Source organism: Phyllostomus discolor, chromosome 7 (genome assembly GCF_004126475.2).
Source record: "Phyllostomus discolor isolate MPI-MPIP mPhyDis1 chromosome 7, mPhyDis1.pri.v3, whole genome shotgun sequence".
NCBI lineage: Eukaryota > Metazoa > Chordata > Mammalia > Chiroptera > Phyllostomidae > Phyllostomus > Phyllostomus discolor.
In genome coordinates, this window is record NC_040909.2 from 86,957,345 (window position 1) to 87,029,433 (window position 72,089).

A 72,089-nucleotide genomic window follows, 5' to 3' on the forward strand; every position below is an offset into this window, starting at 1 on the left:
GTGAAGAAAAAGAGCAGCCAAGGCCCTGCACTGTGGCCCCAGTGGCCAGAGAATGAAATGTGGTGTGAATATAAGAATTAGAGTCAGAGAGATGGGAGCAGGAATTGGGTAGAATGTGTCAGGGTCTAACATGTCATAAACATTTCACTCCTGAAATGCATTTAGACTCAGTCATGATGCTTGGAAAAGTTGTAAATATGGATGGTGGATAAACTGCAGAAAAGTGTTTTGGGGTTAATGGGCTAGGTAACCAGCACTGTGCAAATGCTAAAATCATCCATTGTGGTCACTGACATTAGGGGTTTAGTAGATCTAAGATATGCGTATAACCACTTATGGTCCAATGAGCCCTTTTCATCTCGTAACTTGGTTATACTGACCTTGATTGTTCTCCAGGTACTGTTTAAGTTTCTCAAAGGCTGTCTTAATTTTAGTGTCTAGAAAAATAACTAGGGAATCTCTTAATCAATTCAGATTATCTCCCTGAGTTCTATGTACTCTGCGTTTTCAATACAAATCACAACAACCTTGTAGTTTTGACCAGGTACCACCTGTACTGTACTCTGAGGAATACTTTTTGGGGGTGTGATGAGTTGAAGCCACAGCTATTGATTCTGATCTCTGTGACCAAGAGAAGCATCATCCATATACCTCAGGTGGTCTTAATCTCTGGGGCTCAGCTGATACATGGCTGGTATGAATTTTGAACTTCTGGATATAACAGATCTGGCAGCATTTGTTGATTTTCTCATCTATAATCTTGTTTTTATTCTACAGTACATTTTATATGATATAACTTAAAGAAAAAAAAGTGGGATATCTTAAAGCATTTAAATCACAAATATTTCTGAATTTGGAAAGAAAATTGGTTATGTCACACTCATACCACAGCCCATTCAAGGTTCATTATCATCCTCTTCCTTTCTTTTTTTAGATTAGGATTTCAAACAATTAAGTTACTTGCCTTTGATTATTCAGGATACATACATATCCTGAGTCCAAATTCGGGCCTCTGTGACTCTGAATTAAAGGTCAGGCCTATTGCCAGCCTGCTCTACATAAAAATATTCTTTTCTGAATTATTTACCTTTAGAAGGCAACTTCTTTTATTTTGTTTTGTGTTACAGCCAAAATTAGCAGCACTGTATAATTTCATCCCTCACTTTGGCATCTGTGTAGATTGAGCAAAGCTCATTGTGCAGAATTGCCTCAATTGTATGTTGTAGAAGAGCTTGAGATCATTGGAATATTTGTTTGGTTTTAGCTGCTAGGTTGTTAATATAAATCCGACAGTTGTTATTTAAGATTTGCCTTTCAAAATTTGAAGTGCTTTAATATGACCCCCTGACATGTTATTTGAACATTTTTACACAGCTTTGTTTCATTCTGTCAGTATAGCTGAGTACCTCAGGAATCATCAGGACTCAACAGTGAGCTAATGAATTGTATTTTGCTGCCCAGACAGGAGGCTATGTGCTGCATCAAATTTCAGAAGCAAATTATTCATCCAGCATAAGTCTGTACTAATAATCAGTGACTTATTTTCAGGTAAATTGCTAGGTATTTATTAGCATGACATATTCTGAAAAGGTAAATAGCCAAAGGTATTTCAGAAGATTAAGTAATGGTAATTCTCTGGCTACTTGGAAATCCAATGAGAAGTTTCTGGCTGGTTTCTGGACAAAATGCAACAGCTTTAAGTTCATGGAAAAAAAAACAATAAATTATTTAAAAGGGTGTTTAGAGAGAGGAAAGTGATCAGTATTACTTTTCACTTGGAAAGGATGAAAAGAGTTTCAGAATGCTGAGCTGGATGTTTTGTGAGCTTCATTCTGTGGAGGAGATTTTTATGTGATAAAGGAAGAAAGAGGAGGGGCAATTGATTCGTATACAGTTTTAATTAGTGATTTTTAAATTTTGTCACTAATTTCTCTCTGAATTTCTGCCTACAGTTTGTATTTATTTCCTGATTTTACCAATACTAGTATTAACATCAACATCAAATATAAAACAAAAAACAGCTAAAAAGTGGAAGTTCTGACAAATTTGTATTTAGCTTTATCCACACAATGTAAATATTTAAAATAAAATGTAGTAAATCTAGGTAATGTAACATTATTTGGTGCTAAAAAGATATTAGATTTCAAAACATGAAAATATATGAAGAACCCTGGCTGGTGTGGCTTAGTGGATTGAATGTGCTGGCCTGTGAACCAAAGGGTAGCTGGTTCAATTCCCAATCAGTGCACATGCCTGGGTTGCAGGCCAGATCTCTAGTAGGGGATGCACAAGAGGCAATCACACATTGATGTTTCTCTCCCTCTCTTTCTTGCTCCCTCCCCCTCTCTCTAAAAATAAAAAAAAATATTTTAAAAAAGAAAAGATATGAGGAAACTTGAATGTGCATTGCTAAATGAAAGAAGTGGTTCTGAAATGTCTGTGTATTGCATGATCATAGCTAAATGACATTCTGGACTAGATAAAACTATGGAGAGAATAAAAAATCAGTGGTGGTCAGGGGCTGGGGAGAGATTAATAATAAATGGAGCACAGATGACTTTTAGGGCAGTGAAATTCTGTATGATACTATAATGATGGATGCAGGTTTTATACTTTTGTGTAGACCCACAGATTATAAACATCAACAGTGAACACAAAAGTAAATGGTGTACTTCAGGTGATTATGATGTGTTAATATAGGTTCAACCTTAGTAAAAAAAAAAATGTACCATCTGGGTAGGCTGTGCATATCTAAGGGTGGGGGATATATGGGAAATCTCTTAATCTTTTTAGAGACATAAAACTGCTCTAAAAAACTAATGTGTTAGTAGGTTACACAGATGATACATGATAGATAGATAATAGATTGATTTTTAAATATTAAATTATTTTAATTTCTAAGGAGCAGTGTTTCATTTCAATTTACCAGACTACATTACTGAATCTAATAAAAATGAAAGGATTTAGAACAGAATTAAACTATGATGTAGAAAATGATGGTGATCACCATTAACTATTTCAGTCTTTCCTTAATTTTCCAATACTTGATTAAGATGGATGCTTTTCATTACATGAACAGTTTTGTAAAGTCAATTTTTCCATATTTCCTGCCACATTAACAATATGGATGCTAAGTATATGCCCTGAGATAGCATGACATTTGTGGCAGATGTCTAGTCAAGCCAGAGCCAAGCCAAAAAACTGGCTCAGTGAAAATAGATTAAACCTATGGCATCAAGAAATCCATAAAGTTAACTTCTATTGGGGATCACTAAGGTTTTTCATGAAGTAGATGCCACAGAAATAATTTCATGCAATCCTTTCAGCATGTCCCTATTCTAAAATCCCAGAAAACAATTTCTGTAATGAAAATGAGAGGCTTTGCCTTTGTTGGTGTAGCTCAGTGGATTGAGTGCTGGCCTCTGAACCAAAGGGTTGCTGGTTTGATTCCCAGTTAGGGCACATGCCTGGGTTGTGGGCCAGGTTGCCAGTAAAGGGGCACGTATGAGGCAACCATACATTGATGTTTCTATTTTTTTATTTTTCCCTCATTTCTCCTGTCTAAAAATAAATATTAATTTTTTAAATATAGATAGAGTTTTTTTTTATTTTTTAAAGATTTTATTTATCCATTTTTAGAGAGGGAAGGGAGGGAGAAAGAGAGAGAGAGAGAAACATCAATATGCGGTTGCTGGGGGTCATGGCCTGCAACCCAGGCATGTGCCCTGGCTGCGAATCGAACCTGCGACACTTTGGTTTGCAGCCCACACTCAATCCATTGAGCTATGCCAGCCAGGGTACAAATAAATATTATTTAAAAAATAAAAGAAAATGAGAGTCTTTGAGGTAGGACTCAAATCAATCATAACTTCCCCCATTGGCCTTTAGTTGATCTCATTAGTTTTATGAAAGTTGTTTAAACCATTCTCAGTTATATGGTGTTTTATAGTCAGAGGATTTCTCTGTTGATTATCCAAATGAAGAAATTATATGTAATGCTCTCATGTATATTATCTGTAAAATATTTATTTCTTGCACCGTGTCTGGTATGGCTCAGTGGATTGAGTGCTGGCCTGTGGATCAAAGAGTCTTGGTTCAATTCCTAATCAGGGCACATGCGTGGGTTGCAGGCCAAGTCCCCAGTAGGGGGTATGTGAGAGGCAACCACACATTGATGTTTCTCTCCCTCTCTCCCTTCCTTCCTCTCTCTCTAAAAATAAGTAAATAAAATCTTTGATAAAACTTTTATTTCTTGCAAGATAATATATTTTACATGTGCATATCACAGCATGAAGTTAAATGACTAGCATATTAAAAAACATTTTGGAGACAGGATGGAGACATTTTCAATCTCTTAAAAATATAGAGAAAATTTGTTGTAGTCTCTACTGTGTTGCAAGTAAGGAAACACAATTCAGAACAGTAAGTTCTGAAACGTTGATAAAGCTGGTCAGAATATATAGGAGAAGCACATTGGCAAATTTAATAACATGGAACAAGTCAACCTATTGAACTTTCACTCTCCTATTCTGGGTTCAATAACTAAGTCCCATGGCATAAGCTTTCTACTATTGTTACAGGGTGCAACCAAGGGGGGGGGGCACCCAAATAGGGATTTGGAATGGGGTCCAAAACTTAAGGTATTCATGAAATATTAGGATGTCCTCACCCTCTTCCCCCACAGGTGTGAGCTGGGGGAAGGGACACATGGAGCAGGGCCATTGAGAGCTGTTTTGCATAGCAACAGCTTTGCAGCTAACCTCTGGTGTTGTAATTTAACATATCTACAACCTTTAACTGGTTGCACAGATACGTTAAATAGCTGTGGCTATGCTTTGAGCCAGGGAGATGGAAGTAACTTCCCCACCAAGATGTAACTGGGGGACAGGTCCCCCAAGTTATAGCACCTGCATGGGAGCTTGGAGAAGATTGGCTCCATGACATGGGGCCATGCCTGCCCAGATTCACGATGGCAGTCCAGTAAAGTTGGAAGGATATGAGAATGCTGACAAGTGTAGCCAATTGTGGGAGGAGTCGGAAATGGGATTGCAAAGGAAGATTGGCACAGGGATTTAAACCCACAGACATGGCAACCATTGAAGAGAGAACCACGCTGTTTTGGCAGAGTGGTGACTCCTGCAACCATTGTGCAAAGAGGACCACTCAGCTGTGACAATAGAAAGGGGAGCCATGTGGCTGTGGACATGTAAGAGAACCACTCAGCTTTACCAGAGTGGGGACTCCCGTAGCTTTAGAAGGGGGAAACGCCACCTGGCTTTAACAGAGATCCCAGTGACACAGCTGATGGTGCTGGGAACCTAGGGAGGCCTACCAGCCGAGACAGATTACTGGGAAGAACTGGGGGTTGCCTGAGCCATGGACTTCTATTTCTTTTCCTGAGACAAGTTACCCCAGACTGGGCAAAGGGGGAAGGAAGGACTGTGTGTTTGTGGGTGTTTTAAGAGACTTTGGGATTTTGATGAAGGCATTAGGTCACTACTGTAAGTTTGTATTGAATTAACTAAACATTTCCTTTCCTTTTCATGAACCTCTGGCATTGAGAGATGTCTTTCCTATATGGCAGTGGACATAACAAACCTGGGGGGTTCCTTTCAGTAACAGTATATTGACTTGCCCCCCCTTCTTGTTCTGTAACACTATTTCACAGTTTACTATTACATATTTCTTTTTCTAGAGAAATACTATTTTTCTTTACAAAATATCCTGACTTGAAGATGGTAAATACATGTTACATGCATATAAAAGAGGGTCAAAGTTTTATTTGTTAGTTGTTAGACGATTTTAAAGTCCATTTTAAAGTTAGAGTTGCATTTTTACTGAGTTTTTTTATTTCTTTTTTATTGTTATTCAGCTACAGCTGTCTGCCTTTTATCCCCACCATTACCCTCCCCAGCCCCGCCATCCCCACCTTCATCCCCTGATTCCACCACCATTGGTTTTGTTCATGTGTCTGTTACAGAACACACAACAAGGGGGGCCTGGGATGATATACTATTATTGAAAGAAGGCCCCGGGTCCGTTATGTCCGCCACCAGAGGAAAGATGTCTCTCAATGACAGAGATTCGTGAAAAGGAAAGGAAATGTTTATTTAATGCTATACTAATTTAAAGTAGTGACCTAATGTCTATCAAAAATCCTAAAGTCCCTAAAAACACCCACAAACACACAGTCCTTCCTTCCTTCCCCCTTTGCCCAGTCCAGAGTACCGTATCTCAGGAAAGGAAATAGAAGTCCATGGCTCAGGCAGTCCTCTGGTTCTTCCCAGTTAGAACTCCATCTCGACTGGGAGACCTCCCTGGGTTCCCGGCACCCTCAGCTGAGTCGCCGGGATCTCTAAACTAAAACCAGGTGGTAGTTCCCCCTTCTAAAGCTGTGGGGGGGTCCCCACTCTGCCAGGCCGCGTGGTTCCCTCTCTCTGGGATGCGGGAGTCTTCACTCTGCTAAAGACGCATGGTTCTCTCCCTCAGGGCTGCCGCGTGGCTCTCCCTCTCTGGGATGCCCATGGTTCTCCTCCTCTCAGGGCTGCCGCGTGGTTCTCCTCCTAAAGCAGCATGGTTCTCTCTTCTCAATGGCCGCCAAGCCTGGGTTTTAAATCCCTGCGGCCAATCTTTCTCTGCAGCCCCATTTCTGACTCCTCCCACACTCAGCTTCACATGCCAGAACTTGTATCCTTCCAGCTTTACTGGGCTGCCATCATGAGTCTGGGCAGGTGTGGCCCCATGTCCTGGAGCCAATCCTCTCTGAGCTCCCACGCAGGCGCTGTAACTCAAGGCACCTGCCCCCCCCTAGTTACATCTGGGTGGGGAAGTTACTTCCATTCCCCTGGCTTAGAGCTGATCACAGCTACTTAACATATCTATGCAACCAGTCAAAGGTTATAGATATGCCAAACGACCATGCCAGAGTTTAGCTGCAAGGTTGTTGCTATGCTAAACAGCTCTCAATGGCCCTGCTCCATTTGTCCCTTCCCCCAACCCACACCCTGGGCGGGGGATGGAGACATCCCAAAATCTCCTGGACACCTTAAGTTCTGGACCCCATTTCAAATGCCTATTTGGGGTCCCCCCTCTTGGCTGCACCCTGTAACATGTCCTTTATAGTTGTTCCTGAAAACCCTTCACCCTTTTACTCCCATTATCCCCTTTCATCTCCCCTCTGGCTACTGTCAGTTTGTTCTTACTTATTGTGTCTCTGGTTATATTTTGCTTGCTTGCTTGTTTTCTTAATTAGGTTCCACTTAAAGGTGAGATCATATGGTATTTATCTTTCTTTTTTTCAATTAAAAAGTAATCAATTTATTTATTTTTAAAGAAGGGAAGGGAAAGAGAAAGAGGAAGAGAAACATCAAGTGTGGTTGCCTCTCACATGGCCCCCACTAGGGACCTGGCCTGCAACCCAGGCATGTGCCCTGACTGGGAATAGAACCAGTGACCCTTTGGTTCACAGCCTGCGCTCAATCCACTGAGCTACACCAGCCAGGGTGGTATTTATCTTTCAAGGCTTGGCTTATTTCACTCAGCATAATGCTCTCCAGTTTGACCCATCTTGTTGCAAATGGTAGGAACTCCTTCTTTCTTTCTGCTACATAGTGTTCCATCATGTAAATGTACCACAGTTTCTTGACCTATTCATTTATTGATGTGCATTTAGGTTGCTTGCAGCACTTAACTATTGTAAATTGTGCTGCTATGAATATTGGGGTGCATATGTTCTTTTGGATTGGTGTTTCAGGGCTTTTAGGGTGTAATCCCAGCAGTAGAATTGCTGGGTCAAACAGCAGTTCCATTTTTAGTTTTCTGAGGAAATTCCATACGGTTTTCCATAGTGGCTACACCCATCTGCGTTCCCACCACCAGTGCACTAGGTTTCCCTTTTCTCCACATCCTCTCCAACACTTGTTTGTTGCTTTGTTTATGATGACCACTCTGACCCGAGGAAAGTGGTATCTCATTGTGGTTTTAATTTGCATTCTCTGATGTCTACTGATGCAGAGCATCTTTTTGTATGTCTCTGGACTTTTTGTATGTCCTCCTTGGAGAAGTGTCTGTTCAAGTCCTTTGCCCATTTTTTCTCAAAGTTTTATTAAAATAACAAGAAAGAGGAAAAAGTTTATATTTATCAATGATCACAGGAATAAAATGACCAAAGTATGTAAACCTTATTTCCACATGGGAAGTTGTGTATTACATCACACATTAACATATGCAATGTGAACCTTGAATATAACAAAGTATTATAGGAAACATTCAATTATTTTTTATTAAATTTTGAATGTGTGAATTAAAAACACTATTTTTCCTTATTTATAAATTTTCATGATCATAACTGAATCAAAAAATATTTCAGCTAAATTGTGGCCAAACTAAGCTTTTTAAGAAATCAACTGTACACTAGCAACTTCTGCAGAATTGTTATAAGATATATGTACCAGTTTAGTGTTCATGTCCATGATTGTTATTGAACTTTTATTCATATACATTCTTTATCCAGCCACTCCTGGGTCAAGTCTCTATGTTGATGGAATATGTAGATGAAAAATCTCTGGGTGTGTAGTAAGTACAAGCTGTGCAGGCTCATACTGGCACCCCTACCCCAGTTAGTTGATGTTTTTTTCATCCCATGGAAGGAGGATCTAAGAATTTGGAAAAGTTTTCACCAACAATGGGCTCTCTCCCCCAGTGGACTACCTCCCTCCATCTTTCTGGTAGGAACACCCATTGAGGCAGAAAGCCACCATGCCTGTAGCTCCCAGGAATTTAATTTATTTTTTCTTAACTACTTTAGTGGATGGTATTTGGAGATACATGCTACTACTCTGGAATTCAGTTCCTATGAGGTCTAATATTTCTAATACATCCCAAAATGATGATTTTGTAGATTATCTGGACTAGTTTAACCATTAGAAGGTAGTATTGTTCCGTTGAAGTTTTTATAATGTAAGTAAACAGCAAACAGACACATATCAAGTAATATCAGTTTGTAAGCTGGACATTGTAATGATATGTAGAAGAGGTTCTCGTTTCTGTACTGAGTTTTGCTCTGATTTCAGTTAAATTATTATAGGATAACCTTGAGCTTATGGACTGTGTTTCATGCTTTCTTGAATTTGGTGAAGCTTGAGGTATTTCCAAGACCTCCTAACTTGGCAGAGTTTCTAACGCCAACAGTCTCACCTGTGGAGGCAGTGTAGTGAACACTTATCTTCATCCTGTTACCCTTCAAGGGATTGCTTCCCACTGGGTTTCTTGGAGTCTGTCCATATGTTTTTCAGGAGTCAAACAAAGATTTAAAAGGAGTGTACAAGTGTTACAGGGTGCAGCCAAGAGGGGGGCCCCAAATAGGCATTTGAAATGGGGTCCAGAACTTAAGGTGTCCAGGAGATTTTGGGATGTCTCCATCCCCCCCCCCCCCACACCCAGGGTGTGGGTTGGGGGAAGGGACAAATGGAGCAGGGCCATTGAGAGCTGTTTAGCATAGCAACAGCCTTGCAGCTAAGCTCTGGCGTGGTCATTTAACATATCTATAGCCTTTGACTGGTTGCATAGATATGTTAAGTAGCTGTGATCAGCTCTAAGCCAGGGGAATGGAAGTAACTTCCCCACCCAGATGTAACTGGGGGGGGGGGGCAGGTGCCCTGAGTTACAGCGTCTGCGTGGGAGCTCAGAGAGGATTGGCTCCAGGACTTGGGGCCACACCTGCCCAGACTCATGATGGCAGCCCAGTAAAGCTGGAAGGATACGAGTTCTGGCATGTGAAGCTGAGTGTGGGAGGAGTCAGAAATGGGGCTGCAGAGAAAGATTGGCCGCGGGGATTTAAAACCCAGATTTGGCGGCCATTGAGGAGAAGCACGCGGACTTGACAGAGTATAGACTCCTGCAGCCCTGAGAAAGGAGGAGAACCACGCGGACTTGACGGAGTGGAGACTCCTGCAGCCCTGAGAGAGGATCACGGCCATTGGAGAGAGAGCCACACAGCTTTAGCAGAGTGAAGACTCCCACAGCTCTGAGAAAGGGAGAACCACGCGGCCTTGACAGAGTGGGGAGCCCCCCCCCCCCCGCCGCAGCTTTAGAAGGGGGAACCACCACCTGGTTTTAGCAGAGATCCTGGTGACTCAGCTGAGGGTGCCGGGAATCCAGGGAGGTCTCCCAGTCGAGAGGGAGTACGAACTGAGAAGAACCAGAGGACTGCCTAAGCCATGGACTTCTATTTCCTTTCCTGAGATACGGTACTCTGGACTGGGCAAAGGGGGAAGGAAGGAAGGACTGTGTCTGTTTGTGGGTGTTTTTAGGGACTTTGGGATTTTTGATAAAGACATTAGGTCACTACTTTAAGTTAGTATAGCATTAAATAAACATTTCCTTTCCTTTTCACGAATCTCTGGCATTGAGAGACGTCTTTCCTAGGGCAGCAGACATAACGGACCCAGGGCCTTCTTTCAATAATAGTATATCATCCCAGGCCCTGCCTTGTGTGTTCTGTAACACAAGCAGATTATGGGGTTCTTCCCCAAGGACTCCCTTTTTGTTGTATTTTAATTCCCTTGATTTCTATCTTGTAGCAGCCCTGAATTTTATCCTCAGACACATCAAACCAATAAGAATACATCTCTCTGCTTGGCATTTAAGACATCTAACTGGATGCTCTATAATGAGTCATCAGAGCAAAATCTTGATGAATATGAATCTCACCTTGTATGAGGGAAATTCCTTTTTTAATGAGAATTCTTCCAGTTATTGCCTGTTTGATAATTAATTGGGGACTTTCCAGTAGCTGTTTTTATGTTTTTTGAGAGCCAATAGTTATTACAGTGATACCTGGTGCTCATCATTTGTTGGGAACTGCCCTGCCTGGTATCAGAAGCTGTAACCAAGGCTAAGGCTGAGGGAGTGGCCTTGGACCGTAAGCCAGCAAGGAGACAAAAGCTTATCTCCCTGGCCAGAGCACTGCTTCTGCTGCTTCATTCATAACTGAACCCCAAAGCTTGGTCAGTTAGCCAATGGCGGGTAAGATTCCCCAAGGGGGGAATGACCTAAGACAGGCACAATCATGTGGGAGGCCCCCAAGAAAGGACTTTGGGGGCTACAGCAGAAGGGGGTGATGGACCCTGGCTCCTCGGCTTTGACATAGCCTGAGTCCTCATTGTCTGAGAGAAAAACCTCCTTATCTCTTGGGTGCCTTAGTTCCTCTGCTCCACCTAATCCTGAAACAATGACAGGGTGGTGCAGCTCTGTGCTGAAAAGGGTGGGTTCCCTGGGTGATCAAGCCTAAGAAAGAATATGTAAAATCCTGTGAAACCTGCTTTGTTTAGAATGCTCTCAGTTGAATGATAAGGGTCCAAGGAAGAATTAAGTTTGTTCCTTAAAGTTTTATAGCTCTTTGACCCTGACTCAAAATAGGCTCTCAGACTTCCTCGTTATCTATTGTTTGATCCTTACTTCCTAGCAACAACTAATGAGCTTTTACCCGAATTCTTATTCAAAGGAAACCAATAAAAAGCCTCTCCAGAGGGGGAACAGGGCGCTCTCCCCACCAGGGAGGGTGGCCAAGGCCGCTTCCCACATGAGGAGTGGCCCTGTTACAGGGTGCAGCCAAGGGGGTGGGGCCCAAGTAGGCATTTGAAATGTGGTCCAGAACTTAAGGTGTCCAGGAGATTTTAAGATGTTTAAGATGTCTCCATCCTCACCCCCCCCCCCCACACCCAGGGTGTGGGTTGGGGGAAGGGACAAAGGGAGCAGGGCCATTGAGAGCTGTTTAGCATAGCAACAGCCTTGCAGCTAAGCTCTGGCATAGTCGTTTGGCATATCTATAACCTTTGACTGGTTGCATAGATATGTTAAGTAGCTGTGATCAGCTCTAAGCTAGGGGAATGGAAGTGACTTCCCCACCTAGATGTAACTGGGCGGGGACAGGTCCCCCGAGTTACAGCGCCTACCTGGGACCTCAGAGAGGATTGGCTCCAGGACTTGGGGCCACACCTGCCCAGACTCATGATGGCAGCCCAGTAAAGCTGGAAGGATACGAGTTCTGGCATGTGAAGCCGAGTGTGGGAGGAATCGGAAATGGGGCTGCAGAGGAAGATTGGCCTCGGGGATTTAAAACCCAGATTTGGCGGCCATTGGAGGAGAACCATGCTGCTTGAGGAGGAGAACCACGCGGACTTGACGGAGTGGAGACTCCTGCAGCCCTGAGAGAGGGAGGACCACGCGGCAGCCCTGGAGGAGAGAACCACGCGCCTTGGCAGAGTGGGGACCCCCACAGCTTTAGAAGGGGGAACCACCACCTGGTTTTAGCAGAGATCCAGGTGACTCAGCAGAGGGTGCCGGGAACCCAGGGAGGTCTCCCAGTCGAGAGGGATTACTAACTGAGAAGAACTAGAGGACTGCCTGAGCCATGGACTTCTATTTTGTTTCCTGAGATACGGTACTCTGGACTGGGCAAAGGGGGAAGGAAGGAAGGACTGTGTCTGTTTGTGGGTGTTTTTAGGGACTTTGGGATTTTGGTGAAGACATTAGGTCAATACTTTAAGTTTGTATAGCATTAAATAAACGTTTCCTTTCCTTTTCACAAATCTCTGGCATTGAGAGACGTCTTTCCTAGGGCGGTGGACATAAGGGACCCGGGGCCTTCTTTCAGTAATAGTATATCATCCCAGGCCCCCCCTTGTTGTGTTCTGTAACAGCCCTGCTGTTCCTATTCCCCCACAGGACCTGGTTGTCTCTGTGTATGTTTTTCTCGCGTGTTGACGAACATCCGCAGCTGAGATGGATACTTCTGGCCAGCATCCTCCACAAGCATTAATTAATTCTGGAACTCGTGAAAAGATCCAAAACCAACCAAATACTGAACAATGAAGCATTGTCTCTTGTGGAGTGGCAGTTTGACTTATATAAGTTCTAGTAAGTGCAGTGAGTTGCAAGCAAGTGCTGAGTGCTGAAACATTTTTGTTTATCATCAAAATGTGAGTACAGGATTTGATGAATTCTGAAGCTAATGTGTACTAAGGTATGACTGTATTTACAGATGGTGTGATGACATGCACAGTTCTGTTGTGACCATACTAAAAACTCATTTTAACTCCTTTATTTTTAAAAAGTGGAAATATAGAAATAATCTCTAATTTGTATAATATGTCAACCAAATTGAATTGATCCTATCAAACCATATACATATTCCAAAATATCTAGTGTGTAGTAAAAACTCACTTTATGTTAGTTGTTTTTATTTTAATCATGTCTTAGATATCCATTCAGATATCTGAATTCTGAATGGTTGCTTTGCTTCTTGGTTGCATTTGGTTTCTCCCATGACATGGAAATATGGTCTTAAGAAAACATTCAGATTATTCAAAGAGGAACACATTTTTTAACTTAGATTATCTGGACACTGATTGATGATTTAGCAAAAATTAATGGAAATTCTGTTAGGCCTATAACTGTATTTGAAATAAGAAGGTAGTAAATACAAATATTCCAGAATATATTGTGTTTGACCATTCATATTTTTATATGGAAACAGAAACTTAATAAATTGTTCAAAAGTAAGTGTAGTAAAATTACAAAGTATCCAGAATTTCTATTGAATCACATATTTTCTGGAATTGATACATAAAGTCTGACACTAAAAAGTTTTAACTCTGAGCATAACATCTAGTAATGCCACCTTATTTTGTGTAACTTAACAAAGCCATGTGGCAGTCTTCTATAATGTAAATCAAGGGACCTAAATACCACCATCTTATATAGCAAGATTTACTCTTTGTACATATAGGAAGGCTTAGGTTTTAAAAATATTTATGACATAGTATGACAAATCAAGACCATAAAGGAAGAAATAATTCTCAGAAATCAGTCATAGAAAAAAACTATTCATATAAAATATTACTATTTGTCTTTTGAACTATGAACTTTTTCATAGTTCAAAAGTTTAGACACACATAGCAACATGACAATAGGAAGATATTTATTCTCCATATTGATGATCTAAGGATGATAAATCAGCCTTTCATGAGAAAAATGATTTAAAGTTGGCTAATATACTATCAAATATATAATACAATACCAATATTTACTTATTTCCCATATTTTTTCAGGAGGACATGCTGAGCTATATGTAAACTTATTGCCATTGATGAGTAGCTCACCAAAATGTGTTCAATGCAGACCTGAATATATAGGAATCACTTCTCTTTTAGTGGCCTATATTTTCTCAAAAAGTTTAATTTAGTCATGAAAAATAGATCAGTGAGGGCTTTGGATTATTTTTTTACTGGCAACAAGAAGTCTTTATCCTAGAAGGCACCTAGGAGAAAGATAGCTACTACCAGTTTGCTTTCAAATAAAAATAAAACAATGTACAATTAATAACTGAGAATCTTGAAGGCTACTTTAAGTTCTCCTCATTATCTCCACTGTTATAACATTTATTTATTCCTAGAATTAGCCTAAACAAAATTCAATTTCAGTTTCTCACAGTCAGTTCAATACATTTTGATTACATGATACATTTGTTTTAAAAGATATATGCCATGGTTGTAAATTGTAATCTGTCCATTGTATTAGGAACATGGTACAATAATATTCCACAAATAATAGTACCTGCAAGCACAGGGCATATGGAATAAAAGAAGACAGATTGTTCTAGTGTTCATAGGAGGTGGAAATATGACACCAGATTCATTCTTTTACATGTTGACCACTTCTACTTATAAAACCTGAGATTTGAATTTTAGGTAGGTGCTCTTCTATTGCTCTCAAAACATATTTAGCTCAATTTTTCTACAGGAGATCAAAGGGACCATGACATGAAGCTAAAATTGTCTTTTGGTTTAACTGAAAGGAACACTGAACTCAAGAATCAAACTGTGGACACTCTCTGCAGGATGTAAATAATATGTAATATTCCATGACACAGGAAAAATCAATATCTTAGATTTAGACCACAAAGGAAGCAATTTTTCCACTTTTTGTTGTAACGCTAAAGAATTTGAAATTAAAATCATAAATCAGACATTGTATCTTAAAGCTAACACATGCTTTGATCAGACTGCTTTCTTGGGGTCGGAGCTAAGTAATACTGATTTAGTGAAGTTTCACTAAAATGCTAAGAGCATTTTATCTAAAAAATGGAGACCTTTCCTTCACTCAGAGAGGCCTGATTGCATCTTCAAGGAATATGTAAATGACTCCACTGTTAAAGGAGAGTGACTCACTCTCAAATGGCAAACCTAGGCATTCCTGAACTTTACACTCAATGACAAGGAGCTGGACAATTTGGCCCCTCTCATGGTTTTGATTAATATTACAGATATTATCATGCCATCTCTTTATATGGATTTTGAATGTATGCCTTTGCTTTTCCCATTAAGTCCATAATAGAACAGAAATACAAGTGTCGCAGGTTCGATTCCTGGTCAGGGCACATGCCTGGGTTGAAGGCCATGACCCCCAGCGACCGCACATTGATGTTTCTCTCTCTTCCTCCCTCCCTTCCTCTCTAAGGATAAATAAATAAAATCTTAAAAAAAAGAACAGAAATACACAATTAGTATTAATAATCTGCATTTTCACATTTAGCTTGGCTTCAACAAATCTCAAACCAAAGACCTGAACTGGTATTTTTTCAAAGATGACATGCAATTGGACAATAGGTGCATGAAAAGGTACTCAATATCACTAATTAGGGGGGAAATGCAAATCAAAACCCAATGAGATATCACTTCACACTTGTCAGAATGGCTATCATCAAAATTATAAGAGATAAGCAAAGGATATGGAGAAAAGGGAACCCTCATGCACTGTTGGTATGAATGCAGATTGGTATAACCACTATGGGGAATTTTGTGGTTTTTAAAAAAACTTCAGTATAAAACTACCATATGTTTCAGCAATTCAACTTCTGGGTATACATCCAAAGGAAATGAAATCATTATCTCAAAGAGATATCTGTACTACCATGTTAACTGCAGCATTATTCATAATAGCCAAAGAAGAGAAACAACCTAAGTGTCCATTGATGCATAAATGAACAAAGAAAATAATGATACACATACAATGTAATATAATATTATTCAGTTTTAGAGGAAAATCCTGCCATTTGCAATATGAATGAAACTGGAGGGCTAAGTGAAACAAACCAAGCAGAGAAAAACAAATACTTCATGCTATCCCTTATATGGGGAATCTTAAAAAAAAAAGTCAAAGTCCTAGAAACACAGTGAAAAAAGTGGTTGCCAGGAGCTAAGGAATTGGGCAACTAATGGAGTTAGGAACTGGAGAAAGGTTAACGAGTACAGACTTTCAGTTATAAATGGATAAGATCTGAGGATCTGATATATAATGAGGAGACTGAAGTTGATAACACTATTGTATAATAAAAATTTGTGAAGAGAGTAGAACTTAAATGTTCTCAAAATATATTTTCAAAATATAACTCTATTTTTAAAAGATTTTATTTATTTATTTTTAGAGAGAGGGGAAGGGAAGGAGAGAGAGAGGGATAGAAACATCAATGTGTGGTTGTGTCTTGTGAGCCCCCTACTGGGGACCTGGCCTGCAACCCAGGCATGTGCCCTAGACTAGGAATTGAACTGGTGACCCTTTGATTCACAGCCTTGTGCTCAATTTACTGAGCTACACCAGCTAGGGCAAAAACATAACTTTTTAATATACCTATACACACAGAGTCTTGTCATTTTATATAAAAAATGGTGTGATAATAGGATCATAAACATGGTGGTTACTTGTCTCACCATATTCCATAAGCCAGAACAGCAGATCTATTGTATGAATTTCCTTGAGGATGGAAATCATGGTAACTTTCCACAGTCCTTTTTTAAAGAATCTAGTGGAACTTATTGTTCAGGAAAAAAATACATATTTCCAAATATCACAAAATAATGTGCAGTCACACAAATGTTTGGCATGTGTGTTTGTCAAGGATTAAAGCATTAGTAAAAAGAAAGGAAAGTATATTGATATTAACATAATACCTTAAAAACACTATTTCATTAACCCTCACAGGTGTTATGAACTTTCATTATAAAATATTTAAACAAGTGAGGAAAATGAACCTTAAAGAGAAGCAAAGTACACAGCCTTGGAAAATTTTGACAGAACATTGTCAGACACAGAAAGTAAGAAATATAAGGAGAAGGGAAGATAAAGCCTAATGATATACCTCAAGACATTACATACTTTATTGTTATAAGTAATATACAAAACTTATTTAACAATCCATTACTTAATTTTATTTTTTACATCTAGTTTTCTAGATTCTCACTTTTCCCTATAGAATTGATATTTTTTAATATTTTGAATATGCACTGTCCCACTGAGCAATGAACTCATTTTATAGTCACTATTGTCAACACTAAAAAATCTCTCATTCTTCTTAATACTTAAAAATAATCTGCCAATCATATGCATTTACTAAGACATCAGTACTTTGACAAATATGCAGTTTTATAAACCTTCATAAGACAAAGGAGAAACAAGAAACCAAGAGAGCTTTTCTTCTTGTTTAAAAATTCACAACACGGCAGACCATGGTTCCATCTATGGGTCCTGCTGAACAGGCCACAGCTATGCCATGGTTTGACACTTCTTATGTGTTTCCCTGGTTGGCCACTGGACCTTCAAGCTGTTAGGACTGTTACTTATTGTCAGTTTGCAGTATAAAGACACTGATCTTCTTCCTTGAATCAGTATCTGGTTTCACAACAGAAACTTCAAACAAACAAACAAAAAATCATCTCTATCTGCTCTTGATAATTGCAGAAAATTGGATTAAAGTGTTAAGTAACGTCTTCAGTGTAATAGGTGTGTGTTTTTGTAGGAACAGTACAATGTTTTTTAATAAAGAAAATGTAATTCTACTTAGTAAAACTAGAACATCACTAGAAAAATGTATTTATTGGCTCCCAATCAACATCAGGAATAAAATTTTAAATGTGACTGTTCCTGTTTGTTGATAAATGCCTCAGATAGTTAAGTACCTACTATGTTCTAGGAATTGTGCTTGATGCTGAACTGATGACAAATGACGTAGCTTTGTTGCTTCCACTCATGGTAGTTACAGTCTAGAGGATAGATTGGGGTAATCAATTACAAAAGAACCATTAGTAACAGATTTTCATAACTGTTATTGTTATTGTAGACACTCAGTCCAAGCACCCGGGAGTCTCCCTCACTTGACCAAGATGGCACCAACAGAGGTTCTTATACCAACTGTGCTAAGAGCTTGAAAGATAAAGGGATAGAGGCCCTGAGCACACTGACAGCTAGAAAAATAACTGGATAGAAAAGTTACTTCTTCTCCTTATGCCTTTAAAAACTGTGGGCTTGAGCAGGAAAGGGGATTGTGTTTGAGACAGGAGTTCACCATTTTCCCAGGTAACATGGCACCTGAATAAAACTTTTTTCTTTTGTAAAGCATCTACCTCCATTTTGTTTGGTTACCATCTTTGGAACCCTTTTGGCATAGTCAGTGTAAGTACCTCCCCGCTGACTCAGTAAGTCCTAAAGAGCTCAGGCTGCGGTCCCAGCTGCCTGTGCCAAAAGGTCTTGCAGCAGGTACCAACACCTTTTCTTGGGGAGTTTCTCTGCACACTTTCTCAAGGCATGAGCCACCTGAAAATCATGGCTGATGAAAGGAAATTGGTTTCTAGGGAGTAGATGGACTCCAGTTTAAATTGCCAAGCACCGGGGTCCTCTGTCTATATCTTTTGGGCTTTGTGGCACTCAGATTTTGTGTCTCATGGTTCCAGTTAGGACAATTTGTGGTACTGGTTGGTAGACTATCACTGAAACTTGTACTTTGTGCCATTTGGGTCTGGTTAGGACCATTTGCAGTATCAGTTGTCAGGAGATAAGGTGCTAAGATTTGCTTGTGTTCATTCATTTAGAATAGTGAAATTATGCATCCAAGTTTTGTTTATATGTTTCCACTTTGGCTGTGGTCTTACTGTAGTTATGATTTTGGATTTGTACTTTTGTACCATCGGGGGTTGTTCTGCTTTGACTTTTGAAGGGAGCCCAATGGGCCGAATTTTAGCAGATTGGTTCATATACAGTTCTGATCCAATGACTAAGAAGGAATTAGTTTTCTTTACAATTCTGCTTAGCTAATGTGTACTTTAGACTGTGAGGTAAAAAATGGTCCTTAAATGGTTCTCTGAATTACTATACCTGGATAAAAAATACAACTGGAATTGTTTTGCCAGCAGTCAGGGAAATGGGATAAAATCCCTTAAGTCCAAGCATTTTGTCTTCACACAATAAGTATTCAACAAGTAAAGGTAATGACCTAATGATGCAGAGAAGAAAACTGGATTTAAAACCCCTCTCTTTTAGTAGTAAGACACAGGAAGAAAAGAAAAATGAGGAAATGAGCCTCTTTAATGTCCTGAACCCAGGAAACCCAGGACTAGCAGCAGGAAGATTTCCCATGCCAACACTGCAGCTGCTAGATACCCCTGAGGTAGGGCCCAGGGGGGTGACAGCCCCACTCATGTATGATGAAAAACAGGTTTCCATATCAAGGACCTGATATGGAGCCCAGTTTGGCCAGGACATCCCTATTTGGAGCAGGACAATTCCTCTTGAGGTTACAAAGCAGGTGGATTATAGGTGGAATAAATCAGGAAGCCCATCCCTATGGCTACAATTAGGTTCATACTTCATTTTCCACTTCAGATTTACTAAAAGAATTCTAAACCTTCATATAGAGAGGACCATCAGAAAATGGTGGATGTTATCACCTCTATTTTTGGTAATCACCATCCAAACTGGGAAGATATACAGGGTATCCCTAATATTCTATTAATGGCAGCTATTTATAAATTAAGGCTAATGAAGAAGCTTATCTCCTCCATCAAGAAAATCCCAGTGGGACACCTGATCGAGCTGGGGTGATTCCCTTGACAGAGCCCAACTAGGACCCAAATAGCAGGGACCTAGCCTCCCTAGAACATTATAAAAATGCATATTGGATGGGCTTAAGAAAAGGGGTGCTTAGCCCTGGCTGGTGTAGCTCAGTAGATTGAGCTGGGCTGTGAACCAAAGCATAGCAGGTTCATTTCCCAGTCAGGGCACATGCCTGGGTTGCAGGTCAGGTCCCCAGTGGGGGCCACATGGATAGGCAACCATACACTGATGTTTCTCTCTCTCTCTTTATACCTCCCTTGCTGTCTCTAAAAACAAATAAATAAAATATATATTTAAAAAGGTCTTTAAAAAGAGAAATAGGGCGCTTAAACAAAAGGGTCTGAATATGATATATGCCATTCAACAGAAAAGATATGGAGATCCTCCCGAATTTTTAGAAAGAATTTATCAGGATTATCATAAGCACACTGGTGCTGACCCACAGGTGCCAGAAAATGGCTTGATGATATATATGACTTTTACTGGGCAAAGTTCCCCAGATATCAGAAGGAAGCTCCAATGTTTAGATGGGGTATTGAGAATGAATCCTTGTGCTGATAGACATAGCCTTTAAAATTCACCATGCCTGAGAGGCAAAGAAATTAAAGTAGGCCAGTTTTCATATAAACATTGTAGGGAAACCAAATGGAGAGATGGGGACCAAAAAGAAGGAAGAAAGACCCACCAGGTGCCAATGAATATGCCTATTGCAAGAAGGAAGGCCAGTAAATAAAGGGCTAACCAAAACTCAAAAGGAAAAATAGAAAGAATAGAAACCTTACCAAGACATGTCAGAAGGGAGGGTATTGGCTGATGGCAGAGTACATGGGAAAACATCAAGCCATTTTATTAGACAACCCAAATGTTGCCTTGTAAACCACCACTACCTTAAACCTGGCTACCCTACTCCCAAACTCATAGGGAGGCTTAGACCTCCAGCATGATTGTTTATTCCAGCAGACCAGATCTATAGGACTAGCAACTGATGGAATCTGGCTGGAAATTATATACAGATAGGTACAGCTTCATGCAGGATCATCAATGATGAAATAGGTGCAAAGAAAGGTAGTCACCATGGACAAGGTAATAGAAGCTCAGGCCCTTGACACAGGAATCTCAACACAAAAGGCTGAACTAAGAACCATCACCTGAGTCTTAAAATTACCCCAGGGAAATAACATTAACCTCCACACTCTATAATTTTATGGTAGTCCATGGTTATGGTAATATGGAAAGAAAGAGGTTCTAACCTCTTAATCTCAGGGAATAAGGAAATCAAGTATGCAAAAGAAATTTTAAAATTGCTAGAGGCAGTGAATTGACTGAACCAGATTGCCATAATGCACTACCCCAAACACCAGAAGAATGTTACCAAAAGCCAGGGAAACCAAATTTCTGATAAAGTAGCAAAGTCCTGACAAGTGAGGACTGCCACTGTTTGGGACTTTAATTCTCTGCCTGGATTTATCAGAATCTAAATCAATTCACACAGAATGAAATGAGGAATGGTCCCATGAATGAGGATTGTCTAACACTGATTCCACCCTAATTCTGTGTGGAATATCAATACTCATGATATGATCTTACTCCCTGAAGCTCTAGAATATCCCATCCTCAAACATACACATTAAGGGACTCGTTATGGAAGAGATGCTTTAATGGACCTCATTAGACTACATGTGAAGGGCCCTCATTTACAAAAGATCATTTAGAAGATTATCCAGCCTTGTCAGATGTGTGCCAAAGACAATCCTAAGACAGAACATACCCCAACAGGAAAGGGGGTATAATATATAGGGACATGCCTATTTGAGGACTGATGAATTGACTTTACACAGATACCTAAAATCAAAAGAAAGTTTAACATTTTATTTAAATTTTCTGGATTGGTAGAGGTATATACCCCACTAGCACTGAGAAGGCAAATGAAGTAGCAAAATTTCTACTCAAAATAAATAACCCCTAGGTTTGGACTCAAAGTGACAATGGACCATCATTCACTTCAGACATCACCCAGAAATTGGACAGATGCTATACATACAATGGAAAGTACATGTACCTTGGAGACCTCAATCTACAGGGAAGATTGAGAAAATGAACCAAACAACAAAGAAGACCCTGGAAAAAATATGCCATGAAAAACATTTGAAATGGACCAGGCACTCCCTATTGCCTTGCTCCAGATTAGGGTAGCACCCCAACACAAACTTAAATCAAGCTCCTTTGAGGTAGTTTATAGGAGACCCTTCCAAGTTTCTGTTTTAAGAACACCCTTCTTTACATTTAGAACATGAATCAAAAATCAAACAATATTTGCAACATTTAGGGCAAACGCTAACAATGTTTGCTTATTTCAGGTCAGTCTACCCAAATGACGAGCCCTTACACATGTTCCAGCTGGGAGACTGAGTCTCACTAAAGACCCAAAAGACTCAAGGTGCTGCACAGCAGTTAGCCAAGGAATGGAATGTCCCTATGATGTCCTGCTGACAATGCACTCTTCTTTAAAGCTCACAGGAATCAAGCTTGGATCACCACATATGGATAAATGGGGGACCTCCTGAAGAAGACTCAGATCTTGCTGCTGCTGTTGATACTTCAAGGGAGAGCTGGACTGGCACTACTGAAGGATATTTAGTATCCCCCTTTCAGAAAAGGACACTGGCTTCCAAAGCTAAGTAAAAAAATATATATATTTGATTTGATTCTATTTATTTTTCATTTTCTTGATATCTCATTGTGGTTTTAATTTGCTGTAGTGAGTCTCTGATGGACAGCATATGCCTAGTTGTGACATTTTTTAAAATCATTATTCAATTACAGTTGTCCCTATTTTCTCCCAATTACTCTCCCATGCCCTACCTACCCACTATGTCCCACATTCAATCCTCCCCTCCTCATTGTCTTTGTCCATGGGCCCTTTATACATATGCCTTTTCATTCTTTCCTCCATTATCCCCCTCCCACCAACCCTCATGTTTTATTTTATTCCTTGGCAAATTTATTCTGCTCAAAACCCTGTTCAGGATTAGATCATTGGGATCCTTTAGTCTCTCTAGTTTCTGACTCCTCACTAAACACTTGAATTTTTGTCCACACAACAGGTCTAACTTTGGGAGCCCATCTGCAACACCATCTCTTGAAACATTAAGCAGTCTACTCACTTTACTTGATCAGTGGTGCCATCCTCTAGACATCATATATGCTGTCCTCTGAAGCAATTCTTCTCCATTACATAAAGGAGTCCCTCCATTGCTGACCTCCTTCTTCCTTTAGTAAATAGCAAGAACCCCTGGAACCAGCAATAGGTAAAACTACATCCCTTGACAGCCAGGAAAAAAACTACAGAAGATGAGACTTTCATCTATTTATCCTTGTAAGATAAACAAGGGTCCAGAGTTTTGAAACGGGGAGTTGTACTATAGACAGTCAGTTGGAGCACCAGGGAATCTTCTCCATTGGCCAAGATGGCAGCAGGGGCAGGTTCTTGCGCTGAATATGCCAAAAGCTACAAATATGAATGGACAGGGCCCAAGCATGCTGAAACTAGAAATATGAATGAATAGGGCCTGAGCATGTCAAAAGCTAGCAAGATAAATTGACAGAAAAAAAAAAGTTCTCCCCAGCCCCACCTATCCCTATTAAAATGGCAGACTTGAGCAGGAAAATGAGATTGTCTTTGAGACAAAGTCCACCATTCTCCCAGGTCACGCAGCACCTGAAGAAAATCTCCTTCCTTTGCACCAGCACCTGCCTCACAAGTCTGGCTTTTGTTTCAGCAGACAACCAAACCTCCGTTTTGTTCAGTTACATTACACACTTGTATCTGTGATTTAACATGTTTTGAGAAAAAGATCATTTTTAGAATGTTTCTGAGTTTGGATTTTATTTCATAGTCACAAGTCAGTGAATCACCAGCAATTTTAAGTTATACACCAGTCCAAATGTACTTCGAAAACACTATGTAATCTAGTAACGTTGTATATATAAGGAAGGTACAATATCCCAATGTCCCAAACAGGGGCCCATCTGTGGATTGCTGAATATTTGTCCTGTGACCCACTGACTAGTCTTAACCACTTGTATGTGTTCACAAATTAATATTCAGTGATTCAGTAGAAAACATTTGGGGAGTCAATTCATTATCTCTGAAAGAATTGGAGATAATGAAGGAAAAATATTATAATCTATCACCCTCAATAAACATTTCAGTTCCTTAACACCCTAAGCATTTTGTCTTGTCTTGACAATATAAAGAAAAATAAGAGATTTAATAAGATTTATATCCATTAACATTTATGTATTTTCTCTGATGAGGGTTGAGCTTGAAATATTTAATTATTGACTCTGAGGCAATTTGTTTGTCCTCATCTACTAAAGAACACTTGTTTACATCCTCAGGGCAGGAACTCAACCCCCTTACCTGTCCAGTTTCTCAAAGTCTCCACTAACTACCAATTCAAGGACTATTAGCATTGACTCTTGGCATCCTCAAACTAGTTTAGCTCTTGTATATCTAAGCTTAGAGAAATTCTTAATTTTGAAAACCATTTGGCTGTTTTTAATATTAAATTAATTTTCTTTTATATTGTGTCATAGGTCTATATCTTTCAGTAGTTCATAATTTTATTGTCTTGCCAGTTTTCTTCTTCTTCTTCTGAATTTATATATATATATATTTCTGCTTAGTTTTCTTCAATTTATTTGTTTATTTAATTGCATTATCTGACTGGTTTTCCTTGTTCTCTCTTTCCTTTTTTTCCCTCAGAAAGCATACATTTATTTACATGTAACTTATATAAATAATGTCATGATTATGCCAAATAAACCTACTTATTAATAATGTTTTATTTTTATTATTTTAAAAATAATTTTATTCTTGTTTGCAATTCTTCTTGTTTAAGGAATTGTACTGCATTTTGCTTTAATTTCTTTGTTTTTTTAAATTATATAATTCATTATCAACCAGACTTCTCAATTTTTTATCTTAGTTTTAGCTTTTGTACTTGGTATCTTTAATATTCCAATTACTTTTAATGCTTTATAACTCCTTAATTTAGTTATAACATGTTTTTGTTCTGAATTTTTTTCTGTATTAAAAAATAATTACTACTGTTAAAGAAGAATGAAGCAATAGGCAAAAGACCAGGAAAAAAAGATTAAAGAAACAAACTGGTGAAACAAAACATAATCATAAATCATTTTAAATTCCCATAATATTTGGAATTTTAGTTATCTATGAGATAAAAAGAGACATATAATACAAACATGCATGACTGCCTACATACAGACCATCAGAACTCTCAAAGCAGAAATGTAAGCAATTCCAGCACACTTTTTGTTTCCACTGATGTGTTGAGCCTGGTGTAACCTATACTCTTGCAGAAATCTTTAGTTGCTTTCTAACTGTCTCCCAACTGTAGTTTCTTACCACTGGAATCCATTTTATATAAACACCAAGTTATGTATTTGGCTATGATGTTTCATCATATGCCTTTTAAAAATTAAAAGCTACTACACCCCTAAAAAAAGAAACAAGGTAAATAAGGGAATACAAGCAAAAGATAGGAAAAGAAACAATCTTGAATTTCTTTCATAATATCCTGGGAATTCCTGTCTAGACAAAAATTTGAACTCTGATTAATTAGAGCCTAAATTTTACTGTGTGACATTGTAAACCATATTTTTTTCCTTTATTGCCTTTTCTTCTCATTTTCTTCCCCTTTTTCTCTCCCTTTCTATGCTCTTCTCTTCCTCCAACTCTTTCTCCTCCTCTTTGCTATTGAATTTGTCTGGTATGATTTCAAATTCAACTTTTAAATATAAGTTTGTTTTATGTTAACTGAAATGAGCCAGGCAGTGAGGGACAAATACTATATGATCTCACCTTTAACAGAAACCTAATCAACAAGCAAAAAGCAAGCAAAATATAACCAGAGACATTGAAATTAAGAACAATCTGACAGTAACCAGAGGGGAGGTGGGAGGGGATAATGGGGAGAAGGGTTTTCAGGATCAACTACATAGGACACATGGATAAAACCAAGTGGAGGGTAGAAGCAAGAGAGGGTGGTAGATTTGGTTGGAATGTAGGGGTGGGGGGAAATGCAGACAACTGTAATTGAACAACAATAAAATAATTAAAAAAAATAAAAAACTACCCTGGCTGGCATAGCTCAGTGGATTGAGTGCGGGCTGCAAACCAAAGTGTCGCAGGTTCGATTCCCGGTCGGGATACATGCCTGGGTTGCAGGCCATGACCCCCAGCAACCGCACATTGATGTTTCTCTCTCTGTCTCTATCTCCCTCCCTTCCCTCTCTAAGAAGAAATGGGTAAGGTCTAAAAAAAATAAAAAATAAATAAAATAAATGAAAAAGTAAAGCTAAGTTTCTTTTAGATTTATATATTGTGCACACGAATTAGGTTTGTGTGTGTATGTGATCCAGTCTAAAACTCTTTATTTTAGTACATGAATCTATACTATAACATTATTGGTATGAAATCTATTTTGTTCTTTCCTTCACATTATTTTTTTTTTTCTATTTAGAAGCCTTTGCTATATGATGTATCTCTTGCATTTATCTATTCTGACATTCTGGATGTTTTACCTTTTCCTTTTAGGATTGCTTTTGTACTAAAAATCTAGCCTTTTTTACACTTCTGTAAATCTTTTATCTTTATAGGCAGTATCTATTATTTCCCTATGAGGGAAATACTAAAATTATTTAGCTAAAATCACTCTTCCTCTCCATTTTCTCCTTATTTTTCTCTATATAGGATTTTGGACAGTAATATTTTCTTTTGTCTTTATCCTTGTTAGAAATATGAAGCCAACATTACAATTTTTCTTTCCTTCTTTTTTATTGTTGTTCAAGTACAATTGTCTCCATTTCCTCCCACCTGGCATTTTTTTACTATTATGCCTTGGTATTTTTGCATGACTGCATAAAATATTATTTTTATATACATGAAGACTTATAATAATGCTACTAAAAGATGTTTATGGTGATCATTTTAGCTCAAGTTCCCTTTTGACATTTAGTGTGCCATTTAAATATCTACTTAAAAGGAATGAATTATTTACAGATTTTTACAAAACTATATTTAATATTAACCTGTACATTGACTTTCTTTCCTTTTTTCCTAAAACAATAAGTGTATTATTTTCTCTCTTTTTTATTATCGTTCAAGCACAGTTGTCTCCAATTTTACTCCACAACTCCCACCTAACCCAGCCATTCCCACCTCCCACCCTCAATCCTACTGCCTTTGGCTTTGTTCATGTGTCCTTTATACGTGTTCCTTGGCAATCCTTCTCCCTTCCCCCCATTATCTGCTCCTACCTCCCCTCTGGTACAGGCAGATTGTTCTTAATTTCAGTGTCTCTGGTTATATTTTGCTTGCTTGTTCATTTTGTTGATTAGGTTCTACTTATAGTTGAGATCATATGGTATTTGTCTTCCACTGCCTGGCTTATTTCACTTAGCATAGTGCTCTCTAGTTCCATCCATGCTGCTGCAAGGGGTAGGAGTGGCTTCTTTCTTTCTGCTGTGTAGTATTCCATTGCAAATGGACCACATTTACTGATGGGCACTTAGATTGCTTACAACACTTGGCTATTGTAAATTGTGCTTCTGTGAACATTGGGGTGCCTAGGTTCTTTTGAATTGGTGTTTCAGGATTCTTAGGGTGTAATCCCAGCAGTGGAATTGCTGGTTCAAAAGGCAGTTTCATTTTGAATTATCTGAGGAAATTCCATACTGTTTTCCACAGTGGTACACCAAGTACATTGACTTTCTTTTTGGAGATTACAATTATGCATCTGGATGTCTTTTACCAATATTTTAGCTATTATTTTCTTCCTAACATTTTAATATTTCCCATATATAATTTTTTTCCATTGCATTATTCCCTCCTCTATATTCCTTACTGGGATTTTAGCAACCACTGTTCTTCCAAATGCTTTTTCCAATTTCTTCATTTCTTTTATTCACATTTCTTTTTTTCTAAGTTTTGCCAGTTCACATACCATTTCCTATAATTATAATATATCTTTTTGGCTTCTTGAATTTCTGTTTCATAGCCTTCTTTTAAGGTATGTTTGTTCTGTTAAGGTTTTCTATGTCCTCATCATGGCAGTATACCTTGTCATGATTTTCTTTTGCTCAAGAAAGTTATTTTTTATTCAATGTCCTGTTAATAACTGACCACTCTCTCTTTTATTTTTATATTGTTTTTGTATATTTGCTGCTCTATATTATTTTCATTTCCTTACCCATGAGTGATTAAGTTTTCCTGAACCACTTTGTGTTTCGTAGTAAGGGAGCAAGGGCTCAAACCAAGGAGGCATTTAAGACTAACTGGTATCTTAATACAAATGTACTTTTTTTCTTTCTTCTAATTGACTAAAGTTATCAGGGTGATTTTAGTATATCTTCATACCCTCAGCATCTCAATGTGTCCTAGGGAGCATCTTATGCCATCTCAGCTCACCCCAGGTTTCACCTTGATTTTAGAAAATACAGGGGCATATTCTGTCCTGCGTGGTGAGACCTTCATTTGCAACAGGCCTTTTTATGCCAGGACACTCTGAGATGCACTGCTTTGGGCCCTTTCAGTACTGTGATTTCTCCCCATGTCTTCTCAGTCCTATTTCCTTCTGCACAGTATCTGCCTAATTTCAGCTCTGTTGGCAGTCCTTACCTCTAATACAAAACTTGGGGATTATATTGTCTACTTATTTTGCTGAATACGGAGTTGTGACACCTTTTGTTTTTGAGTAACTTCCAAGAGGAGGAGAGATAAATGTAGATTTACATCAGCACATTCTTACTCTACGTGTATTGTAAAATAACTCATGTAACTCCTATTTACTGAATTTCATTTGTAGAAATTGTTTTAAATTTCCTACATGGAAGAAAAGTTCAAACATTTTTCATCATTAAGCCCAAACAAAGGCAAGCATACCCCTTGTCTCCCACTCTCCCAATTGAGCCAAATTATAATTTTGAGTTAACAGTCAATGTCTACACAAACATCATTAGGTGATAATAAAACAAGTAAGCCACATATTTTGTACATTGTACTTTAAAAAATGCCTGGAATTCTCTATTTTTGTTTGTTTACTCAGTTTATTATATACCTACCAATAGTTCACTCCAAAATTTTTAGTGTGATTCTCTTCCCATCCGTACATATGCAGATTTTGTTTTACATGAAGGCATCCTTCCTGAATCCCCCTATCTTTCTGTGCCATTGATATTTGCAAGAATTGTAGACCCAGTCTATACCTTTATCCTAGGATTTCTCTTCACTGTCACTCTTGGAGTTCTCTGAGTTGTCTTCTTTCCTTATTTCCATATATTATTTTTTATTAGTTACATATACACTCCTCAGTAGCTTTCAAGAAAGTATATATGAGTGATAATTTGAATAACATGCATGTTTAAAAATTATTTAATTCCACTTTGATTAATATATTGCCCAATGTAGCAGAAGAATTCTAAGATGGCTCCTGAGACACCTGCTCCTGATGTACAAGGCCTATAAAAGTCTCTCCCTTTGAATGTGAAAGCGGCTTGTAAGTGTTACCTCACAATTAGGTTACATTATTTGGAAAAAAGGAGACTTGCAGATTTTAAGATCTCTAGTCAGTTGGCTTTGAGTTCATCAAAAAGGATACTCTTTTCTATGGAAGTGACCTATTTAAGTGAGCCTCTTAGAAAGATCTGAGAGGTTTGAAATGAGAGACATTCTGCTGCTAGCCTTGTAGGAGAAAAATGCCCTACTGTTTGGAGGCCACAAAACAAGTAATAGTGCTGACCTCCAAGAGTGGAGAACAGTGGGATTGATGGTCAGAAAGTGGGGCCCTCAGTCCTATAAGCACAAGGACTGAATTTGGTCAAAAACCAGTGAACTTGGAGGAGACACTGAGCATCAGATGAGATAACAGTCCCAGCTGACATTTTTACTGGAGAAGCCTGGAGCAGGGATGACATGACAGACTTCTGACCTGTGAACCATAATGTTGTTTAAAGTTATGATAATTGGCTGTGAGGCAATAGAAAACAATACCACCAGTAAAAGACTGTAAGTTTACCCTCAATTTTGAAAAGTACTTCCTCCATTTTAAGATTATGGTATCCCTGTCCATAACATGATGCAGTTCTGACTCCTGATATTTTTTCTGTGACCAGTTATCTGTTTATTTGTCTTCTCATCTTTGGAAGCTTTTAGAGCATTTAATTAAAACCCAGTGGTTTAAAAATATCATGATTATATAACTTAAAGGGAGTCTTTATTCAATCATAATGTCACTTGATAGGTTCTTTTATTCTTCAAATGAATGTCCTCAGTGCTAAAAAAATTTCTTCTTCCTGCTTTCCCTCCTCTTCCTTCTCTCTCCTGTCTTCCTCTGTGGTTTCCCATTTTCATTATAATTTAGGTGCTCACACTTCACAGCTGTTTTTCTCAATTTTTTAATCTTTTATATTTTTATCTCTGTGTTCTGGTTTTATTTTCTCTGAGATATCTTCGCTTTATTTTGTAATGCTTTGACTGAATTTAAAAATGTCTTGTATTTGAATTTTAATGGAGTTTTCTTTAACTTTTATTACTCTTTTTTATAGCATCTGGTTCTTTAATTAAATATTCAGTATGTCTTCTCTTCTGAGGATATCAGTTACAATTTTTGTAAGTGTTCTCCTGTTCTACTCATTGTATGTGTGTTTCCCGTATTCCTTTCTGCTAGTTGAGATTTGTTTTTAACTTACTGTTTAAAAAAAAATATTGGGGGCTTTCCTCAAAGAGGGATGATTCTTGACCTTCCATTTATGGTTAATGATAAACATAAAAATGTTCATGGGAAGTTCCTGAACCCTAACAGAGTCTTCCACTGTGTGGATTTTTAAATGCATTTCTTAGACAGGGAAAGGAGGGAGAAGGAGATGGGTAGAAACATCAACATGTGATCGCCTCTTGTGAGTCCCTTATTGGGGACCTGGCATGTGTCCTAGACTGGGAATCAAACTGGCAGCCCTTTGATTCTCAGGCCAGCACTCAACCACTGAGCTACACCAGCCGGTGCTACTGTATGGATTTTATTGCAGGGTAATAAGCCAATGCAGGTGTTTTATTGACTGACAGGTCTCTATCTGTCAGCACCTGTTGACCATTTTTTGTCTGGTCAGTGTTCCCAGAAAGGAATCATCTAGTCTCCATGTAACCTTGACCATTGTCTTCTGTGAGACAAGAGTGGAAGAGGACCAGAGGGTCTTGCCTTTTTAAAAATTTTTCAGCGTGGTACCTTCACACCATGACTGTTGTCTGAAGATGCAGAATTTCTCTAGTTCAGTTGCTCTGAGAGCACACCTGAAATCTTTTTCTTGGGAGGAGAAGTGCCTGAATTTTTGCTGAAAGAAGAGGGAATCTATAGATACTACCACTTCTTAAACAGACTTTTAATCAATCATCTTATTTAAAACCCAAGCCTACTCTTCAGTTTTCTACACCTTCTTTTTGTGAGGTTGGCAATGAGCCTACAGTGGTGACTGTCTGTGCCTCTCAGCACCCTGCACTGAGGTTTCCTGGCTTTCCATGGCCTAATCTATATGCCACTGGCCCATCAGCTTTTTGGCTTACAAAATTTTTGGACACCTGTCAAAAATTGCCATCTCCAGGCCTGTTCTTATTATTAATGTTTAGATTAAATATTACAACATCTGTATTAAAACCTTTGTAGCTTCAAATTATCTCTGCATCCATTGTATCTTATTTTAAGTATTGTTTCCATTATACAGCCTTTTATTATATGTCACATAGGAAATAAATTCTTAATTTTCTAACAGAATTATTTCATTTAATATATGATCAAAGAAGTCTTGGCCAGGTGGCTCAGTTGGAGCATCATCTTGTGCACCAAAAAATAAAAAAGTTGTTGTTTTTCTAGTCAGGGCATACACTTAGGTTGTGGTTTCAATCTCTGGTCAGGTGCATAGATGAGACAATTAATCAATGTTTCTTTTTCACATCAATGTTTTTCTCTCTCTCTCAATCTCTCTCAAATCAATTTGAAAATAAAAAGACATATCTTTGGCTAAAAACAAAATAAAATAAAATTAAGGCAATGAAGATACATCAGAATCAAAATACTTTCAGGTGCTATTAACACTACCCTCTTGGTAAATGTAAATTTAATTCACAAATCTCCTAGAAAATTAATGACATGTGCTGATATTAACTGCAAACCTTCACTAAAAAAGAATAACTATTTTTTTCTGTAATTTGTTTTGTTTTACAATAAAGAGTTATGCAATTACTTTCTTATTATAAGTCCTGCTATTCAGAGAGATCAAATGTTTAAAATTTTAAAATTTCATTGATAAACACACATTCCTTTTTGGATATAGACAAGACTGAAATTCTATCTTTAAAAATGCACTTTTATTTAAAAGATAAATAAAAGTTGTGTGTGTCTGATTCTTGGTATTCTCCTGAGCTGAACATGTTTGGATTATCTTTATTTGGGAAAGATGTTTCTGGCAAGGGTTCCCCAGCCTTCAAACAATGTCACTTTGGATATGGAATTTGTGATTTGAACTATAAGTAGTAGTTGAGAAGATTTTCTCTTTGACGAATGAATAGGTAATGGAATGATTAACATGATTAAGAAAAATTTTATCACAATCTGATATAAAGGCTTTTATATTACAAAGGTACTTCTAATCCTTTGAGAATAATGTATACACTCATGATTTTATTTTCATCTATTTTATGTTTATTAAGCACTGTTATTTTAAAATAATATATAAACATATATTTTAACACCATCAAAGATGCTAGGGAAATTTGGAGAGGGGGAGTTTCAACAAATAGATGGGACTATTGATAATAAAAAAATATTTCTTATTGAAGGACTACTGCATTTCAAGTAAGGCATCATATATTTTATGCATATTATCACGACTGGGACATTGGAAAACTGAGCACATATATGGCCATGAGAAATGAACTTTTTGGTAAAATGTTACAGAAATATTTGAAAATTAAAAGTGGAAAAAGTTTGTAAACTTCAAATGCAGCATGATGTGAGCATGGATTTTGTTATTTTCAACACCTCCCCCATATATTTAAAAAATTCCCATTTGGCTTTTGTCTTAGTAGGCAAAATAAAACCTTCTTACACAACTATTAGGAAAATTTTCCCATTAATATTTATAACTCAGTCAAAACAAGAAAGCATTTGTGGAAAAAATGCCTTGCCCAAAATGTGTGGATTTTTGAACAATTGTGTTGATGTAAGAACTTCACAGTTCCTGGCCTTCCCATTTTTGTGTTTATACAAATTTGGCCCAATGTTGCAAAGATGAAGGAGTTCAGCCATAATCATTAGCTTTAGAAACTGTGTTATTGATTAATCTTCTGTGAAAGACTTCATATGGTTTTCATATAATTAGTCAATGGGACCTAGTTTAGAAAAAGGATGACATGATCGATTTACAATTATGATAAATTCAACTTCATCTATATTTTCTTAATGAGTACAATACTTTAAAGGCAGCTAAAGAGATTGAATTCTACCAAGGATAGGTCAGTGAATATACATAAAACTTTAAAATAAATTTAAATAAATTCTGGGATGAAGAGTAAAGAAACTGATTTTAATTCTCATCAATAAGTCTTTTATTTTCTCCTCATTACATTACAAATTGCTTTAGCCATACCCATATTCAAATACTGAAGAAGTGTGACTGTGCCATTTTTCATATACCAAAAATTTTTGTCACCACAAATCATGTATTAAACGTATCTTAGTATTGATCATCAAAACCAGCGTTTTAATGACATCATAGTAATTTATAGTGAACTAATATAATTTCCTCAGCTATGTTGCTAAACATCTGTTGTTTGACATGCCACTATTTTGGTTATATCAATGTGTCAAGAAGATGGGGTGTTAAGCATATATATGATTTATGAGAGAGGACAGGAACTCGGGGGTACTGATTTCAAAAATAGGGAACCTCACATATTACCATGTAGTATGAATGAGAAATAGGTAAAAATGTCAAGGCATACCAAATGATGTATGATATAGGGCTATTATAATCAGTGCTTCATATTCTTGAGTTTATATCTAAACCAGTATAATTTTCAGTGTTTATTTCTCTTTTTTAAGACTGATGTTAAGTCTTTTTTTTTTTTTTGAGGAATAACATTATTCTGTCTCAGCAGACCATTTAAATCTAATCTTTTTTTTTTTTTAAGATTGATTAAATTGGGAAGACACTGAAAGCAGAATTCTTTTTTTTTTTTTTAATATTTTATTTATTTATTTATTTATTTATTTATTTAGAGAGGGAAGGGAGAGAGATAGACAGAGAGAGAGAAACATCAATGTGCGGTTGCTGGGGGTTATGGCCTGCAACCCAGGCATGTACCCTGGCTGGGAATCGAACCTGGGACACTTTGGTTCCCAGCCCGTGCTCAATCCACTGAGCTATGCCAGCCAGGGCTGATGTTAAGTCTTAAGTTTTGTTCCTCTATAAGAATGTGTCTAGTTCTATTGAAAGACCCCCTGAGAATTTCACCTAAACATCAACAGAACTGATACCCATCCCTCTGCTTGTTCATCCTTACCATCCCCCAGTGCTGGCTTCCCACATAAATACTCGCAATGGCTCAGGAATAAACACAAATAAACAATTATTTTATCAGCAAAAGACCCCTTTAAAAGCTCACTTTGAGCTAAGATGAAACTACCTTAAAGAAGAACTATTGAAGATGAGATGCTTTGTCTTGCAACCCTAAAAAGCCAAAAAAAAAAACCCAGGAAAAATGCTTAATTGTAAATAATATGGCATAGTACATACAAAATAAAATGCAACCTTATTGTTTTAGAAGTAGAAAAGAAACAGAAAGACTTCAACATTTGTTCTAGAAATATCTGTATGTTTCCCCACCCAGGGCAACTTTCCTGTGTTGTGAGCATGTATTATTAAAAGATAGATCATCATATAATAAAGGTCGCCTGTTGTTAAGTATGTGACAGTTATTATATAAAAATGTAGATCAGGGGAACATAAAAATGCGTACCTAAGTTATACTAGGGAATTTAGACTACCATGATAATGTCTTTTCTTTTTTTCCTTAATACAGGGAGGCTATGAGATGTAATTCCTTATGAAAGTGAATACACCTAGGGCATATTTCTATCTATCTGGGATGGTACAGATTCTATCCTACTCTAAAACAAAATAAACCAAAATAAGTGACCCCTTATCACTCCAGTCTATCAATGTCATTTTTAAGTTGTTTTATTGTTGTTCAAGTACAGTTGCCTCCATTTTCCCATGACCACTTTCCCCCGCACCCCCCATCCCCACCTCCCACCCTCTATCCTACCCAGCTTTGGCTTTGTCCATGGGTCCTTTATAAATATTCCTTGATGACCCTTCTCCCTTTTTCCTCCATAATCCCCCTTCTCCTTCTTCTCTGGTTACTGTCAGTTTGTTCTTTATTTTGATGATTTCGGTTATATTTTGCTTGCTTGTTTATTTTGTTGACTAGGTTCCACTTGTAAGTGAGATCATATGCTATTTGTCTTTTGTCTTTCAACACCTGGCTTATTTCACTTAGTATAATGCTCTCCAGATGCACCCATGCTTTCACAAAGGGTAGGAGCTCCTTCTTTCTTTCTGCTGTGCAGTATTCCATTGTGTAAATGTACCACAGTTTTTTGATCCACTCATTTACTGATGGGCACTTAGGTTGCTTCCAACACTTGTCTATTGTAAATTGTGCTGCTATGACCATTGGGATGCATATGTTCTTCTGAATTGATGTTTCAGGAGAAAAATTGTCTCTCCTTGAAAAACAAATAAGCAAAACTACAGAATTTTGTCATAGCGTTTTTAAGAAGATATATAACTAGTGAAACATTATATGCAAGTGAGGCAATGCTTTATTCTACCCTCTCTGTAATTTGATAAAATGTCCATGTTCTCTATTTAGGTGATTTTTTATAGCAGTTGGGAAAATTATGCAAATGTCAAACAAACACACCTTGTGTCTGTGATTAATATTCTATGGAGAAGTAGGCTTTACTATTGCTTCCCTAAATGTTTTTCATTTTAATATGTAACCTTTGATCTTTCATTTTCTTGCTATTTTCATAAGTTCTTCTACCTGTTAGTTCTAAATGTGGACTTGACACAGATACCCCACAATCAGCAGCTCCAACTGCAACCACTACACCTTTCTTCCAGAGTGTGGTTAGAAGTTAGCCCACGATTGAAGTAGGTGATGAGAGAGAGTGGGTCTTCTTGCTTAATGGAGCCCAAATCATATGTGCAGTCCACATTTTGTTTTGATTCCAGAGCTTGTCAAAATTTCAAGTATTTTTTAACCAAAATACCTTTTAAGACCCTGGGAATTAAAAAGCAAAAATTGCATATGAAAGAAAAAAGATGTGCAGAACAGACACTAATGTTGATATTAATTAGTGACTGAGACCAATCCATCAATATAAATAACATTGTAAAACTCAACAATGAATGACAATTGAGAGGAATATTGGTGCATTTTCAACTCTGGAATGTTATTTCCTGTGCTGATTACCCATGGGGAACTCCAGAATTCAGGCCCATGCATCCTGGGTGTGGAGTGAGGGGAGGGGCAGGAGCAGCCCTCCCACAAAGAGTTCAGCTGACTCTGTTCACACCTCCCAAAATCAAAAAGGGTGGTGGGTGGAGTGTTGCCTGCTGGGCCCCAACACCTTCTCCCTGATCTATTTCTCATGGCCTTTATTGCCATAGCTTCCTGGTGTTGGAATTACACCTGTGCCCTTAGGCAGGTTGGGGTAATAACAGGCAGGTTAGGCTTATATATCCTAGCAGCAAAAGGCTAGAAAGTGAATCTTTCTCCAGTACTTGGCCAAGTTGATTAAACTTCCTAATGTTTTCTCTTTCTAAAAATGAAGGAATAGTACAAACATCATGGAATTTTTAGGATATCTGAGTGAGTAAAAATGACTAAGATAATTAATTTCTGTGAGCAGCTCTTAGGTGCAAGACAGTGCTGGCTGCCTCTTCTTAGAGGAATGGCCTCACCTTTTATTCTGGAGACCAACACTACTATCCTTTGTGAAATCTTCCCCATTTTATCACCTCAGTAACCTAGGATACCTCCAGGTCCTTTAATTTCATGCCTGAACTATTTTCAGACTCCTGTCTCAGGACCCCAGGCTCCTCTTGCTTCCCTCGCTCACTATTGCAACACACATCTCTCTAAAGCATAATTCTGACCTTGTCATTCTGCTGCTTTAAAATACTTACAGATTTTCCAACAGACACAAGGGACATTAAGAATTGCTTACAGACCTGGCTGCCAGGCCTCCCCTGGCCATGAACTAGCCAGCATGTGGTCTCAGCAATAAGTTCCAGGTGCTTTGAGCATGTTCACTCCTGTTCTTGCAGCAACATGCAATAACAGGCATCAGTGTTCTCAATTTATAAGCAGGAAATGGAGAATCATGGAACTGGCCATGATACAACAGAGAAGAGGTGGGGGAGACTGAGTCAAGATGGCCTTTGTTTCCCTGTGAAGTAGCCACACACTGCCTCCCGAGCAGCTGTGCCCTAACCATCCAGGCCGATGTGCCTGTATCTCAGGTGTTTCCCACTGTCTAGTAGCATTTTGGTATTACCATGAGACTGTGGGCTCCCAGCAGAAATGGGTGATACTTTTTCTTCTTAGTATCCTCCAGGACCTGCCAGGCACAGAAGGTACTCCCAGAAAAGAATACATGTTGAAAGAAAAGAAAATTAACTGAAGAAAAAATAAGGCAGGAGCAACCTCAGGAAGCTTTCAGGGGAAGGTTATCTGAGCACAGCATGGAGAACCTTCTGAAAATTAGGAAGCCACTAAGAGGCATAAAGCTAGTCTGTGCCCATAGATAGGGTAAAAATGAAAACCTACCCACATTTTAGCTGTACCTGCTTTCCCTTTCTCTCATGACAATTGTTTTGCACCACAGAATTTTAGTTTTTATTCCCCATATAAAACTGTAAATTGTACATTTTTAATTTACATGCATTATGAATTTTCCCATTTTATTCAGTACTTGAAATTATTGTGAAATGAATTGGAGTTCAATCCCTGTGGACTTCATATAAGCCACTGGTTTCATTATTTAAGGGTAGTTTATAACTGTAATTTCATTTTTTAAAGAAATAATGTCATCCACCCACGAAAACAAAAAACTTTTTAGTACCCAGATATATCATTCAAGGCCTAATTCTAATGGAGTCTCATTCAAGGTTTAGGATTTAAGTTTCAGTGTGTGTGCTATCAATTCTGCATAGATGGCTAAGAAATGATGAGTGTTTTCACTTCTGCATTTAGGATTTACAGGTCTGTTTATAGAGAATAATTTCATACTAGATAACAAGGCAATAAAAAATGATATTGAAGCAAATGAGTTTAATCAGTTCAGTGATTCAAATTTGAAAAGAATAGGTAGGCCCACATGGATTTTTAGCCTAACATCTGGTAAAAGGTAGGCTTGCTTTTAAAAATAGGGCTTTACAAACAGGCAGTTATGCTGTGTGCCCCCCCGCCCCCCAAACACACACACAACAGGGGATGGCTGGGTGTGAGCAGTTTCTCTGCAGAGGCCTGTATTTCTGCATATTTCAAGACTGTGAGTCTCCATATCCTGTGCCTCTCAGCATCTGGATGGTTAGGGAATGTGCAACACACAGGTACCCCCAGGAAGCCAACTGATTCTTTATTGTTCGTTAAGCAGAGATGTTGGCATTAACCTTAACTCAAAGGCAGTTCCCTGGCCTTGCTAACATTTTTAAAAATAAGTAAAGGACAAAGATTCAAATTTTTAGAAATCTGTCATTTTCTGGCAATGACAGAAATAGTGTTTCCTGGAACTTGATGACTCAATTTCAGTCACTGGAGTTTAGATTATTGGTTATATTAAATCAGAAAGAATAAGCAATTAAGGTTAAAATACCATGAAGCAGTAATGGATATATGCCATGATTGTAAAATGATTTTATTTTATTAGGTTGATGCGTGGGTCACCGGCCAGCAGTGATCACGGAACGCTGTGGATGGCTCGGAGAGGATTGGCTCCAGGACATGGGGCCACGCCTGCCCAAACTCATGACGGCAGCCCAGTAAAGCTGGAAGGATTTGAGTTCTGGCATGTGAAGCTGAGTGTGGGAGGAGTCGGAAATGGGGCTGCAGAGGAAGATTGGCCGCGGGGATTTAAAAACCCAGATTTGGCGGCCATTGAGGAGGAGAACCACGTGGACTTGACTGAGTGGAGACTCCTGCAGCCCTGAGAGAGGGAAAGCCATGCGCAGCCCTGAGAAGAAGAGCCATGCGCAGCCCTGAGAAGGAGAACCATGCGCAGCCCTGAGGAGAGAACCACGCGTCTTTAGCAGAGTGAAGACTCCCGCATCCCAGAGAGAGAGAACCATGTGGCCTGGCAGAGTGGGGACCCCCACAGCTTTAGAAGGGGGAACCACCACCTGGTTTTAGCAGAGATCCAGGTGACTCAGCAGAGGCTGCCAGGAATCCAGGGAGGTCTCCCAGTCGAGAGGGAGTACTAACTGAGAAGAACCAGAGGACTGCCTAAGCCATGGACTTCTATTTCCTTTCCTGAGATACGGTACTCTGGACTGGGCAAAGGGGGAAGGAAGGAAGGACTGTGTGTTTGTGGGTGTTTTTAGGGACTTTAGGATTTTTTGATAGACATTAGGTCACTACTTTAAGTTAGTATAGCATTAAATAAACATTTCCTTTCCTTTTCACGAATCTCTGGCATTGAGAGACATCTTTCCTAGGGCGGCGGACATAATGGACCCGGGGCCTTCTTTCAATAATAGTATATCATCCCAGGCCCCCTTGTTGTGTTCTGTAACAAAAATGGTCAAATATTGACAGTTTAATCTGGTTCACTCTATGCCTACTAGGGGACAAAATGAGAAAACAAAGAATGCCCTGAAAACTAGGATTTGTGTTGTTTCCTTGTAGCCTGCGTTCAGTTCACAGTGTGACAGAGTTCAGATCGGGTGCATGTCATATGAGGCTTGGTGCTGTGACCTGACTGCCCAGTATGTGCTCAGAAATGTCTGCCACGATGGCATCTCCTGCAATCACAGTGCAGGTAAGTGGTAAATTTATAGGTAATCTTTCTGTGCTTGGTGCTGTGTCTGTCTTTTGTACCCATTTCTTCTTTCAGTATCCACTCCCTTTCTTCCACTGTACCTCCCACAATAAGGACTGTGCGTAGTTCAGGCTCCAACCATCCTCCACCAAACTGCCATTCCCACCCACTGCAGAGCCAGGTGGTTATTTGCTATGCTATCTATTACATTAATTTATATTGTCATAGCAATACTAAATCAAACCTAATTGATTGTTCTACCTAAATGACAAATTTGCATATTAACAAGACTCTTTAATAACTTACAAAAAAGTGGTGAGCTGGTGAGCCTGACAGTATTGAACACTTTGGTTGGCTTGCTGGTGATTTATCTGAGGGTAAAAGCATTTTTTCACTATCTACACACCAATACATAATGTCAGGCTTACAATTAAAGCTCTTAACCACATAGTCCTATGATATGTTATCTAACCTAATTATCATGGATCTCTAAGCACTCATCATATACAGAGCAGAAATTTTACACACCTAACTCATTTTCCAGTTGATATGTGACTTGGAGCATTGTGGAATAGATTAAGCTTTGTGAAAGAAGTTACTAGATTTCAGTGCCGCCTTGAAGGCAGCGTTAGTTTTAGCTTGGCTTATAATAGACTTAATGTTTAGTTTCCTTAAACATAAAATGAGGATAATTATTTCTACTTCAAGAAGTTGTTTTGACAGTTAAGTGAACTGAAATCCATTTTTGTTTTTTTAGTTTTGCAAGCAATTCAAATAATGTTGGTCCCCTCCTCTTCATTACTGTGTTTCATTTGGGTGACATTTGGTTGGTCCTTGCACACTGCAAATCCAGACTATTTCCAACATTCCCTCTATAGATCAAGCCATAACATAAGCCTAGGAGAACCTAGCTCAGCTTATTCAATAATAAACTGCAGTATAGGGAACATATGTGTGTTTTATTGTTTCTCTTCTAGAGAGCAGATGTCATGGTTTGTTTTAATGTATGAAATCTGAAAGAAGAACAACTAAATTCAGGAAAGTTTTACACAGATGATCAAGATGGAAACTGAGTACAATACAACTCTGCACTTTGACAAAGTCACGCAGGAGCCACAGATAAAAGCAGTGAGTCTCCTGGAATGTTCACAGCCACACATTTCCAGGAGGAGATGTGACCAGTACATACAGAAATATTCCTTTCTGCTTATTAAGAAATGAGCAATGGGGTCTGCATGGGGAGCTGTCCCTGTGGCCATGTGCTTACACAGGTTCTGTTTTCAAGAGCTTGGAGGAGGTCCCTGCAAAGCAGTGATGGGCACCTATATCCACCTGTGAAAATCTACAGGGAACCAAGCCAGGGAAAAACAGCTGGAAGCCTGGACTTTTCAACCTATGGGATCTTCCTGTAATTCTACAGAGGATGTTGGTCAAAAAGGAACATGTTTGAGTCAGAATCTAAAATTTGGGTATACAATGGTTAGAAAACACATTGCCAAAGGAAAGATCATGGTTTTCTTGTATTTTTGACAATTATCATCCCACATAATATTATTTACAAATATTTGAAATCTGCCTATTATGCTAAGTTAATGCTTGAAATTACATGTAAGATGGCCTAAGCTGTGTCTAGATAATTTACTGCATAAGTTCTGTTTGCATGATGCTGTGCAGTATAAGATTATGGAAAGCTTTTCTGTTTTCTTAGTTTTTTGTTTGTTTAGTTTCAGTTTACTGCTGTGAAGACATATGGGGATTTCAAAATCAAGAAAGCTTATGAGACAAAAAAGTGTGCTACTTATTTCAATAGAGGAACTTATTTTTATAACTTGGTAAAATGCATTCATTCCACGTAAAAATGTTTTCAAAACAAGGCTTGTTCCTTCAGTGGCTACTAAACCAAATACAGATAGTTCAAATATTTTAGGGAAGAAATCCTCAATAATACTTTAACTTACTTGTGTGGATGTTCTTGAAAAGCCAAGGACAGTCTTTGTCTCTGAATTCCTAGGGTCTGACAGGAATCTGTACTATAAGGATTCTCCCAAAGACAGAGAGTTTTATTTAATGCTCTGTTAAAAATAATACAATTTGAGATCATTCAATTGGATTTATATTCCAGTGCATGCAATCTGATGTTCATAGTAAAAGATCCAATAATTGTTGAATGTTTTTATTACTTAAAAGTAGAAAAATATGAGGCAACTGGTACAACAAAACATTGTCTTAGAGCATGTTAGTCTAAATGAAGCAATAAATCACATGACCTTGAAAGCTAAAAAGAGTGAAAGGAAGGCTGTTAATATTTCACTATTCAAATTTAAGACATTACCTGTAAAAATGATGGAAAGGTCACAAGATGAAAACGTCTTGTTTTTCATTCTGTGATTAATCCACCCCTTTAGAGAGAATCATGTCCTGTACAAGTCACAGGTAGCTAAGGCAGGGGAAAGAGTTAATGTTTATGCACTGGAATTGCTTGATTTCTGTTGTTGCTTCAGATACCACCTTAGTAAGATTATTGATTCTAAAAAACACATTTAAACTCCTCTTTACAGCAGGTTCTATCCCATTGTAATTATCTTTTGCATAAACTCTCAACTTTGCATCTGGCATAATTGCCTGGTGTGTATTTTTAAACAAAATTTGTTTTCTGGTTTGCTGGATTTTCTTTCTGAAATTCATACCATTCCCCTCCCCACAGAGCAACCCCCTTCCTTCTACCACAGAGACAGGAAAACTGGGAACTAATTTCCCAGAATCCCTGTAACCAAGTTAGAGGTTTAGTTCAACAAGTGACAGAGATGTTCACAACAAGTCGATATATTGGAAGAAAAGTTGGTGCGTTGTGGTGTTTGACAGACCATTGACATGACGTTTTTCTAGGGATTTCCAAATACCTTCCTGACAATCATCTACAGTGAAACTTTGAAGAAAGCTGGGATTAGGAGCACAGAGCCAATGTGCAGTCAAAAATCTATGCATAATGTTTCACTCTCCAAAAACTCAATTGTCTACTATTGACTCAAAGCCTACCAATAATATAGTCAATTGAAACACATTTTGCATGTTACATGTATTATGTGCCATTGGGGTCCACACTGCCTGGTTTCGGGCTGTAACCCCCTGTGGCTTAGGCTGAATGAGAGACCTCCAAACCAAGAGACATTAAGGAAAGAAGCCTGTCTCCCTGGCATGAGCGCCATGTCTGGCCCCCATTGTTTGGTCAGTTAGCCAATGATGGCTAATATTCCTCAGAGGAGGATGGATCTAAAACAGGCATGGTCATGTGGGAAGGATCTCAGGGAAGAGATTCAGGGGGCTGTGGAAATGAGGGGGTGATAGACCCCTGCCCCTCGGCTTTGACAAAGCCTGAGTCCTTATTCTACCTGTGAGGAATCCAAATCTTTTGGCTACCTTTGTCTCCTCTGCCCAACTCAGGCCTGTGGAAATAACAAGGGGTGGTACAGTCCAGACCATAGTCAGAGGACCCCCAGAGTAATTAGACCTGAGTCAGAGAATATGCAAGATCCTGTGAAATCTGCTTGCTGAGGATGCTCTTGAGTTAGAATATGAAGGCACAGGCAGAAAACAAAACTAGCCTTTTAGGTCCTGTAGTTTTTAGGTGATAAAACCCCAGACTCAGCATGAGCCCTTTTTAGCTCTTTGAAAGTTACCTACTTGTTTGATCTTCCCTGCCAGACTGTAATCAACAAACTGTATCTGTGTTCTTAATAAAAGCCTGCTCAGGTGGGAAGGTGGGGTGCTCTCCCTTTGAGAGAGTGGCCATTCCTTTCCTATTCCTCCACAGGACTCGGTAGTCCATGTGAATTGATCTCATGTCTCATCCATGACGTCAAGGACACTGCAACCCGGTGTCTGTATCAATGTGCTATAAGTAAGCTAGAGAAAAGAAAATGTCTACATTTTTTTCAAATTGTGACAAATCTCAAAAAAATTTTCCAATACATATTGGAAAATATCAACAAATAAATGGACCCACACAGGCCCAAACCATGTTTCTCAAGGGTCAATAGTAATTTGATTCTTTTTTATTGTTATTTTTAATTGTTGTTCAAGTACAATTTTCTCCATTTCCCCCCCACTAACTATGCTCCAGCCCAGTCATCCCCAGCTCCCCCCTCTGATCTCATCACCCCTTGGTATGTCCATGTCTCTTTTATAGTAGTTCCTGAAAACCCTTCCCCCTTTTACTCCCATTATCCTCTCCCACCTCCCCTCTGGTTACTGTCAGTTGATCTTTTAGACAGTGAGAAAAGTGATAATAACTTGTCATTACCATCATCCCAGAAGCCCCTCTCATAATGTTTTAAATGTTACTCTTTTCATTATCTCCAAAGTTTAAATTATGTTTAATTAATAGTACTGTAGATTAGGTTGACTATATTTGATTTTATATAAACAAATTTTTAGAGTATGAATTATCATGTCTAGTCTCTTTCACTCAACATTACATATGTGAATTTTTATCACTTTTTTGGTCTGCATACAGTAAGTATCTTTTTAGTGTTGTAAAGTATTTTTATGTGAAAACATGCAAAATTTATTTATTCTCTCAATAAGAAAGTGGGCATCAGATTTTGGCAACTAAAAGAAAATTTTATTTACATTTTTAGATATGGCTTTTGGTGGACATATTCATGAATTTCTCCCTCGTGTGTGTGTGTGTGTGTGTGTGTGTGTGTGTGTGTGTATTCTGAGAAATTATGGGGTCAAAAAGTATGTGAATGTTAAAATTCAATAGAGTTTTCCAAAGTGGCTGTATACATTTACATTTGTAACTGCAGTGAATAAGAGTTCTGTATCTTTGGAACCACTTGATATTGTTATTTTTAACATTTTCCTTACTAATTCTTGAATGAATAGTGATAGCTCATTGTGATCTCAATTTTCATATTTGTGAGCTCTAATGAGGTTGAGTACATTATCATATACTTAATGGCCACCTGAATATTCTATATTTTAGTAAGACTGTTGAAATTCCACTTTTCTAATAATGGGCCTGCCCATTTTTTCTTACTGAATCATGGCAGTCAATATATATTCTGGGCATAAGCCCTTTATGGGTTATCTATGTTACAATTACATTTTCCTACTTTGAGGATTATCTTATCTTTATTTAATTTTTTGATGAGTAGACATTCTTAAATTTTATGTACTTAAATTTATTTTTTTTTTCAGTTTTTTGTGCCTTAAGAAAAATTACTCCACCTCAGCTTCACAAAGGTATGTCTAAGATATTCTTTTAAATTGTTTCTATTTAACATTTAGATCTATGATCAAACTCAAATTGGGTTTTTCATAAATTATTTTACAGTTGTTTAGTTACAGTTGTCTGCATTTTCCCCCCACAACTACCCCCCACCCCAGTCAAACCCACCTACCTCCCTTGCTTCACCCTCCCCCTTGGTTTGTCTACATGTCCTTTATAGTATTTCCTGAAAACCCTTCCCCCCTTTATCCCCTCCAACATCCCCTCTGATTACTGTTAGATTGTCCTTAATTTCAGTGTCTCTGGTTATATTTTGCTTGCTTTTTTCTTTTGTTGATCGTGTTCCAGTTAAAGGTGAGATCATATGGTATTTGTCCCTCACTGCCTGGCTTATTTCACTTAGCATAATGCTCCCCAGTTCCATCCATGCTGTCACAAAGGGTAGGAGCTCCTTCTTTCTCTCTGATGTGTAATATTTCATTGTGTAAAGTATTATAGTTTTCTGATTAACTCATTTACCAATGGACACTTAGGTTGCTTCCAGCACTTGGCTACTGTAGATTGTGCTGCTATGAACATTGGGGTGCATAGATTCTTTTGGATAGTTGTTTTGGGGCTCCTAGGGTATAATCCAAGCAGTAAAATTTCTGGGTCAAAGGGTAGTTCTAATTTTAGTTTTCTGAGGAAATTCCATACTGTTTTCCACAGTGGCTACACCAGTCTGAATTCCCAACAGTACACCAAGGTTCCCTTTTCTCCACATCCTCTCCAACACTTGTTTGTTGATTTGTTTGTGATGGCTATTCTGACTCATGAGAAGTGTAATCTCATTGTGGTTTTAATTCTCATCTCTGTGATGGCTAGCGAAGCTGAGCATCTTTTCATATGTCTCTGGACCCTCTGTATGTCCTCCTTGGAAAACTGTCAGCTCAAGTCTTTTGCCAATTTTTCAATTTGATTTCTTTTTTTATTCCTGGAGTGAAGTTGTGTGAGTTCTTTGTATATTTTGGAGACCAAACTCTTGTCTGAAGAATTTTTGGCAAATATGTTTTCCCATATATTTGGCTCTCTTTTCATTTTAATGTTGTTTTCTTTAGCCATGCAGAAGCTTTTTAATTTGATGAGATTCCATTTGTTTATTCCTTTTTTATGCCCCTTGTTCTAGGGTACATATCACTGAAGAGGTTGCTGTGTGGAATGTTTGAGATTTTCCTGCCCATGTCTTCTTCTAGGACTTTTATTGTATCATGACTTATGTTTAATTCTTTTATCCACCTTGATTTTATTTTTGTTTATGGTGTAAGTTGGTGATCGTGTATCACTTTTTTGCAGCTGTCCAGCTCTGCCAACACTATTTGTTGAAGAAGTTATTTTTACTTCATTTTGTGCTGCTGTCCCCTTTGTTAAATATTAGTTGGCCATAGGGACTTGGGTTTATTTCTGGGCACTCTGTCCTGTTCCATTGGTCCATATGCCTGTTCTTATGCTGGCACCAGTCTGTTTTGATTACAGCAGCCTTGTAATACAGTTTGATATCAGGTATTGTGATCCCTCCTGCTTTGTACTTCTTTCTCAACTATGCTGCAGCTGTTCTGGGTCCTTTATGGTTCCATACAAATTTCTGAAATGTTTGTTCTATACCTGTGAAATATGTCATTGGTACTTTACTGGGGATTGCATTGAATCTATAAATTGTTTTGGATAGTATGGACATTTTGATGATGTTAATTCTTCCAATTCATGAGCATGGTACATACTTCCATTTGTTTGTGTTTTCCTTAATTTCTTTCTTTGGTGTTGTGTAGTTTTCTGAGTACAGGTCTTTTACCTCCTTGGTTAGGTTTATTCCTAGGTACTTTATTTTTCTTGTTGCTATATGGAATGGGATTTTTTTCCTGATTTCTGTTTCTGATATTTTATTGTTGGTGTACAAAAATGCCTTTGATTTCTGCATATTGACTTTGTATCCTGCTGTTTTGCTAAATTCACCTATTAGATTGGATAGTTTGGGTGAAGTCTATAGGATTTTCTATGTACACTCTCAAGTAATCTCCAAACAATAACAGTTTTACTTTATCCTTTTCATTTTGGATGCCTTTTATTTTTCTTGTCTGATTGCTGTGGTTAGGACTTCTGTTTCTATGTTAATAGGAGTGGTGAAAGTGGACAGCTTTGTCTTGTTCCTTGTCTTAATGGGGAAGCTCTAAGTTTTTGTCCATTGACTATGATGTTGGCTGTAGATCTCTCATATATAATCTTTATTATGTTGAGGAATGTTTCCTCTATTACCACTTTGCAAGTGTTTTTATCATAAATGGGTGATGTTCCTTTTCTAATGCCTTTTCTGCATCTATTGATACGATGATGTGATTTTTGTCTTTTAATTTGTTTATGTGATGTATTATTTATTGGTTTGCAAATATTGTACTATCCTTGCATCCCTGGGATGAATCCCACTTGATTGTGGTGTATGATCTTTTTAATATATTTCTGGGTGCAGTTTGTTAATATTTTGTTGAGGACTTTAGAGTACATGTTCATCAGTGTTATTGGTCTGAGGTTTTCTTTCATTAAATCATTATCTGGTTTTGGGATTAGGGTGACCCTAGCTTCATGAAAAGAGTTTTGGAGTCATCCATCTTCTTGATTTTTTTTGGAATTATCTGTGAAGGATAGGAGTTAGCTCTTCCTTAAATACTTTGTAACAACCTCCTATGAAACCATCTGGTCCAGGGCTTTTGTGTCTGGGAAACTTTTTGACCACTCCTTCGATTTCATTATCTGTTTTTGTTCTCTTCAGGCTTCATGCTTTTTCATTCAGTTTTGGAAGATTATGTTTTTCTAGAAATTTGTCCATTTCATGTAGGTTTTCAAATTTCTTTGCATATAATTCTTTGTAGTAAGTTCTTACAATCTTTTGTATTTTTATGGTACCAGTTTTAATCTCTTCTCTTTCATTTCTGATTATGTATATTTGGGTCCTCTCTTATTTTTTCTTGAGTCTGCTTAAAAGCTTGTTGATTTTGTTTATCTTTATCTTTTCAAAGTACCAGCTCCTGGATTTATTGATCCTTAGAACTGTGCTTTTAATTTCTATGTTGTTTAATTCTGCTCTGATCTTTTTTATTTACTTCCTACTACTTTCTCAGGGCTGTCTTTTCTGTTGTTCCTGGAGTTATTGTAGGCATAGGCTGAGGTTGTTTATTTCAAATGTTTCTATCTTTTTTAGGTAGGCCTGTATCACTATGAACTTCCCTCTCAGGACTGCCTTCGTTATGTCCCATAAGTTTTGGATTATTGTGAATTCATTTTCATTTGTTTCCATAAACTTTTTAATTTCTTCCTTAATCTCATTCTTGACCCATTCATTGTTCAATAGCATGCTATTCAATCTCCATGAGTTTGAGTGTTTATTTTTTTCCTTGAGGTTGATTTCTAGTTTCTGTCCCTTGTGGTCAGAGAAAATACTTGATATGATTTTAATTTTCTTGAATTTGTTGGGGTTTGTTTTGTGTCCTACCATGTGGTCTATCTTTAAAATGTTCCATGTGCATTTGAAAATAATGTGTGTTTTGCTTCTTTGGGACAAAAGGTTGTATGCATATCAGTTAAGTCCATTTGATCTAGGGCACAATGTCTTTGTTGATATTTTGTTTGGAAGATCTATTCATTTTTGACAGTAGGGTGTTAAAATCCCTTACTATAATTGTGTTGCTGCCAGTATCTTTGTATATGATGTGAAATAGGGATTGTTTCATATATCCCCATAGAGATAAGTAATTGAGCCTAAACCATTTATTGAATTCTTTACCTTTTCACAACTGCCCCACAATGCAAAATTTGTCATAAATAAGGTGTGTGTATATGAATGAGCCTAAATCTGGGCTAATTAATCTGTTTCACTATATCTCTATGTCAATTCCACATTATAATTGCTGTATTTTTATAATAAATCTTGGCAATGAGTGGAGTTTGCTCTCACAATTTTTTATTCTTCTTTAAAACTGTCTGATTTATTTCTAGCCCTTGGATTTTTCAAGTAAAATTTATACCCTGATTTTTAACTTTCTATATACTTCTTGTATTATTTTTTTTGGTTTTTTTCCATTTTTTTGTCTATCTGAATTTTTATCTTTTAAATAAGTAATTCTCTGTTCTGTTATATCTAAACTGCTGTTAATTTTACCATCTGTAATTGTGTTTTTTTCGGCTATAGAATTCCCAATCTGTTCTTTTTTTCACTTTCCAGGTCTCTTCCAAATTATCAATCAATCTTGCCATTTAATTTTTTAAAGCATCAGATCACTTATTTTAGATGTCATGACTCAAAACTTCACTATTTATATCCTTATTGGGTTGCTTCTAATTTCTATTTTATCTTATTTTTGTTTCCATTTGGTCTTCCAGTCAGCCTGGTCATTATTTAATAAATGGAAATTACATATGGAAAATTTAAAGTTAGTACCTCTAGCATCTTCTTGGAGACACTTTTGGGTTTCTGTTTTGTATTTTGTTCTCTTCTTAAAATATATGCAAGAGGTAATAGCCATCTCAGACTGCCTTCATTTAATTGAAAATATTCAAAGCTGTGTTGGTGTATTTTTTGTTCACTATTCCTTCATATTGAGGTCTTTTGAAGTGTTAATTGAAAGTGTGTGATGAACATCTGGACTTACACATTTTTGTGGATCTTAAACTCCCCACGAGAGAATCCTCTTCAGTGTGTCTGAAGTTCTGCTTAGCATCTCCATTCTCTGATGCTGCTTTGGGAATGGCCATGATTTCATAGATTAAAGTGGCCATGAAATTGGGCTTAATCCTCTACACATTTCCAAAGTGAAATAAAGTCATTTATATATTTTTGTAGTGTCTTTTGACTTCCCACATGTGAAGATTGTTATCACACTTTTATAATATGAAAATAACATGCAATTCATTATTTTAAATATCAGTATTCTTCCAATACCTTTGAAAATCCCATCTGGTTTTGGAAATCCCATCCAGTACTATGTACTGGATCTGGAGCTTGGGGTTTGGGGATATTCTTCTCTTCCTTTTAAACACATAAATTTTTATTATTGTACAGTTTGTATCCCAGTATCATCTCTAGTGACAGAGAATATTTTCAACCCATTTTCCAAATGTATGTTATCAATCTGTTGGGTTTGGAGCCCTGGCTAGTATGGTTCAGTTGGTTGGGTGTCATCCCATAAAGTGAAAGGCTGCTGGTTTGATTTTCTGTCAGGGCACATTCCTGGGTTGTGGGTTCGGTCCCTGCTTGAGGCCTGTAGGAGAGAAAACCTGATTGATGTTTTCCTCTTGCATCAATGTTTCTCTTCTTTCTATCTCCCTTTTCCAATCTCTAAAAATAAATAAATAAAATAAAAAAGATATCTATTAGATTTGGAGATCGTGGTAACTACATCTCTGGGCATTTAAGCACTTTGAAAACCTTTAAAGCCACTAGCACTGAACCAATTGTTTTGCCTTCTTCATAACATGGTGAAATTTTCATCAGTTTGGTACAGAGCTTACCATTTTGTACTGTTGCTGTAAAAATGACTCTTTCTGGACACCAAAACTCACAAAAGTTTATAAGAAGTAATTGTCAACTTCTTATCAAGAATTAAAATACTCAAAGTTTTGCTATTTTGTGGTACAGGATTTAGTGATGGCTGTCTCACATATAGGAATTAGTACAAAACTGAGAGAAAATTGATGCATGTACAAAATAGCCAGTATTTTCCAAAATAGAGAAATAATAGGGGAACTGAGCCCCTAGGAAATGTTAACCACCCAATTAGTAGTTGTAGTATGCTTTTATTTTCAAGACAATCCACTTCTCAATGCTTTGCTTCATGTTTAAATTTAAGCTGATGACTTTATATAATACACAGAAAGACATGCTCCTATTTGTTTGAAATTGAATCTCAAAGACATGAAACACACTTACCATGATATTAATGTGTTAAGAAGACAATAAGAATTTATATGTAGACAACCATAGATGAAACTCACAAGCATAGCATTAAATGAATGAAGTCAGATTGGAAAATGTATATGCTGTGTAATTCCATTTATGTCAAGTTCATATACATGAAAGTTAATCTGTGATGTTAGAAGTTAATAGAGCAATAGAGAAGTTAATAGAGTTAATGTTGGGAAAGAGGGTAGTGACTTGATAGTGATTCCAAGGTGCACTTAAGGTCATTTCTCAACCTGGATGCAGGTTGCAGAGGTGTGTTCATTTTGTGAAAATGTATTGAACTCTTATGATTTGTGCACATTTTTCAATATGTGTTATGATTTCTTAGAATATTCATTTTAGATTGTTTTGGTGAAAATTTGACTAGGAATTTAAAAAAAAATATATTTTGCCCTCACTAATCATTGGAAAATGCAGAAGTAATTATAGACTTGTAAGAAACAATAGTCTTGCCCACATACAAATTTAGAGAACCTATGTAATGTGATAAAGAAAAAACAAGAAAATATAATAAACTATGGGTCCTGGCCTCCTGCTTCAGTTTTCCTAACTTTGTTATATTTTTGTTTACACTGATAATCTTTTTAAGACTTGATTGATGACCATCACACGATTTGGTTTGCTCCACTGCACTTTGAAAAGGTGACTCTAAGCTGGCTAAATTATTTCTCTCTGTCTCACTGATTTTGTTTCTTTATCCTCCGAACACTCCAGTTTCCCTAGAAGGCCACAATTTTCTCTATTCTGTGACCAAAAAAACAAGAAAGAAGATTTTGAAAGCCCAATATTTAGAAGTTTTTCTAATTTCAAATTTAAGAGGGAATATCCCCTGTTAAGGCAGATAGTGGTGATAACATCATATTTCAGAATAACATTAACATTTTCCCTATTACTGTTCTGCCCCAATATTGTCCATCAAATTAACAACAGGTGAACAAATAATTCTTTAAACACTTGGTTACTGATACTGTGGGGAATGCTGTTATACACCACAGAACTGTTTGTTCAATAAATCTCACTTTTACAGCCCTCAGAGTTTCAATGACAATAAATTCTTACCACATTTGCTTGGTATATATCTCAAGGCAGAAATAGGAGAAAGTGAGTGGAGAAGCAGCTTCATATCACTAATAGATAGTGTGTTTTAAACGATTCAGACATCCTACTGCAGAAGAGAGAAAACCCTTATTCTGTGTTCTAGCAGGGACAGGAAACTCTGGTCAAAGCAAAGAGGGGTACATTCTGGACAGTGTGAGCACAGGACTAAGGGGTATGTTCAGACCACCAAAGATGGTCAATAAAGCACTAAGGGTTGCATTCAGGTGACCTGAGACTGTGAACACAACACTGAAGGGTGTGCTCAGGGGACTGGAAATCTTGATAACACCTCTGACAGGTCCATTCAAGGGACAAAACACTATGATCAAAGAATTGAGGGGTGTGTTCAGGGGACCTGAGACTCTAGAGCACAGTACTGAGGGGAACGTTCAGGGAACCAGAGACTAATCACAGCATTGATGGGTGTGTTTTGGGGGCCTTAGACTGATCACAGCACTGATGGAAGCATTTGTGGGACAAGAATCTGTGATCACAGTCCTTTGGGATGGGTTTAGATACCTTAGACTGTGATCACAGCACTGATGGATGTATGCAGGGGTCCTGAGACTGTGAGCACAGCACTTAGGACTTTGTTCAGAAGACCCAAGACTGAATACAGTACTGAGGTATATGTCGAAAGGACCTGAGACTTTTCACAACACTGAGGAGTGTAGTAAGGGGATGTGATGCTGTGATCACAATACTGAATGGTGAATTTAGGCAACTGTAGGCTGTAAACACAACACAGAGGTATGTTCAGGGGAAATGAGAAAGTGATGACAACCCTGAAGATTATGCTCAGAGTACCTGAGACTGATCACAGAATCAAGTGTTCCATTAAGGGCAGCAGAGACTGCAATCACAGCATGCCAAGGGTTATTATATTCAGGGCAGTGGGGACTGATCACAACATTGAGGATAGCATTCAGGAGGGAGACCTGGGACTCTGATCAATGCACTGAGTTAATGTGACTGGAGACTGTGCTCACAGCACTTAGGGACGTATGTCCAGGGGACCTGAGACCATTATCACAGCACTGAAAAGTGTGTTTTGGGAACGTGAGACTGTGATCAAAACACTGAGGTTGTGTTTTGGAGACTTGAGACTGTGTTTACAGCAATGAGGGGTACATTCTGAGAACATTAGACTGATCACAGCACTGATGGCAACATTCAGGGTACCTGTAACTGTTAGCACAGCACTGAGACGTGTATTCCAGGGACCTGAGACTATGATCAAAACACTGAGGTGGTGTTTTGAGGACCTGAGATTGTGATCACAGCCCTGAGTTCTGCTTTTGGGTATAGGTCTCCATTGCACACACAGCCCCTCCTCCCCACCTTCTGTAAAACTTTATTAAAGTCACTCTCAGGGAGTGAGGTGTGCCATCTGGACTAATGAAATGACATAATAAAAATCCAAAGGACATCTGCTTTGAGAGCTAATCTCCAATGACTAACTCATCTCCCTCTACTCACAGCTGGGAGATGTTTATGAACTATTCTGAGCTCCTGCATCGTCTCCCTTGGTAAGCTTTGTTCAGTTCCTCAGTTGGAGCAACTGCTCCTTGAACTGTTAAAACATCCATGCTTTGCATGCATGCTTGGAAACTTTCATATCATCCCATAGTCCTGTTTTCATGTTTGTCCACCCTGTGGGCTCTGGGTGCAGATAGAACACTGATCATGGATGCTGGATTTGTGTATAATCAATATCCACCAAGTGGACAAAAGAATGATGGTTCAGTGATTTAGTGAATAAATGAATAATGAGTAATGTTTGTTTTCAGGAAAAGACTATCAAGTATTTAATAGCTTCAAATAAATCATTTATCACCAAGAATTCCCAACAAATGAAAGATTAAAGAGTCATTCTTGCTTTCAATTCATTTAAATTAATAGACAATAAATATATTTCTATTCTATTAAACTTATAAATGAATTTGTGATTTCCATATTTTCAAAAGGAGGAAGCTTAATTTGAGATTATTTCCATGTGACAATCTCATGGTCTTGCAGGAAGAGGTTGTTGGCAGCCACTGTCCAAGCTGTCTGTTCTCACAATGGGAGATGAACCTCCCAGCAGGTAGTAGATCCCAGGAGGGGCATCTGGGATGAATTTCAGAATTTCTGAACCTGCTTTTACAAGTGGGTCCTGAGCCAATTATGTAAATGAAAATATGGATGATTGAATGTTTAAAAACAAGTGCCTACATAATTGTTTAAATTCATAATTTTTTTCAAAGCTTATTTCCTCTTGGAAATAACTCTTTTTTTGGATCCAGAATAGGTCAAAACTGACACAGCTATCTGGTTAAGGGCAAAGTCTTTCCCCATGTTTGTCCTTGTCATTTCATATTCTTTTTGCTGTCAGCCATCTGTCTGTACTTTATGATCTATATTATTTAATAAATATTTATTTTTAATTCCTGGGCAAAGTAACTATTATAGTCTCCATAGTTAGCTTTGCATATTTGTTATGTGGTCTTTAAAAAAGATGTCCATGCTATTTATATATATATATATATATATATATATATATATATATATATCATATGTAATATATATAACATGTGTATATGTTATATAGGTGATGTGTATATACATTGTATACAATGTATACACATTATATATATTATACATAGTGTGTATATATATATACACACATTAGGCATCATTTATAGGTTGCCATTTAACAAATAAATAATAAGAAATACAATATAAATTTTCTAAAAATGAAAAAGCAAAGGTCATTCTGAATATGATATCTGCAAACTTTGTACTTTAACCAAAATCTCAAATCCGTCAGAAATGTCAATCAATATACATAAAACATTAATGAATTTCACAAAAATCCATTTTATTTAATAAAATAAAACTATTTTCATGTGGAAAAAAACTTACCAAACTTATGTAAAAATATATAAATAAAGATATGAGATAGTTTCCTTTAACCAACCTTGTGGCTTGTTACAGAATATTATATGGGTGACTGCTAAGATGTTGCGACAAAACATAGAGCCAAATTTTGATCCAAGAATAAGTTTATTCATAGTATTTCATCTCTAGATGCTTTGTCATTGTGACAAAGGCATTGTTTAAGGTAATAGGAAGCTCAGAGAATTGGGTGACAATTTCAAACTTAAAACCAAGAAAAGAGGCAGTGCAGCATGATTCTAAAAGACCATACAGGGTCATCCAAAATAATTTCCATCTCCAGAAGTAAGATTTTGAATCAACTTAACCATGCCATAAAACAGGAACACAGGAGCTTATAATTCCAAGAATATTAAAGAAGATTTTCCATATTACACATACTGTGCTCTGTGTCATGTGCTCTGAGGACACAATTATAATAGAAAGCATTTATTGGCACCATGGAAATCATAATAAGATGAAGAGTTGGGAGCCAGAAAATCCAATCTTAGTCTCCTCTTCATAAAAGATTGTATATGCGTGAAGAGATTTGCTTTAAAATTATTTATAACACTTTTAAAAACCTTAGGACTGTAAGACTCTACATAGATGTTAACACACGTTTTGGCCTGATGTTTATCATAGAATACATGTTCTTCAAATTCCTGTGCTGTGGAAGTTTAAATAAAGTAATACAACCTCTTGTGTTTAATACATCAACTTAAACTTTTGTTCAGAAAGCAAGGGATGAAATGAACAGTGGAAAATGGGATAAAATGACATAGAAAATCATCAGTTTTGCACACTTTAAAAAATATAAATTAAGTGATTATTAATTAAAGCATAATCACATTTAAACACAGAACAAATGCATTTTTGTGATAAGGCACAGATCCAAAGGAAAGTCACCAACTATCTGTGATTAGCAAGTCTTTCCTTTCAGAGCAAAGACATTTAATTCTTGGTTTGCTTGTTTTGAAGTGGAGAGGTTGTAAAGTGGAAGGATGATGTGAGGCAGGTTAGTGTGAAAGAAAGCAAGTCCACTTCTGCTCACCACCCTGTCCTTTTTACCTACAGACTCACAGTTGGATGTTCAAGTCCTGTGTCTCTGTCTCTCTTAGTCTCACTGTGCTTTACACAGATGCAGAAATGCACATATACCCTTATACACAATTCCTCAACTTTATCATTTTATAAACATATGAACATTATTTTTTATAAAAGATATTTATACTCTATAAAGAATTAATGAGCCCTGGCTGGTGTAGCTCAGTGGATTGAGCACAGGCTGTGAACCAAAGGGTCGAGAGTTTGATTCCCAGTCAGGGAACATGCCTGGGTTGCTGGCAAGGTCCCCAGTAGGGGGTGTGCAAGAGGTAAGCACACATTGATATTTCTCTTGCTCTCTTTCTCCTTCCCTACCCTTTTCTCTAAAAATAAATAAAATCTTTAAAAAATTTAATGAAACTCAAATTTTTTAAATGTTTTTTCTTGTGCCTTATGTTTTGGTTCTGTCTCCTTTATTATCAGGTGTTCCTCTAACTGCATCTGAGTGCTGTTTCCCCTCTGATTCATACCTTAATTTAGTCTAATCCCTTTCTAAATGCCTCTCAACTGCCATGCTTTGTGCCATGTGCCCATGACATTGAAAGGGACATTACCTTGTTTGTCTGAAGGAGCATCCTAAAGACAGTGGCAGGGAGAGGACACAAACAGGCAAGTTGTCTACAAGGGGGTGACTGCTGCATTAGAGATACAAACAGAACAGCACCAGGAGGCGGTTGTGAAGGTGGAGCAAAAGAAAGGCATTTAAGTTGCATCATTACATTGGAATGAAAGTTTGCCAAGTGGAGAAAAAGTGAACACAGAGTAAACCCTTTAGGCAAAACAAAATTATACAAAAGAATAATATGATAATGGGGAAACTTAAAGGGCCAGAAATAGATCCAGTGAGGCAGATGTAGTCTGAGATTAACTATACTAATGAATTTACTATAGGTGGAGGAAGTATATGTCAACAGTGGGATAATACTGGAAACTGAAATGTGGTTTTTTTTTACCTCCTCTGTCTTCTATCCAGTAAAAATTGTAAAAACTATACCCAGTGGTTATTTTCTTTACTCATAGACATTACTTTCTGTAAGTTTATAATAATTTGGAGAATATCTTCACTCTCAACCTCATTTACTACCCTAAGGGTCTTCAAGATACATGATACATTTGCTTGACTTCTTTTAAGATGAACACTTCTGTGTTGGATTATAGGAAATAATTACCACACAGTTGGTTTAGTAGTTATCTGGATTAAAATGAATCTCATTATGTGTATGAACATTCAATTTTTTCCTCTAGGAAACCAACAGAAATGTTTCAAAACTGATAAAGGTTTAATAATACCTTTATTAATAATACAGTATTTATTTTTAACAAACTTTCTAAAATTCCAAGTGAACATTTTTGCAATTACCAACACCCTTTGAATAATTTTCCTTTAGAAATAATAAAATAATAATCTTAATTTGTATTGTTCTTTTCTCTAGAAAATGTAGGTTTTAAAGCTTAGCATAAAGCAATCACATGTAGACACTTAGGGGTCTGCCATTTTAACTTTGTAAGTATGTATCTTTAAATTTATTTATTATTTCAGATTATAATTCATAGGCATATTAACCAGGATCAAAATGTAACTATTTTTCTTTTAAGTGCTAAAGAAAAAAGTAGACAATCCCACAAAGAGGAAAAACAAAGGAAAAAAAAAAACAAAGGATTTAGTTTTCATTCTACTAATTGCAGTGAGGGATATTTTAGCATCAAGGGCCTTGTTTTCATCCCCTAAAAAAAATACTATGAAAACCACTGACAACACAATGAGACACAATGGTGACACTGAATGGACCATTCTTTGAGTAAGCATTTCCTAAACACCAGGGATAAAATTATATTTGGAAGAGTATTGTTGATGATTACTTGCCAGTTGATTTGGTTTAAATATCACACTTCACCTCCTCCCCAACTCCAACACTGACCTCTCCCTTAATCGCTATATCTTAAATTAGCCATCATGTCTGAGAGCAAAAATAGTCCAGAGATATAGATGTAAACTTAATTTCTTGCCCTGTTGTGTATTTATTATGTGGATCTTCAATGCAGAATATTTTTTCTCTGTATGAATTACAGCAGAGGGCAGTGGGCATTGTGTCCATAATGCAACACAAGAATCACTGCAGACTCATGTGGATGGGTTCTTCCATTAGATGGGGACATGATAGATTCTTGTGAAGGCAAAAATACCCAGTACTTTAGAGGTATTTAAAAGATGCTGAAATATGGAAAGTTCACAAATATGGTTCAGCCTAGGATCTCCTTTATTCATTCACTTATTAAAACCCTACAAAATACAGGGCATTGGTATCTCTTCTTAACTAATTTCTCAAATCTTATGCCCATAAGTAGCACACAGTTTCTTTGCAAATCCCCTGTATCCATGTTATGTCATTTTGCTATTATGGTTAATACAGCTTCTCTAGTCATGCTGTATCTAATTAAAACTATGCAGGCATTTTTTGTTTACTGCCCCCCCCCCAAATTTATTTGATGAGATTCTCTTTCTCCAAATGGGCAGATAACTGAAGAATTGCATAACACAGTTCCAGGTAGAAATTGGTGGAGAATAGAGAGCAAGATGAAGCTTACCAGTGACATTGTCTCCTAAGATTGGCTTCTGGGTGGTGGTGAGATAGACTTCAGACTTTCATTGCCAAATGTAAATAAGGTAAATACAAAAAGAAAGAACTATAATGAAAAGCTACATACTTAGGAAATTGGGAAAACGGATTGGATTGGGGGCAGTTTTGAACCTGAGGCACATCAAGTCCTAGAGGCCTTTACTACTAGAGAATCTCATGAATCTTAAAGCTTTTCATAGCCTCTCTGGACAGCTAAGGTCAAGGACACACTAGTAGAAAGTAAGGGAACATGTAATGTTCCATTTCTAAAACATTTCCAAAACACTCTGAGATTTGACCAAAATGAATTATATATTGTTCCTTATATAACCTTTGAAATTTTCTACTTGTGACTTAGCTCTTCAAATAAACTCTAATTCCTTGATACCCCAAACTCACATTTAATAATCTCAAAAAAGTATGGAGACTTTGCTAGAAATTCAAGGGTCTTGGATTTTGCAACCTGGGAATACAGGCAAAATCCAGAAGTGTTCCAAAGAAGAAAGCAAAGTGAAAAGTTCTTACAACAAAAAGTACTTTCTTGGGAATTATCAGTCCTGCATCCTTAACCCTAGGTTTGGTCCAGGATGGTTATCAGTCAGATGACATGCAGCCGGGATGATGGATGCTAGGAGGTCTGGTCATTCCCCATGGAGATAACTGATGTTGGGTGGATGAAGAGCATATGTGAGTCCTTCAGGTAGTAATTAGAGGGTTACTAGGAGGTCCAGATGTAGATCTAGGTCTGGGAAGTTCAAAAAAGTTTAAGTTTTAAGACTAATTAGAACAAGAATGGTCTCTCTTCGTGCCTCAGCTTTCATCACGTTGATAGTTTTAGCAGCTTGGTAAAGTGACTCCTTTTTATATATTTCCTATCTTCACTCTTTCCTCACATACATGCCTAAGGAAAAAAGCCTCAATTTAAATTTTACCTTTTCATGAAGATAATCCTAATTATCTTAATTTGAGAGTAATGTGTTTTGTCTTTGTACACCCATAAACATTTTTTTCAACTCTTGTAACATTTGTGAGTTAACTATACTACCTGCACATGAATCTATATGAACACTGTAACACATTCTATTTCATCAGTAGTTCATCTTCTGCCTCAATAAGGACTGTCAAGGCTCTTTTATCTGTAAGTTCTCATTGTCTATAACTGTTTCATATCTGGATGTTTAGTAGGAATTTGATGGAGGGAGAGAGGGAGGGAGGGAGGGAGGAAGGGAGGGAGGGAGAGAGAAAAAGCCTGTTAACTACCAGTCTTGGAGAACAGTTAACCTACTCTGTCTTGGAAATTTCTTTATGATCTCTGTCCTCCCACCCTTCAGACTTTCGCCAATAATTGTCACATTAAAAATATAGGATAACCTGATATTATAAGTGTCACAGATTTTCCTATGGTTTCTCTTTACTAGAACCATTGAAAGTGTTTAGAATTATTTCCAGTGTAAGAATACAATGAAGAAGGTTTGAAGTTACAAAGCCTTGGAGAAAAAAAAAAAGCAACAAATCAAAACACCTTTAGAAAGCTAGAAACAAAATGTGGTTGCCATTCCATAAACCAGAACCTAGAATTTCCATGTAGAAACAGAGATACTGAAGTTTAAGTCACATGTTTGTAACCTGACCTAGTTACTTTATCACCAGGTTTAGTGATTGCCCCAAGGAAAATGTCTTAAAATTATTAAATAATCAGTTTACCCAGATTTCTGAAAACTCTAAGTCTAACTGGTGGATAATGTCTGTCCTATGTGACCTTTCTGTGCATTGATAACTCTGTGAGAATGTGATATTACTGCCCTCTCTCATAGGTGGAACGTAAGAGAATCAGTTCAAATTACAATGTATAGATACTGCAATAAATTTGCAAACTCTAAATTTGTAAAGCTAAAATATTCAGTTAAGTGAAGCTGATAATCTTTGCTAGAAACTTCAAGTTGGCTTTTTGTAGCCAAATTTAAGGACAGTTAGCTGACATGAAATATTATTAAAGAGAAATTTGAAAGCAATATACTTTAAAAGTTAAGTAAAAATAAATTAATGGAATATGTGGAAAATAAAGTAGTTTTATATAAATAAGTATATATGTATATACACACTGATGGTTAAAATTTAAAACAGTGACTGTAATGGATATTGCCATCTGTCAACAGTTAAGTGACTTTTTATGACTAATATTATCAAATGTTCACATAACTCAAAATGGTTACTAATGAACTGTATTATCCATAGGTAAACTGCTTTCATCATATCAACTCTTCAAGTTCTAAATTTTCCAAATGATCATAGATTACTATTTAAGCAGAAGGTGGTGTGCCCATTGGATAAGCACTCAACCCTGATGTTGTGTCCTGTGCTTGATAGCCTTGAAAATGGTGAGGCCATCAATGGCTTTCCCTGTAGGGGACAGTTTAGAAATCTTCTCAATACTTTTTGTGTAGATGCCCCATAGATCATAACTGTAAACCAGTCAATTTATTCTTAGTAAAATTTTCCTAGTCTCTTTATAAAGATTCACACAACAGACTATTATTTTAGTGTGGTACATCAGTTTCTTAGAAAAGTAACATAATAGCCAATATTTAACTTTTGATGTTTTCCAATATTGGGTATTGTGTCTATTTTGGTTTATATTTTGGTCTTGCAAAGTTAAGAGTGATATACACATATGAACAAATTGACAGGTCCTACATTTATTTGTCTTTTGAAAGAAAACCAGAAAGGACATGTGAGTTAAGGTGTTTCATAATCCAATTACTTCATATTTAGTTCAAGAATCCATTTTTGTCCTAATTGCCTGACATTTTACAGAATATATATAGTCTGTAAATATATATGTTTTACAGACTATATAAAAATATATATTTTACTGATTATGCTATTACAGTTGTCCCATTTTTTATCCCCTTTATTCCCCTCTGCCCTGTATCCCCCCTCCCACCATCATTTCCCCATCTTAGTTCATGCCCATACATATAAGTTTTCTGACTTCTCCATTTCCCATGCTATTATTAACCTCCCCCTGCCTATTTTGTATGTCCATTTATGCTTCTTATTCCCTGTAGCTTTTCTTACATTCTCCTCCCTTCCCCTCCCCACTGATAACACTCCATGTGATCTCATTTCTGTAAACCTGTTCCTGTTCTACTTGTTTGCTTAGTTCTCTTTTGTATTTTTAGGTTCAGTTGTTGATAGTTGCATGTTTGTTGTCTTACTGTTTCTATATTTGATCTTCTTTTTCATAGATAACTCGCTTTAACATTTCATATAATAAGGGCTTAGTGATGATGAACTCCTTTAACTTGACCTTATTTGTGAAGCAAGTTATCTGCCCTTCTGTTCTAAATGAGAGCTTTGCTGGATAGAGTAATCTTGGATGCAGACCCTACCTGTCATGATTTTGAATACTTCTTTCCAGCCCCTTCTTGGCTGCATGGTTTCTTTTGAGAAATTGGCTGGTAGGTTCGTGGGAACTCCTTTGTAGGTAACTGTCTCCTTTTCTCTTGCTGCTTTAAAGATTCTCTACTTATCTTTAATCTTAGGTAATGCAATTATGGTGTGCCTTGGTGTATGCTTCCTTAGGTCCAACTTTTTAGAACTCTGAGCTTCCTGGACTGCCTGGAAGTTTATTTCCTTTGCCAGAACAGGGAAGTTCTCCTTCATGATGTTTTCAGATCAGTTTTCAATTTCTTGCTCTTCCTCTTCTCCTTCTGGCACCCCTATGATTATTATGTTGGAATGTCTAAAGTTGTCCCAGAGGTTCCTAAACCTCTTTTTATTCTTTTTTGAATTGTTGTTTCTTCATTCTGTTCTGTTTGAATGTTTATTTCTATCTTCTACTTCAAACAGTTGATTTCCTTCCCTTCACTGTTGATTCCTTGTACATTTTCCTCTATTTCACTTTTCATAGCCTTCAGTTTTTCCTTATTTTGCAACCATACTCAACCATTTTTGTGAGCATCCTGATTACCAGTGTTTAGAAATCTGCATCTGATAGGTTGGCTATCTCTGTCACCTAGTTGTATTTTTTTCTGGAGCTTTGATCTGTTCTTTCCTTTGAGCCATAATTTTTTGTCTTGGTGCATCTGTTATGTAGTAAGCGGTGGAGCCTTAGGTGTGTACCAGGCTAGGGCAACCCATTTCATTGCCTTATGGCTCTGTATGTGGGTGAGGGGTCTGAGAGGGAACAATGCCGCTTGCTCAGCTTTCAGATGGCTTTTAGTCACTTGCTCTGCTACCCACACATAAATTGGGCCTTTCTAGTGCTAATTCCTGGGTGGGTAGTTTTGTGTACATTCTAGAATCCTGTGTGTCTGTCCAACAAAGTCTCCTGTGAGGAGTTTATCCTGCAGCCTCATCCCCCACAGGTTTTTTCAGTCAGAGGTTTTAAGGCTTTATTTCTTTAGGCTGGAACCCTGGTTTGCATGGTCTGTATTGCTCCCCAGTTGTTTCTCCAGATTTATCTGCACACAAATGTGGGATTGCCTGCTCCACCAGCTGCCACCTCACCCTGTCAGCAGTTTCCACCTTGCTATGAGTCCTCTCCACCCTGGTTGCCCATCTCTTGTCCCTCCTTTTGGTCTGAATGAATGTTTCTTCTTTAACTCCTTGGTTGTCAGACTTCCATACAGTTTGATTTTCTGGCAGTTCTGGTTACTTTTTGGTTTCAAATTTGTTATTGTTCTTCTTTTGGTTGTGTGTGGAGGTAAAGTATATCTACCTATGCTTCCATCTTGGCCAGTAGTCCAGAACATATATTTTTCTAGGGTGAGAATGTTGAGTTTCTGAACTACTTAAAGGCTACATTCCATTTTCCTCACTTTCCATTCACTTTCACTAACATTTTGAATGGAGTTAGATGACTTGTGTTTCATGACACCACATCAGAGCCAAATGAGTCCTGGGGCGACTGTTATGTGCATCTGAGTTTACCCAGCTTCGATGTGTTTATGAGCAACCAGTAACTGAATAACCCTCAGCACCTTGTGAAATTAACAGACAACAAATTTGCATGCTGGTCTAGGACAATACATCAGGGGTGTATTTGTCTAATTACTAAAGTTTTCAGTTCCTTGGATTATGATACATTTAAAGTAATGTAACATTGATGTTGGAACCTCCTGAGCCTAAAAGAAGAGCCTTTAGTGAGCCTTTGTTCTCTAGTGAAAACAGTCGTCGTTTCTTGTTTGTTTGTTTTGTTTTCATTCCATATTTTTATTTATTGTTTATGCTATTGCAGCTGTTCCCACTTCTTTTTACCACCCCCAAGCAGCCCCACACTCTCACCTCTCTTAGTCAATTCAAGATCATTGTCCAACATCATTACCCATTATGCATCATGGGTAGTGCACCAGTTCCCCTCCCCGACTGCTGGCAGCTGTCCATCTGTTCCATGTATCTATGCTTCTGTTTCTATTTTGTTAATTAGTTTATTGTATTCATTAAATTTCACTTATAAGTGAGATCATGTGGTATTTCTCTTTCACTGACTAGCTTATTTCACTTAGCATAATAATCTTCAGGTTCATCCATGCTGTCACAACAGCTAAGAGGTTCTTTTTTACTGCTGTGGAATATTTCCTTGTGTAAAAATACCATATCTTTTTTATCCACTCATCTGATGGACACTAGACTGTTTCCACATCCTGGCTATTGTAAGTAACACTACTATGAACATAGGGGTGCATATGTTATTATTTGTTTGTTTGTTTGTTTGTTTGTATTGGAGTTTCATGATTCTTATGATATATCAGTATTCCCAGAAGTGGTATCTCTGGGTCAAATGGCATATCCATTTTTAATTTTTGAGGATATTCCATATTGTTTGCCACAGTGGATGCACCAGACTACATTCTTACCAACAGGGCACTAGGATTCTTTTTTCTACACATCCTTGCCAACACTTATTTTTTTTTTTTTTGATTTATTAATGGTAGCCATTCTGCCAAGTGTGAGGTGATAACTCACTGTTGTTAAATTGTATTTTTATGATGATTATTGATGTTGAGCATTTTTTTTTCATATGTTCATGGGCCATCTGTATGTCCTCTTTGGAGAAGTGTCTATTTGGTCTTTTGCTCATTTTTTAATTGGATTGTCTATCTGGTGTTGAGTTGTATTGGTTCTTTGTATATTTTGGAGATTAAATCCTTATCAGATATATCATTGGCAAAAATGTTATCCTGTATAGTGGATTCTCTTTTCATTCTTGCTGATTACAAAGCAGAAATTTTAAATTTGATGTTGTTCCATTGTTTATTTGACCTTGGTTCCATTACTCTAGGAATATGTCAGCACAAATATTCCTACATGAGATATCTGAGATTTTACGGCCTGTATTTTCTTCTCTGATTTTTATGGTATCATGACTTATATTTAAGTCTTTTAAATTTTGAGTTTACTCTTGTGTTTTGTATAAATGGCTCATCTAGTTTCATTTTTTTAATGTACTGGTCCATTTTCACAGCACCATTTACTGAAGAGACTATCTTTGTTCTTGTATGCTTTTTTTCCACCTTGTCAAATATGAATTGACCATAAAGGTGTGGATTTATTTATGGGCTCTCTGTTATGTTCTATTGATCTACATGTCTTTTCATATGCCAGTGCTAGTTTGTTTTGATTACAGTGGCCTTGTGGTAAAGTGTGATATCAGGTATTATGATACTTCCAACTTTGTTCTTCATTTGCAAGATTGCTGAGGTTTTTGGGGGTTGTTTTTTGGTTCCATATAATTTTTGAAATATTTATTCTAGTTCTCTGAAATATGCCATTGGTATTTTAATAATAATTTTGTTGAATATGTAGATTTCTTGGGATAGTATGGACATTTTAATGATGTTAGTTATTGCAATCCAGGAACATGGTATATGCTCCCACTTATTTGTATCTTCGGCAGTTACTTTCTTCAGTGTTCTATAGTTTTCTAAGTACAGGTACTTTACTTCCTTAGTTAAATTTATTCCTAGGTACCTTATTTTTTTGTTGCAATAGTAAATGGGATTTTTTTCAGTTTATGTTTCTAATAGTTCATTACTGGTATATAAAAATGCCATCAATTTCTGGGTACCAACTTTGTATCCTGCTACTCTGCCCAGTTCACTTATTAGGCATAATAGTTTTTAGGTGAGTCTTTTGACTTTTTTTATGTACAACATCATGTTGACTACAACTAGTGGCAATTTTATTGTACTTTCCCCTTTCCAATTCAGATGCTATTTATTTCTTCTTCTTGTTGTCTGATCACTGAGGCTAGGACTGCCAGAACTATGTTGAATAAGAGTGGTGAAAGACATCCATGTCTTGTTCCTTATCTTAAGGGAAACTAATTTTTTTTAAGATTTTATTTATTTATTTATTTATTTATTTATTTATTTTTAGAGAGGGAAGGGAGGGAGATAGAAAGATAGAGAGAGAGAAACATCAATGTGCGGTTGCTGGGGGTTATGGCCTGCAACCCAGGCATGTACCCTGGCTGGGAATCGAACCTGGGACACTTTGGTTCCCAGCCCGTGCTCAATCCACTGAGCTACACCAGCCAGGGCTTGGAAACTAATTTTTTGCACATGAAGAATGATGTTAGCTCTTGGTTTTTCGTTTTTTGTCTTTATTATATTGAGGTATAATACCCCTGTACCCACTTCCTGAGAGTTTTTATTATAAATGGATGCTGGATTTTATTTAATACTTTTTCCGCATCTATTAAACTGATTTTTGTCTTTCATTTTGTTTAGTAATGTGTCACATTTATTGATTTGCAAATATTGTACTAAACTTGCATCCCCGGAATAAACCCCAATTGATTGAGGTGTATGGTCTTTATAATGTATTGCTGGATCCAGTTTGCTAGTATTTTGTTAAGGATTTTAGCATCTACACTCATCTGGGATATTTGCCTATAACTTTCTTTCTTTGTTTTGTCTTCATCTAGTTTTGGAGTTAGGCTAATACTGGCTTGATAAAAAGTGTTTGGAAGTCTTCCCTCCTCTTTAATTTTTTGGAATAGTTTGAGAGGGCTCAGTATTAATCCTTCTTTGAATGATTGGTAAAATTAGCTTGTGAAGCCATCTGGGCCAGGATTTTTGTGTGCTAGGAGTTTATTGGCTACTCTTCCAATACCATTAGATGTCATAAGTTTATTCAGGTTTTCTGCTTCTTCCTGATGCAGTTTTGGAAGTTCGTACATTTTTAGAAATTTATCTATTTTGACAAGGTTGTCCAATTTCTTGTCATGTAATTGTTCATAGTAATTTCTTACAATACCTTGTATTGTCTTATCAGTTGTTACTTCACCTTTTTCATTACTGATTTTACTTATTCGAGTCATGTATCTCTCTTTTTTTTATTTTTTGATGAGTCAGATTAAAGGTTTGTCAATATTGTTTAACTTTTCAAGGAATCAGCTCCTGGTTTCATTGATCTTCAGTATTGGTTTTTAGTCTCTATGTTGTTAACTTCTATTCTGATCTCGATTATTTCCTTCCTCCTACTTGGTGTGGGCTTAGTTTTTGTTTTTCTAGTTCTTTTAGGTGTAAATTCAGCTTGTTTATTTGAGATTTTCCTTGCTTCCTGAGGTAGGCTTGTAGAGCTATGAACTTCCCTCTGAGAACTGCTTTCGCTGTGCCCCATTGATTTTGTGTTGTTGTGTGTGCATTTTAATTTGTTTCCAGGTATTTTTATACCCTTTTTGATCTCATTGTTAATACACTCATTATTTAATAATATGCTATTTAGCCTCCAAAAATTTGAGTGTTTTGAGTCTTCTTATTAATGTTGATTTCTAATTTTATGCCAATCTGATCCAAGAAAATGCTTGATGTGATTTCAATCTCGAATGTATTAAAACTTATTTTGTGACCTAACATGTGGCCTGTCTTTGAGAATGATCCATATACACTTGACAAGAGTGAATATTCTCCTGCTTTGGGATGAAATATTGTGTAAATATCAATTATATACATTTGATCTAGTGTGTTTTTTTTAATGTCACTGTTTTCTTGTTGATCTTTTGTCTGGGAGCTCTATCCATTGATGACAGTGGGGTATTAAAATCCCCTACTATGACAGTATAGCTGTCAATACCTTGCTTAAAGTCAAAAAGATTTTCTTTATATATTTATGTGATCCTGTATTAGGTAAATATATGTTGATAAAGGTTATGTCTTCTTGTTGGATTAATTACTTTAGTATTATTTAGGGACCTTCTTTATTTCCTGTTACAGCCTTTGAAATCTATTTTGTCTGATACAAGTATTGCTACTCCAGCTTTTGTTTGTTTGTTTGCTTTTTCTGTTTCCATTTGCATGATATACTTTCCCCCCATTTCTTTACTCTTGGCCTGTGGAAATCTTTTTTTTTTTTTTTTCAGATGGATGTCTTGTAGACAGCATATATATGGGTCACATTTTCTTATGTGCTTGGCTACTCTGTGTCTTTTGATTGGAGCACTTAATCCATTTACATTTAAGGTTATTATAGAGAGGTACTTATTTATTTCCACTTCTATTGTACCTGTTTTTCTCTCTCCCTATTTCTTCTTTTAGAAAAATGTCCTATAACATTTCTCACAATGCTGTTTTGGTAATGAGCTCCTTTACCATTTTATTTTTTATTTATTTATTTTTCTTTTTTAATATATCTATTGATTACGCTATTTCAGTTGTCCCATTTCCCCCTTCACTCCCCTCCACCCTGTACACCCTCTCCCACCAACATCCCCCCCTTTAGCCATGTCCATGTGTCATACTTATAAGTTCTTTAGCTTCTACATTTCCCTTATTTTTTATTTTTATTTTTGGTCTTGAAAGCTCTTTATTTGCCTTCAATTTTAAATCATAGCCTTGCTGGGTAGAGCAATCCTTGTTGTATGTTGTTAGCTTTTATCACTTTGAATATTTCATGCCATTCCCTTCTGGCAGTAGTGTTTCTCTTGAAAAATCAGCAGAGAGTCTTCTTGGAACTCCCTTGTAAGTAACTGTCTTTCTTTTACTGTCTTTCAAATTTATCTTTGATTTTAATCTTTCCCATTTTAATTATGATTTTTTCTTGGTGTGGATCTCTTTGGGATCATCTTGATTGGGACTCTCTGTCCTTTCTGAACTTATATGGCCTTTTTCTTCACCAGGTTAGGAAAGTTTTCTGTCATTATTATTTTTTTTTTTCAAATGTATTCTCTCCCTTGCTGAACTCAACTTCTGGCATGCCTATGAAGCAGATGTTGTTATGCCTGTGTTATCTCAAAGGTCCCTTAGATTTTCCTTCTCTTAAAATCTCCCTTTTTTTTCATTTTCTCTTTAGGTTGCTACTGTATCTTGTTCTCCAATTTGCTGATTTGATCCTCTGCTTTATCTAACATGATGTTGATTTGTGCAACTGAATTCTTCATTTCAGATACTTTAATCTTCATTTATGATTGGTTCTTGTTTATAATTTCTATACCCCTTTTAATGATTAATACCTTATTATTTAAGTTCTCACTGAGATTATTCATTTCCCCCCTCTAAGGTCATTTAATATGGACACCAACCGGCAGTGTCCGTGGCGTTATGGATGAGATATTAGATAAATTCACATGAACTACCGAGTCTTGTGGAGGAAAAGGGATAGCGCAGCTCAAGGGGAGAGTGCCTCAGAGTGGCCTGGCAACTCTCTCAAGAGGAGAGCACCCTGATCCTTCCCTTGACAGGTTTTTATTGGGATCAATTTGCACAGGAATACAGGTAAAGTTCATTAATCATTGTCAGTCAGTAAGGATCAAACAATAGATAGCACACAAAGAACTAGGAGGGCTTATTCTGAGTCAGGGTCTGTTAGCTAAAGGGCTATAAAACTTTGGGAAACAAACTCATTTCCTGATCAGACCTTTATCACTTAATTGAGAGCATTCTTAGCAAAGCAGGTTTCACGGGAGTTTATATATTCTTTCCCAGGCCTGATCACCCCGAGAACCTGCCCTTTCCAGCACAGGGCTACACCGCCCTCTGTCATTGTTTCAGGCTTAAGTCAGGCAGAGGAGACAAGATAGCCAAGAAATTAGGAGACTTCTTGCAGGCAGGATGAGGACTTGTGCTTTGTCAAAGCCGAGAGATGAGGGTCCATCACCCCCTTTTGCTATAGCCCCCCATGTCCTTCCCTGGGGCCTTCACGTGATGATGCCTGTCTTAGATCATTCCACCCTTGGGGAATCTTACCTGTCATTGGCTAACTGATCAAGCATTGGGGGCCAGTTATGGAAAAAGGAGCAGAAGTGGCACTCCTGCCAGGGAGATAAGCTTTGTCTCCTCAGTGGCTTATGGTCCGAAAGTCACTCACTCAACCTTAGCCATGGGGGTGGTTACAGCTCCTGAAACCAGGCAGGGCAGCTGCCAACAATCATTGAGCATTCTTATAACCATTATTTTAAACTCTGCATCTGGTATTTTGTTGTTTCCATTTCATCTACTTCTTATAGGGTTTTTTTTTGTGTGTGTTGGGGGGGGATTTCTATTGTTCTTTTGGTTGGGATATTTTTCTTTGTAGCCTCACTTGATCTCTGTGAGGTAGGTAGGTGTGTTATGTCTCCTGAACCTGCTTTGGTCATTTTATGGTAAAGATATTTTGCTGGGGTCAGTTTCACAATCTTTCGGAACACCTGAACTCTGTTGCCCAAGAATGTTTCTTATGGTTTCTTTGTCCCCCTCATTGTAGTTGAGACTTGAATATTGTTGGCTATTTCATCAGTTTAGTTATCCCTTCAGGCTGAAAGACTGAAAGAGTAGCCCTCAACCTCTGCACATGAAATGCTGTGCAGGGACTCCCCTTCTTGTGGCATTGTTCCCAGCCAGGTGTATTGATTGTACTACTAGTAGATTGGAGCTTTGGTGTGAGCTGAGCCCCGGCATTAGTTTTGCTGGTTCTGGGTCCACTTGATTGGGGTTCATATACAATTCACTGTCAGACATAATGTGTAACCAGCTCTGGGTGACCTGTCTATAGCCACCAGGTTGTTCAGTGCTTGTTTCTATGTCTGTTGGGTCTGCATGTGTATGTGAGTTGCTGATGTATAAAAGAGTTAGCTTCTTCCTTCTTGGAGCTGGTGGCAGATCTCTATGAGTCATGGTTCCCTGAGGTCCACCTTCATTTTTCAGCCACTCTGTCCCTCCCTGGGATTATCTGGTTTACCTCCTGACCATTTTAATGAGGGACTCCAGGACAAGCACAGGCCTGCTGGTAAGTATCCCATTTGTGGGTCACACAGTCAATAGGGTGCTCAGTGAGGGGAAAGTAGCCCCTGCTCAAAGCCAACCACTTCAGTCTTTTCCAGATACCTCAGCACTTGATTCCCTAGTGGGGCTTGTTGCTGATTCAGGATGCATACCTCCAGCTTTCCCCTTTGCAAGAGTGAGCTCAGCAGCTCTGGACCTCAGGGGGTAGACAACAAGATTTTCCCTCTGGGGATGCTGCTGGACCAGCTCTTGGGTGGGGGATATATTCTCCATCGCATTCCAAGACCTCAGTAGGAGTCTAAGCTCCTGTCCCATGTTGGGAACTTCCCTGCCTTGTATCAGAAGCTGTAACCCCGCCAAGGCTAAGGCTGAGGAGTGGCCTTGTACCGTAAGCCAGAAAGGAGACAAAAGTTTATCTCCCTGGCAGGAGCGCTGCTTCTGCTTCTTTATTCATAACTGAATCCCAAAGCTTGGTCGGTTAGCCAATGGTGGGTAAGATTCTCCAAGGGGGGAACGACCTAAGACAGGCACAATCACGTGGGAGGCCCCCAAGAAAAGATTTTGGGGGCTACAGCAAAAGGGGGTAATGGACCCTCGCTCCTCAGCTTTGACATAGCCTGAGTCCTCATTGTCTGGGAGAAAATCTCCTTATCTGTTGGTTGCCTTAGTTCCCTTGCTCCACCTAAGCCTGAAACAATCACAGGGTGGTGCAGCTCTGTGCTGAAAAGGGTGGGTTCCCTGGGTGATCAAGCCTAAGGAAGAATATGTAAAATCCTGTGAAAACTGCTTTGTTTA